Consider the following 72,089-nt stretch of genomic DNA (forward strand, 5'->3'; position numbering starts at 1 on the left):
TCAATACCCACATATTGAAAGATATGCCAACCAGCAAGAATGGCAGCAGGGTACCCTAGTTGAAAAGCTAACTGAAGAAGAAATAATGCTAAAAAATATAAAGGAGCTTGAGAAAACCATTGACTTAGACTCTGTGCAGCAGGTACCTCTCAAGTGGCCTTATTCAACAGGAGAAGGGACCTCGGCCTCCAGGACTGCACCAGTCACACAAGCACCTTCCACAACAGCACCTGTTGCAGATAAAGGCAAAGGGATAATGGGTGCAGAGGAGGAAACAGTGAAAGAGAAGCCTGCCCCCTCAAATGAGCAGCATCAGGAGCCCCAACAATGGCAGCAAACAGAACAGCAGCAAGAGCACACGGCCCCTCAACAAACAGAGTTACCAGCAGCTCCGGTAATGCAAACTCCACCCCCACAGACTGAGCCATTAACTGCCCCAAGTTTGCAGACCCTAGCACATGAGGAAAAGGGAATGAAAAGAGATAGAGAAGAGTCCACCCCAATTAGTGGATCCTCCCAACAACCAGGAGCCAAAAGGCAAAGGCTAGACTCCCCAGAGGTAGAAGATATCACTGAGGAATTCCTTGACAGCTCAAGGAAAAACAGGGAGGGTAGCCAGCACACAGGGACAAGCTCCTTTCAGCAAGAGCAGGGATTACAACTTGGTTTGGAAGTGTCTTCCTCCTCCCTGCAGAGCAAGAAGCCTAAGAGCACTAAGGCTTCCTTCAAGCAAATAAAAGCTCAGAATGATCTGCTGAGGGCTGAGGTCTACAAACAATTCATAGATGCAACACCAGCCCAGCAAGAAAGGCTAATGTCGGTATATGACATTAAAGAGGAAAAGATAATCCTCAGTCACTTCAAGCCTACAATACCGCAGCCTAAGTCAGCTGCAGATTTTGTGAAGACAAGGGTAGAGGTCATGGCCAAAGACATCCATCCCATGGACCAAATCGAACTCCACAAGCAAACTGGAGAAATGGTTTATGCAACCTTGGTGGAGAGGGCAACCATGGCCCATGAGCTAAAAGAATCCTTGAAAAACACCAACACACAGTTGGATTTTGAAAGAATGTCCTCCTTGGCCAAAGACAATAGAATAAAGTCTCTTGAGGACATCATCATTGATCTAGGACATGATCCTAGTGATCCAAAGGGTGTGAAGGCCCTTATGAAGAAGAAAGAGGATGACCTGAATGCATTAAAGAAGAGGTTGAAGCTGCTGCCCACAGAGCACCCTCAAACAGCAGAGCTTCAAAAGAAAAAACAGGTTGATGATCAATTGGACCTCATAATGCAGCTAGACCAGAGGATCATGGATTTGGAGAAAGAGCTGGAAGGAGCACTACAGGATAAACAGGGAGAATCCACTTCCCAAGCTCCTCCAACTACTTCTACAACAGCAACAACATCAGGGGCAGCAGTGGCCCCCACAGCAGGAACAACAACAGCTCCAGATACCAGCGCAAGTGTAGAAGAATTAACTAAGGCCATCAAGGAAATGGAGCTCCAAGCAAATGAAATAAAGAAGGCCAAGGAAAAATTGGCAGAATTGGATACTAAATATGACAAGTCAAAAATGACTGTAGCAGAGCAGGGCAGAGAAATAAAGGCCCTAAAAGACAAGATAAAGGCCTTGGAGAAGGAGCTGAATCTAGAGACTGCCATGGCCGACATAAAGAGGATTCTATGGGCCAAGATTGGCCAATCGATCAGTCAACAGTGGAGGTCCATCAAAACAATACATGAACAGATGGACTTAGTGGGCCAAGCACAAACAGAAATCCATAAGGCCAAGACAACACTGGGAGAAAAGCCAGAATAGGCCAACAGGATGATAGACTTCTTGAACAGGCAAGAAAAGGAGGAACTGGCAGCCATAGACATTACCAACAGAACTGAGGCCGTCCTCACTGCTAAGAAGGTGCTAACTCTCAGAAATTATGTACAAACTATGGAGAGGAAGTGCTATGAGATCCAAGCTGAGGTGGAGGAATATAAAGTTAAGATGGCAGTATTGCAAGCAAAGGGACTGCCCAGCCTCCTAAGTGGTGCAGGAAAATTGATTTCTCGAGATCAATTTGCCAACAGAATGGCAACCACCATTGAGAATCAAATTATTGCATCTGGCAGTACATCTGAGCAAACAGGACCCCCCACAGGACAGAGCTTGTATGAAAAACTTGAAGGCCTGTTCTTCATTGAAAATGAGGTGAATCATCTATTTGAAACTCCACCTAACTTTTATAGGTATACAGAGGCCGATGAGACCTTGATAAAAATTCGGAGACATCAAATGCCCAAGGAGGATTGGTGGCAAGCAATGCTACAGATGTTGCCACGGTAGCCTCAATTGTTCGGCCACTGCCAGCTCCAGGTCACTACAAAACAAACAGCAGGATAAAGTCAGCAATAAAGGCAGCTGAAAGGGTGACTCAGCACAGGAAAATTGACAGCTAGCCTAAAGGATAAGCAAATGCGCATATTCGGACAGCTTAGCCTCAGCCGACTTCAACACCCACTAAGTCATCAATTCTGACTATTTTTGACAGCTAAAGCAATAAAAAGTTATTGCAACATTTACTTTCTAAGCTGCTAAGCTCCAGGAGTTGGCATAACATTTATGAGCCATTAACTCCTTTCTTGATATTTTTACATGTAAATTTTTGTATAAATACCCCCCTTAGTAACGCATAAAGGGTTGGTGATTTTGACTCTAAGGAGAATCTATTGTATACTTTCAGTTTGTTTAATACAAAGGGCTGGACCAGCTTAGTGATTTCCTGAAGTATTTGATGTCTGGATAATGCTTGATGTGCTGATGCAAAATTCCTGTGCTGCCTGATGAAATAACAAGTTTTTCTCAATCTCTGTTTCTTGTCTTTCTTATGTTTATCAAACCATACTCATGTTGTCCTAAGTTAGCAGTAAAGAAAAAGAATAGTACAAGATTTGTTTTGTTACACCTTGTGCTCAATTTTTACTGCTGTGAATGTTTGTTTTTTAGGGTTAACGATATACATGAATTCTTAACTGCTCATGTGTCTATTAATTCTATATGTCTCAATGTTAACTAGAAATCCTTCATTGCTTCTAGATTGACATCCTCACTGTCTTTTCTTTAGCAGTTTTCTGTGAGATTCTTAATTGCCTTACATAAACTGGATACACCCCACTTAAAAACTATTATAAACGTTTTTCCTCAGGCACAAATCTGGCTCTGCAGCATCACTAAGGTATCATACAGCATCTCAGACAAACTAAAGGACCATTGACTCCATGCCCAATGGACTAGAACATACTAGTGAGAACAGATACACACTGACTTAAGTCATCACCAAACACATTCTGAAAACAAAAACCTGAATATCATAGCTAGCCTAAAATAATATCAAAACAGAGCTAAACCTCAAAGAGAGAGCCCTCTCTGATTACAGCTTGGCTAGGAGCTGCAATCCAAAGACCGGTTAGTGGTTACCCCGGCCGTATTCCCTTGGGAGTCATAGGGAATAACCTGGGTGTTAACACAAGCATTGACTCATCAAGGGTGCAAGTTTTGTGTGGCTGCCTCTCCTAGGTAGGCCATAGATTTTGGCACAAAAATCGAGGCAATCCGTCTACAGGTTTGACCAGAGTTGACTGCCCTAGTTTTGGGCAGCAGGTTGAATTTAGTCACCAACATTTTGATTGTGTTTTTGGGGTTGTTTCTTTAGGCTGTTCGAGGGATAGTTGACCGGAAATTGACCAAGCTTATTGGAGGTCAATTTCAACTTGTTTGACCAAGTTTGACTTTGCTAATCTAGGGTTTGCTTCTGCTGATATAAAATTATAGAATTAAGATTTTGTACTATTTCTCTCTGCTAAACTATTGAAGATAAAAGAATATTTGATTAAAGGGTTTCCCTGCATTGGGGTTTGTCCCCGGCTAGCCACCACATCTTGTGTCCCTTATCTTGGCTTGTTTTCTGTTGATCGTTTGATGTTCTATCTACACTTTACTTAATGTATATGTGATTATTAATCCGTGGTTAATAAGAAGAAAAGAAGTAAACTACTCTAAGCATAGAACATACCATAATTTAACATGGTATCGGAGCTGAGGTGAAGATGGAGCCCAAGCAAGAGCAAGATCAAGAGCAATCACCGAAGAGAAGGTTGGAAAGGATATCCTAAAAACTTCATGAGGTCCTCAACACTCTTCCTCACTGAAGACAAGCTCTGTGAGAAGTCTGAATATCACGGATGGAAGATGTCTCTCGATTTGACTTTAGAAGATTAAGAAGTGTTGGACCATGTGAGAGACAATGTTGTTTCACCTCCATCAAATGCATCTGCTGCTGCCAAAAGAAAGTGGTCCAAGGGAGAAGTCAAAGCAAGGAAGATCATCCAGGACTCTATCGACAAGCACCTGGTGGCCTATGTTTCCGGGCTGATAACCTCCAAGGAAATATACGATAAACTGGTGAGTTTATTTAAAGTAAATGATGAAAATCAAGTTTTGTTCCTTAGAAATAAGCTGAAGGAAATTAAGAAGGGAAAATATGAGAGTATGCAAGAATATTTCTTAAGGATCACTGAGATCAAGAATGATCTCCTATCTATTGGGGAAGTAGTTCCTGATAGGGAAATGACTATCACAACTCTTGGAGGATTGCCACCTGAATGGTATAAATTCAAGACTACTCTTCTCAACAATAATGTCATCCTAGGATTTGAGGAATTGATGGCTAGATGTATTCAAGAAGAGACAAGGATGGAAGAGTAAGAAATGCTCGCACTTAAAGGCCATCCCCCTGCCTTTTCTTCTCATGCCAAAAGAAGAAAAATTTCTGGGGCTAAATCCAAAGGAAAGTATGGATTGAAGGGTGGAAGAAAAGGATGATGTTACAATTGCAATAAAATAGGCCACTATGCGAGGGAGTGCCATGATAAAAGGGACTCACACCATGATGATGACCAAAATCACTCTTAAGGAAATCAAAGGAATGGCAGGTCTATTGACAGAGGTAAAAGAAATGTCGGAAATCAAGGAAGGGGACAACCCTTCAAGAAGGCAAGAAACTCCAGGTATGAATATAACGTTGTTAACAATAAGCAAGATGAATATTGTCTACCAGCGGCCCTCTCTACTACTGCTCCCCCGGACACGTTGGGAAATTGGCTTATTGATAGTGGTGCCTCAAGGCACTTCACTGGTTTCAAAAAAGCTCTCTTTAATTTGATAGAGAAGGAGACCAACCTGGAAATTATTCTTGGGGACAACGCAAAATATCCCGTGAAAGGCGTAGGGAATGTCTCTCTTCAGTTGAATCAGGGTAATACAATCCATTTGCAAGAATTCCTATATGTACTTGATCTCAAAAAGAACTTGGTGTGGTGGAAAGGAAGAAACGTATGATTATGGAAGCTGTCCATGCTATGTTTCACGATCAAAGACTTCCGAAGTTTCTATGGGCCGAAGCTACGAATACTTTCGTATATGTGCAAAACCGATGCCCTCATCAAGCATTGGGTTCCAAGACTCCCAAAGAGATGTTCACTAGTAAGAAACCTGACGTATCTCATTTTATAATTTTTGGAAGTCCGGTATATTTTCATGTGTCGAAGGAGAAGAGGAATAAATTGGGTGCATCTGGAAAGAAAGGAATCTTCGTGAGCTATAGCGAAAACTCTAAGGGCTATAGAATCTATGTGGCTGGTCAAAGGGAAATCGAGATTAGCCATGATGTCACCTTTGACGAAGATATGGCTCTTAGCAAAGTTGACAATCTTCCTACTCAAAAGGGATCTAAAGAAGTTGACACCAGGGAACCAAAGGAAAAAGGAAGATGAGATGATGCCCGATGTGGAAGAACCTATGGATCCTATTGATCCCCCTTCGCAAGAGCCTTCCTCTTCTAGGAAGAGGCCTTCATGGCTAAGGGGGACACTTGATGATGTTGAAGGGCACGTTGCACCCAGGGGAACCTTCCGGGAAAGTAAGAAGCCAACCAGGTATTAGGGATACTTGACCATCATGAACATGATCATCCAAAATGAGCCTTTGTCATTTGCAAAAGCTGTCAAGCATCAAGTATGGAAGGATGCTATGATTGAGGAATATGAGTCCATCATGAAAAATGATGCCTGGGATGTGGTTCCCAGACCCCATGACAAAGTAGTTGTCACTTTGAAATGGATTTACAAGATAAAGCAAGCAGTTGATGGAAGTGCGGAAAAGTGTAAGGCTCGTTTTGTCACTCGTGGATTCTCTCAGAAGGAAAGTATAGACTATGACGAGATATTTGCACCTGTTGCCCGATATACCATCATTCGCTCGATCATAGCCCTTGCTGCTTCGCGAGGATGGAACCTACGTCAGATGGATGTCAAGACCAAGTTCTTGCATAGTTCGATAAAAAAGGAGGTCTATGTGGAGCAACCCAAAGTATTTGAGATTCATAATCGAGAATATCATGTGTACAGATTGAAGAAATCCCTCTATGGGCTAAAGCAGGCACCCCGAGCATGGTATGAGAGGATCGATAGCTACCTGATGAAGCTGGGATTCACTAGGAGTGAAGCTGACCCTAACCTTTACTTTAAGGATGAAGACGACAAACCTCTCATACTGGTGGTGTACGTTGACGACCTCATTCTAACAGGTGCAGACCCTCTCATTCTCAAATGTAAGAGGGAGTTGGCTTCCAAGTTCGAGATGAAAGACCTAGGGCTGATGCACTATTTCCTAGGACTGGAAGTCTGGCAGAAACCAGGGGATATTTTCCTATCTCAGGGAAAATACGTGGTGAAAATATTGGAGAGATTCGGTATGGTGGACTGCAAGCTCGTGACTACCCTGATGGAGCTTGACTTCAAGAAGTTAAGTGGTAGTGTTGCCGGACCTGTTTTACGAAATGCTACCAAGTATTGTCAACTCGTCGGAGCATTGATGTTCTTGTTGAACTCCCATCCGGATATATGCTTTCTAGTCAACACATTGAGTCAACATATGGTTGAGCCTCACCACACACATTGGATTGGTGCCAAGAATCTGTTGAGATATCTTCGTGGCACAATCACTCATGGGTTGAGATACACTGCCAAAGATGTGAGACTACTTGGATATACCGATGCTGATTGGGCAGGCAGTGTGGTGGACTGAAAGAGCACTTCTGGGTGTTGTTTCTCTTTGGGATCTGCCTCGATATCCTGGATGAGCAAGAAGCAGAAATCGTTGGCTTTGAGCATCACCGAGGTAGAGTACATTGCTACTAGTATGGCCTCTTGTGAGGTTGTCTGGTTGAGAAATCTCTTCAGTGAGCTTTTTGGATCTACATTGGATACCACCGTGATCCTGTGTGACAACCAGAGCGGGATTAGTTTATCAGAGAATCCCGTATTTCATGATCGCTCCAAGCATATCGATATCAGGTACCACTATATTCGGGATATGGTGTAGCGGGGAGCAATAAGGCTCCAACATATTGGTACAAATGAACAGATCATTGAAATTTTGATGAAACCCCTGGGAAAGGTCAAATTCTTGACTTTTTGAGCACAACTTTGTGTCATTTAGAGACACTCTTATGAGGGTCGAGTATGATGTATTGAGCTCTGGGAGATCTGGGGGGAGCGAGGTACTTCTTGGAGCAACATGCGACCACATGGCGACTCACTATCCCCAGGCGGTGCACTATGTACAGGGTGAAAGGTTCAACCTTCCCCTGTGACACCCCATGGTGACTATAGGACAGGATGATTAGTTTTACTATGAGCCAGGATGATTATTTCTCCGTGGTGACTGTGGAACATGATGATTAGTTCTCCTGTGGGCTAGGATGATTAGTTCTCTGTGGCGACTATGGAACAGGATGATTAGTTCCCCTGTGGGCCAGGATGATTAGTTCTCGATGGCGACTGTGGAACAGGATGATTAGTTCTTGTGTGAGCCAGGATGATTAGTTCTCCTGTCGAGGCATCCTACTCATGCAGTCTGGGACTCATGGGAAGTATCTCTCATCTAATCAATGAGTAGGGAAATGGGGTTAGGGGCCATTAGTAGTACTATCGATGGATGCATCATTGTATCTACTATACTCCCTATGCTAGGATGACCTCCATTGATCTGGGATTAGTGAGAGTGGTATGACACACTCTGAGACTGACTTCAAGTGGGTGGAGGATGGTATGATACATCCTCAATCACTTCTTCTTTTTCATGGTTCGAGCAAAGTAGAGGAGAGAAAAGCAGGGCCAAGCAGTGCATTTGATGGCTGGGATAGTAGCGACGGTCATACAAATTGTAGATGGAGTTATCCTAGTTGCGAGGGAGTGTTAAAATTGGAAACTAGGGCCAAACTCCATGTGGGTCACCTCATTTATGGCAGCTGATATTTTTCCTAGATTCCTCTTATTGAGAGGTGTAGGATTGATCTAAAGATAATCCGATTCCGACAAGTATTTATGGAGATATGAATTTATTTGTATTTACTTGACAAATTGTCAAGGTCAGCTAGCAGTTACATGTGTGGAACACATGCCCAATGAATCATATAAATACAAGAGAGGTTAATTCATTTTCTCATCATCTCATCTCACTCATTCTTCTCTCTCTCCCCTTAGCTTTGGGTTATACAAGGAGAAACTCACATGTGGGAAGAAGGAGGATGCAAAAGCTGCTAAAGGTCTCTTTGACCTGTGTTGACCAAGCGTTGACTCATCAAGGGTGTGGTTTTGGTGTGGCTGTCTCTCCTAGGGAGGCTCCAGATTTTGGCACAAAAATCGAGGCAATCTATCCACAGGTTTGACCAAAGTTGATTGCCCTAGTTTTGGGCAGCAGGTTGACTTCAGTCAATAGTAGTTTGACTATGTTTTTGGGGCTGTTCAAGGGCTCTTTCTTCAGGCTATTCGAAGGCTAGTTGACTGGAAATTGACCAAGCATATTGGAGGTCAATTTCAACTCATTTGACTAAGTTTGACTTTGCTGATTTAGGGTTTGTTGTTGCTGATATAAAATTACAGAATTATGATTTTGTACTATTTCTCTCTGCTGAACTATTGAAGATAAAAGAAGATTTGATCAAAGGGTTTCCCCGCATTGGGGTTTGTCCCTGGCTAGCCGCCACATCTTGTGTCTCTTGTTTTGGCTTGTTTTTTGTTGATCATTTAATGTTCTATCTGCACTTTACTTAATGTATATGTGATTTCTAATACGTGGCTAATAAGAAGAAAAGAATTAAAATTCTCTAAGCATAGAACATACCATAATTTAACACAATGTCATGAAGATCGAACCTAGTTACACTTTCTTCAACACCATGCCTAGGGAAATATTTCTCCACATCTCTATTTAGGGGAACTCATGGAAACACATGGGGAAACATTTCCCTACTGTGCGAAATAAGTTTACCCAAAAAGGAGTTGTATGAGTGGCCCCCCCCCCCCTCTAGAAGAGGAAGTGAGCGTGCATACCCATATTTTTCGTCTATCAACCCATGAATAAATAAAAATAAAGGGTTAGAGATTGGAGGAATCTAGGACCTTGGTAATTAATGGTAATATTAAATTCTTAAAGTAAAATGATATTCTATCCTTTCACTTAAATTTTTAACATTACCATTAATTGTTCCATGGTGTTTGAGAGTGAGTCCAACCTTTTGAGACTTGTATGGAGAAAGTTATTTTTACATCACATTCACAATTCAATAGAATTAACAATTTTAAGGATTTCAAGGTTGTAAGTATTATAATATTTCAACTTGATTGCACAATGACAAATTTGCATGGGTTGAATTCTTATTGTTGGGATTTTATCATTATTATGTTTATTTTCTATAATTTTAGAGACAAGAACCCGTATTCTAAGGACTCAAACTTCCCCTCAACCCCCTTGAATTTTCCTAAAATTTTGGGGTGCTCCCACATGTCCCCCTTGTGCATCTCCTCACACCCATGTTCCCCCATCCCAAAAATTTGGTGAAACATATCTTATGATGCAGAGCACAGTGAAGAGGTTTAGTTATCAGAGATCATATAATTGGAGGTAATCCGTCAAACCTTTACTATATGAAAAAGATGTGATTAAATGTAGATGATGTAACAAATATTGGCCTTTTGTGTTGACATTATTTCACTTAATTTACTTTATTTGGACCAACAAATGTGAGATCTCTCTATGTTCCAAGCACTTTTTTTTGTTTAGTTCAATGGTTATGTTGTTTATGAGTAAATGTTTAAGGAGGATACATGGTTTTTAAGAAACATTCCACAATTTATAGCTCCTTATTCTTTGAATTTGATCCTAGCTATATGTTAATTACTATAATGTTAGTTGGAGTTAATATACCCACTTTTTCCATGAAATTTCTAATATTTAACATTTTTTTAAGATATTCAGAATGATTTGGGCATTTACATAAAATAAGACATTGAGAGAACTGCAAAGGTATATCCATATATGCACTTATTTGTGTTGAGATCAATGTTAATGTGGGTCTTCTCCATAATGAGAGAACATTTATAAGTTTCTCACATTTATAAGTTGTCCCCATTCTCAATCTCAACCCCCTAAGAAAAAAAGAGACAAATTGAAAGCAAAGAGATTCGATTTTGTAGACAAACCAAATTCACATGCAAATAATCATCATAATGAGGTAAATGAAGACCTACAAGTGTTCATAGGATAGACTATAAAAATGGGTACAATATTTTCCTCTTTAAGTGAGATCATAGCAGGTAACACCCCTCTACATAAAAAAAGAAGAATAAGATGACATTATGAACTAATACCTATAATGGTTCAAATAAGGAACTAAGGAACTAAAAAAGAATGGAAACAAAATCCACATTATTAATGTGATTTAATTTGGTAGGTGCAATATGCACCTATACTTAACTTCAAGGGTTAACCTCTTATCTCTTTTGGGAAGTTGGGGAGGTCATCTGTTCAACTTTCTTGATCTCCTCTGGTTTAGCCTCGACCAACAATATACCATGTTTAATTGAATGAGTCTCTACACCTTAATAGAATTTAGCAGTCAAATCGTTAAGTGGAGGTGGATCCCTTGTCCCACAAATAAGATTATCTCATACACCAATTTGGTGTTGGTTCAGATGAGTTATTGAGATAGTTTTATCCCTTCCACCAGATTTCAATTCCCATGAGGGATATGTTGGTCTATTGTGATAAATCTTAAGGAGTAGGCTACCCCATTCACACTTAGTCTCATCTCTTCTTTCTACATCATAAGTTCTGTGATAGGCCAGGTTGTGGCACTAACCTAGAATTTATAGTGGCAACCATTAAAGATTTGAACCTAGGTCTTACCCAAATAATCTATAAGAGTTATTCATTCCCCATATCTAAAAATAATAATAAAAACAATAAATTTTGATTTAAATTATATATTTATATATTCTTCTTGCATATTTCTATTTATAATTAATTTACAACTCAACTTAGGTAGATTATATTAATCAATCTGGTAAAGTGGCCAATAACCTTAAATTCATGTATTGATCATCAACTGTTATTTTCTATAAATTCATGTATTCTTATCAACTATTATTTTTTATAACTGTTCAAAATGAGATCTATTGCTACCCTGCCTATACCCAATTATGGTCTAACAAGATTTATCCAGTACAATCTCCAAAATAGGCCATTATATACTATTGTAAATCTGATACAATCTCCAAAATAGGCCATTATATAATATTGATTTACATAGCATTTATAAAAAATATTAAAAAAAAGAGACTACATTCCTGGATTCCTACTCACTGTCGGAACACTGCCATTTTCTTCCATTCACTGCAGTGTGAGCTCTGGGTTCGACTGCTCCTCAGGCTCGCCTCATGGTTCTGCTCCACTGGAGGGTGGGCCTTGAAGTCCAAAGACCTCATTGAGAACTCCCACTATCGTGGCCTCAACGGTCACCTCTATCCCTTCTACCTTTCAACTGAGATTATCAACCTTCGTGGCCAGATTGACCACTATTAATCTGAGTCACTCCACTTCCTCTCTCAGAGCCTTAATATCCTACATTAATAAGGAAAAGTGCGATTTCACCTCCACCACAATTTTCTCCCCCATTCTATCTATTTTGGTCGGGTTATCCTCTAGTGAGACCACAACTTGAACCGACTGAGAAACTATCACCACCTGCTTAATTTCACTAAGATTCTGAGTAGCTCCAACTTCATCACTCACCATTTATAGCCCTGGATGCTCCCAATTCCAATCCCCACTGCAACGAATTACATTGACTGTCTCCAAACCACATTTCCTTGGAGAAATCGTCAGTGTCGTGCAACCTAGCTTTTTCCCAATGATCATACATCTCACTTTTAATCCACAGGCAAAGGAATGTGGTACTATCTTGAGATAGAATACATTCCAAGGAGGGTTCACATGTCAAATGACATATGCAGTCCTTGAGAGTGACGAAAACGAAAACCATCTTTGATAACTACCTAGAGAGGCGATGTGAATCTATTGCCGAGAACGAGGACTGTCGCTTCGGATTTGTTATTAAAATCTTAACTATATTTATCATCATGACATGTCTCGGGGTTTATTCGCTGCATCTTGCTTTGTTAGTCAAATTATTCCATACCTGCAGATTATTCTTTCATTTGGGCTTCATGGTATATAATGAAATGAGGGATTTCCTTGATTTACGAGCAACACACCTTGTTCAAGATGGGCATCTTTATTGGCTTGTTCATCTGCAATTTTATTATTCTTTCTTTTCATAGGAAAGAAGGATATAGAATCAAATTTTGAATTTGACTTTTAGTCTGTGTATCCATGAGCAACAAATCATCGCCTCTGAAGTTTTTATCTTTGTAAATTTTTTGAATAACTAATATCGTATCACCCAATATAGATATTTGATGAATACCTCTTTCCAAAGATAGTTATGCCGTAAGGCGTTTCCCTCTGAAATGAACTTCCCTAAAATCTACCTGTCATCCCTGTGTGTCGTTAGATTATGTGTTAGATGATTAGAGTATTGTTAATCATTCGATTAAAGGAAGGTAGTTGAATGGTTGTAACTGTTCACGATAAGCTCACATCACCGCAACCGTCACAGGGTTTGGAATGAGCCTGCACTGGGAAGCTGAAGTGAACAAAGTTATTTCACAGAGCAATGGGTGTCCAGATCGATCTCCGCAGCGGATATTGCAGCTCCAACCAGACTTATTACAGCAGTCGAAAACCAAGTGGATTTTCCCCAAGACGAATTCCTGGATCTCCCCACCTATGTCTCCTCACTTCGCCACAATGGCCGCATAGCCCTCATCGACTCTACCACTGGGGAAACCACCACATTTCCCCAACTATGGCAGAGCGTAAAGTCACTTGTCACTGGTTTAGCCGGCCTTGGCATCAGAAAATCCGACGTTGTACTCATCCTCTCGCCGAATTCAATCTATTTCCCCATTATTTGCATGGCTGTCTTGTCCATTGTCATCTGTTTGGTGTGTTTTTGTTCTCTGAGAGGTGGAGACTATTTGTTTGGTGTGTTTTTGTTCTCTGAGAGGTGGAGACTACCAGGCAACACATTCTGAGACCTTGTTTACTCAGGACTTGGAGCTGTTTACTGGGTTCCAGCAGCAGCCCTTCTTTAAGCACTACTAGTGACAGACGGAGATTTAGTAGATCCAGCGGCATGGCTAATTTCATTAAGACAGCCAGTAACAGAGCATGCAGCAGGGCCAATGGCAGAGGCAGGGGCAGGAGTTTCAGTTGACCTAGTGGACAATTTCAGAATCAATAGAAGTGCTAAGGTTTCGTAATCCTCCATCATGATGCTGTTAAATTTCAAGTAAGCGATATCTCCCATTTCGGTTGCTGGGATTTGGGTATCACTAACTCTGAATAACCCTATCTGTTTACATAGAGGGAGAAATAAGAGCAATGGGGTTGTTGGATAAGCAGTGTAACGGTACTCTCACAGGCCCTTGCCCTGAGAATGGCCTCGGTAAACTCAACAGGGAAGGGAAGGTCTGTTTCATCACATATCTTCATTCATCCCTTCATTTGCATTCTACCCAGTTCCTTACTTTACTTTGGGACTTTCAAGGCCAAGGCTAGAAGTGAGCTGTTGTTTATTTTAACTGTATTGTCAGGGATTACTGTGGATAGAGGTAATGCAGATGTAGCTGTTGATCAATACCATAGTTACAAGGTATTATTATCTGCAAATCTAAGAACAATAAATGTCACTGCGACAACCTATATGCAGTGGCTACTTGTAAGCCATCCTCAAGTTTTATGTGCATGTCCAACCCCATGATTGTTGTTCTCATACTATTGTATCAATAGTTAAACTCCTAGATGATTTGGGTATCAACCTAATGCAAAATTTCATGTGGGTTTTGAAGGAGGATATTGATCTAATGTATGTGATGGGAGTAGATGCCTATAGATTTTCAATCTCATGGCCTAGGCTTATTCCTGGTATATTTCTGTTTGAGCTCTGACCACATGTTTAATCCTGAGAATTTAGTAAACAGTCCCTTGAAGTCAAGATGCCCTGATCTTCATTGTAATCTTTACTTCTTTTGGTTAACTGTGTCATATATGGTTTCTTTTTTGAACATGTCGAAATTACTTGGTCTTTTGTTTTGTCAATGGCACACCTACATTATTCGCTTTACTCTAATATAGTCTGTGAGCTATCATATCAAGGATTTTTCTTAACAATGATGCTATGCTATCTTAGTTATCTTAGTGGTACCAATAATTGCGAGTTCTAATTACCGATTTCCCAAATACCTTGAAAATACCTTGGTTAGGATCAATATTTACTGGTAATTGACCTTCGGTTCTGAATTTCGCCGAGCGATTATTCACTGAAATGTAGTTGAAAGTGAAACAACAAACTTCAGTCTAAAACTTGCCAAAAAGTCTCTTGCTATTCGACCAGATTGCTCCTTTGAGTTTCCAAACATTTGGCAAGTAATGCCAATCCAAGCCAAACTACTGTGATAATTAGATTTTGGCAGTCATCTCTATTCCAAGTCCAACTACATTAGTAATTAGATAGCCTGAGTTTCCAAACATTTGGCAAGTAATGCCAGTCCAAGTCAAACTACAGTGATAATTAGATTTTAGCAGTCATCTCTATTCCAAGTCCAACTACATTAGTAATTAGATAGCCCAGAAATGTGGGCTTCATATACTGCAAAATCAGGGCTAATGGGTCTTTCTGTCTGCTCATATAATATAATTGTAGAATTGAATTCCTTGGTATTAGTTTAAACTAACACAGAAAACTAAAAATCATAAGGCCCCAACCTTGCCGAATGACTGGATTGGCTGCATTATTAAGCTGTGTTTTTGAAGTAACTGATATTGCGCCTGCCCAAAGGCAAGACGAAGGCATATAAACTAATATACAAACCGTGAAAAGAGTAGATGCAACCCATATCTATAGAAATACGTTATCAGAACACATTCATAGAATGATAATGAATGTTTAGGTAGCGAATTTGTCAGCAACTTTGTCTAAATGTAATGCCCTAACATTGCATTTTTTTTTAAATCTAAATTACTTATGTATTAATATTGTAAAAAAGTTACAAACAGTATTAGGTGTGGTCTGCCATAATAAAAAACCAGGTCATACCTTGCTGCCAGCTAGCATAGGACCATTCTGAGCATACACAATAGTATATGTGTGCTGACAAAACAAAAGACCAAGTAATGTCCACATGTTCTGAAAAGAAACCAGAAATTCAAGAGCTAACCAAAAGAAGTAAACACTGCACTGAAAATCAGGGCATCTTGCCTTCAAGGGCCAGCCTGCAAGGATGGACCAACTTGTTCATTGGTCATTTTGGCTTTCCCTTTGCCTATAGGTGTTCATGCAAGCTCCTCATCAATCATGACCGGATTGCAGCTGGAAATGATATTGCCAGTTTTACAGCCCTGTTAGGCAATTGAACTCAGGGAGTTGGCATTTTGACTCTTTTGGAAAGTGAAACTTTTATTAAAGCCGCCAAGCCTTGAACTACAAGCCTCTGAACTCAAATAGTTGGCATCTTGGCTCCTGTCATGAAGAAAAACTTCATAGCTCTTCTTGTTTGCTAAAATTTCAGAAATGTGTAGTGTTTCTAATCTGTTTGGTTTGCTTCTGCATCTTGGATATCGCTGCAGAAGCTCTTACATGGTTTGTTTGTGTTTGTGTGATCAGAATTAAAAACAAAAAACATGATTACTGTTTGTACCTTGTGTCTGCTATCCTCGAAGGGGTCTGATATAGGATTAAATCACCCACCATGCCCTGGGTGCATAATAGACAAGTGGAAACCCCCCCCCAAAGCTGGAAGTTCAAAAAGTTGCCTACTGGGCTTTGTTTCTAATTTTGGAGGGTAGATACTATGAGTTTTTGGTGGCTATGAGTGAATAGCATTTGTAAATCATATAATATTACTTTCATACTGAATGGCTCTGCTATTGATTATCTGAATGATACTGGAAAGCAACCTGGTTTGAATTGTTACCCTAGTGATTTGGTCAAACCCATACCCTGGGATCTGCTATGTTCATTAATAATTCCCATGATTCTTGTATGATGCCTATATCAAGTCCATCTTGCAAGAGCATGCACACTAAGCTAGAGGAAAGACATGAAAGGCATAGGGTAAGATCATATAATGAAAAGCATGCTTCATACAGTAGGATATATTTAAGACATCATATTGGATAGAAGAATATATTTAAGAGTTTGTATTGCTTGTAAAGTGAAGAAACTATTGATGTTGGGCTAAGAGTTTTCTTCCATCCCTAATACATAGAATTTGGTTTTTCCTCTTCCCCTCTTTCTCCCTTTGTATCTTCATCTATACATCTATTGCAGTGGCCATTGCATAAATTCTCCCAGAATTGTTATGCTTGTGGTTTTATTTTCTGCGCGCATAAGATAAGGTCTTGTTTAACATTTTTGCAATATATTCTTCCTCTTTCTTCTTTGTATATATATCCAAGCACTGTGCCATATCTTCAACCTAGGCCAACACTATTTCAATTCCATGCCATCGATGAACAATTTCATTTTCCATTTTTCCATGAGGATACAACTATATTGTAGTGACCCTTGAGCCATCTTTTAAATCGGTGAACAATTCGATTTTCCATTTTACCACGAGGATACAACTATATTGTAGTGACCCTTGAGCCATCTTGAAATTTCCGAAGTAGACTTTTAAGGTTTTAGTTTTTATGGTTATTAATCGATACTACAAAAGGATTATTGTGTTTGATAAGTTTATTAAGCTATCTGGGAATGGCACCTCTTGTAGCTCAATGTTTTTTGCCAATTGGTTGGCACATTAAAAATTTAGTCGAATTAGTTTATTGCATTAAGGTGGTTTGTTTCCAAAGTGGATTGTTAGTGGTTGAGTTCTGTCTATTAACTGATTGCTCCATTGAACCTGTTGCCATTCCATGTTTTTTATTTCAATTCAGTTCAGATTGGGATGTTTTCCTTTTATATGAACTATGTATTGTTTTAGAAGCATGTTAAATAAATCAACAATAAAAATTTGGACTCTACCGTATATCTCCCTTTTCAGATTATCCATGCCTTCCACTAAGAGATGAAGTTTATATTTATGTCTGCATCTCCTCTTGTCAGTGGACAAAGGCTACAAAAATATGTTTACGATAAGATCTCAAATGAAATGCCTGAAGGGCCTTGCTATCTTGTTTACATTCATACCTCTGTTCAAAGGAGTGAAAACTGCCCTGGCGTGTCTACTTTGTGGTTGATCTATGAAGATCTTCCTCCGGCTTTTAAGGAAAGGCTTCAGGTGGTGTATTTCCTACATCCAGGGCTTCAGTCAAGACTATTTTTTGCAACCCTTGGCCATTTCTTCTTGAGTGCAGGGTGAGTATTAAGCTGAGTTTGCATTTTGATTCAAATAATTCATTAGAACTAACTGTTGCAGATGTGCTCATGTAGTTTTTGATGTGTTATGAAGTTTATACTGGAAACTGAAGTATGTAAATCATCTAGAATTTATTTGGGATTACATTAGGAAGGGACAGATTGAGATTCCTAATTTCGTGTATGACCACGATGATCAACTGGAAGACAAACCTTTGATGGACTATGGTGTTGAAACATGATAACTGTTTGTACCTTGTGTCTATTGTCCTCGAAGGGGCCTGATATAGGATTAAATCACCCACCATGCCCTAGGTGCATAATAGGCAAGTGGAAACCCTCCCCTCAAAGCTGGTAGTTCAAAAAGTTGCCTGTTGGGCTTTGTTTCTAATTTTGGAGGGTAGATACTATGATTTTTAGGTGGCTATGAGTGAACAACATTTGTAAATCATATACTATTACTCTCATACTGAATGGCTCTGCTATTGATTATCTGAATGATACTGGCAAGCAGCCTAGTTTGAATTGTTACCCTAGTGATTTGGTCAAACCCATACCCTGGGATCTATTATGTTCATTAATAATTCCCATGATTCTTGTATGATGCCTATATCAAGTCCATCTTGCAGGAGCATGTGCACTAAACTAGAGGAAAGCCATGAAAGGCATAGGGTAAGATCATATTATGAAAAGTATGCTTCAGACAGTAGGATATAATTAAGACATCATATTGGACAGAAAATATATTTAAGAGTTTGTATTGCTTGTAGAGTGAAGAAATTATTGGTGTTGGTCTAAGAGTTTTCTTCCATCTCTAATACATAGAATTTGGTTTTTCTCTTCCCCTCTTTCTCCCTTTGTATATTCATCTATACATCTATTGCAGTGGCCATTGCATAAATTCTCCGAGAATTGTTATGCTTGTGGTTTTATTTTCTGCGTGCATAATAATATAAGGTCTTGTTTAACATTTTTGCAATATATTCTTCCTCTTTCTTCTTTGTATCTATATCCAAGCACTGTGCCATATCTTCAACCTACGCCAGCACTATTTCAATTCCATGGCATCAGTGAACAATTTCATTTTCCATTTTTCCATGAGGATACAACTATATTGTAGTGACCCTTGAGCCATCTTGAAATCGATGAACAATTCGATTTTCCATTTTACCACGAGGATACAACTATATTGTAGTGACCCCTGATCCATCTTGAAATTACCAGAGTAGACGTTTACGGTTTTAGTTTTTATGGTTATTAATCGATACTACAAAAGGATTATTGTGTTTGATAAGTTTATTAAGCTGTCTAGTAATGGCACCTCTTGTAGCTCAATGTCTTTTACCAATTGGTTGGCACATTAAAAATTCAGTCGAATTAGTTTATTGCATTAAGGTGGTTTGTTTCCAAAGTGGATTGTTAGTGGTTGAGTTCTGTCTGTTAACTGATTGCTCCATTGAACCTGTTGCCATTCCATGTTTGCTATTTCAATTCAGTTCAGATTGGGATGTTTTCCTTTTATATGAACTATGTATTGTTTTTGAAGCATGTTAAACAAATCAACAATAAAAATTTGGACTCTACCATATATCTCCCTTTTCAGATTATCCACGCCTTCCACTAAGAGATGAAGTTTATATTTATGTCTGCAGCTCCTCTTGTCAGTGGACAAAGGCTACAGAAATATGTTTACAATAAGATCTCAAATGAAATACCTGAAGGGCCTTACTGTCTTGTTTACATTCATACCTCTGTTCAAAGGAGTGAAAACTGCCCCGGCGTTGTCTACTTTGTGGTTGACCTATGAAGAACTTCCGCCGAATTTTAAGGAAAGGCTTCAAGTGGTGTATTTCCTACATCCAGGGCTTTAGTCAAGACTGTTTTTTGCAACCCTTGGCCATTTCTTCTTGAGTGCAGGGTGAGTATTAAGCTGAATTTGCATTTTGATTCAAATAATTCATTAGAACTAATTGTTGCAGATGTGCTCATGCAATTTTTGATGTGTTATGCAGTTTATACTGGAAACTGAAGTATGTAAATCGTCTAGAATTTATCTGGGATTACATTAGGAAGGGACAGATTGAGATCCCTGATTTTGTGTATAACCATGATGATCAACTGGAAGACAAACCTTTGATGGAATATGGTGTTGAAACAGATCCCTTTCAAGTTTATGACATGGTTGCCATTGGATCATCTGATTCTTGATACTCCTTGAGATGGGCCTCCTAGGCACTGTGTAAACTTTATCCATCAATTATGGCCATTTGTTGTACAACATTTTATTTTCTTACTTTTCCTTCTGTATGCAAATGTGAGTGATCCCTTTCCAAGTGACCTCCCTTGACAGGAGACTGTGTTCTTGAGAGAAGGCACTTTCTTGTTTTTCTATTGCAGTTTAGTTAGCAAAAATCCTTGTGCCATGATTCTTGTATGATGCCTATATCAAGTCCATCTTGCAGGAGCATGCACACTAAACTAGAGGAAAGCCATGAAAGGCATAGGGTAAGATCATATTATGAAAAGTATGCTTCAGACAGTAGGATATATTTAAGACATCATATTGGATAGAAGAATATATTTAAGAGTTCGTATTGCTTGTAGAGTGAAGAAGTTATTGGTGTTGGGCTAAGAGTTTTCTTCCATCTCTAATACATAGAATTTGGTTTTTCCTCTTCCCCTCTTTCTCCCTTTGTATCTTCATCTATACATCTATTGCAGTTGCCATTGCATAAATTCTCCCAGAATTGTTATGCTTGTGGTTTTATTTTCTGCGTGCATAATAATATAAGGTCTTGTTTAACATTTTTGCAATATATTCTTCCTCTTTCTTCTTTGTATCTATATCCAAGCACTATGCCATATCTTCAACCTAGGCCAACACTATTTCAATTCCATGCCATCGATGAACAATTTCATTTTCCATTTTTCCATATTGTAGTGACCCTTGAGCCATCTTGAAACTGCCAGAGTAGACTTTTAAGCTTTTACTTTTTATGGTTATTAATCAATAATACAAAAGTATTATTGTGTTTGATAAGTTTATTAAGCTCTCTGGTAATGGCACCTCTTGTAGCTCAATGTTTTTTACCAATTGGTTGGCACATTAAAAATTCAGTCGAATTAGTTTATTGCGTTAAGGTGGTTTGTTTCCAAAGTGGATTGTTAGTGGTTGAGTTCTATCTGTTAACTGATTGCTCCATTGAACCTATTGCCATTCCATGTTTGCTATTTCAATTCAGTTCAGATTGGGATGTTTTCCGTTTATATGAACTATGTATTATTTTTGAATCATGTTAAATAAATCAACAATAAAAATTTGGACTCTACCATATATCTCCCTTTTCAGATTATCCACGCCTTCCACTAAGAGATGAAGTTTATATTTATGTCTGCAGCTCCTCTTGTAGGCTACAGAAATATGTTTATGATAAGATCTCAAATGAAATACCTGAAGGGCCTTACTGTCTTGTTTACATTCATACCTCTGTTCAAAGGAGTGAAAACTGCCCCGGTGTGTCTACTTTGTGGTTGATCTATGAATAACTTCCTCCGGCTTTTAAGGAAAGGCTTCAGGTGGTGTCAACACTGTTTTTTGCAACCCTTGGCCGTTTCTTCTTGAGTGCAGGGTGAGTATTAAGCTGAGTTTGCATTTTGATTCAAATAATTCATTAGAACTAATTGTTGCAGATGTGCTCATGCAGTTTTTGATGTGTTATGCAGTTTATACTGGAAACTGAAGTATGTAAATCGTCTAGAATTTATCTGGGATTACATTAGGAAGGGACATATTGAGATTCCTGATTTTGTGTATGACCATGATGATCAACTGGAAGACAGACCTTTGATGGACTATGGTGTTGAAACAAATCCCTTTCAAGTTTATGGCATGGCTACCATTGGATCATCTGATTCTTGATACTCCTTGAGATGGGCCTCCTAGGCACTGTGCAAACTTTATCCATCAATTATGGCCATTTGTTGTACATCATTTTATTTTCATGCTTTTCCTTCTGTATGCAAATGTGAGTGATCCCTTTCCAAGTGACTATTCCAAGGTGAAGTGTTGGAATTGTCAAAAGATGGGACACTATGCAGTTGTGTGTCCGGAGAAGAAGAAGAAGAAGGGGAAGAACCAGAGCATGGCAGCTTCAGCAGAGGTTGAGGACTTTGCAGATCGTTTTGACTGGGAGTTTGGGTTCACTGTGTGTGAGTCCTCTAGTGCAGGATAACCTGCCACACAGGTTCAGAGGGAGCATGCTTTTCCCTCGATTAGCGGAGCATCTTCAGGTATCGGGTATGTGGACAATGGGGCTTCACGTCACATGACAGGAGTTCGTGAGTACTTCTCAGAGCTTTCAGAGAGTGGCACTGATATAGAGGTAGTATTCAGTGATGACAGAGTTGTTAGAGCAGTCAGTGTGGGGACACTGACATTTTAGAGGGAGTCCAAACCTCCTTTGAAGGTGTCAGATGTTCTTTATGTGCCAGGGATGAGGAAGAATCTCATATCTGTCTCAGCTTTGGAGGACAAAGGATATGAAGTACTGTTCAGGGGAGGACATGTGTTGATGTATCCCAGGGGCACTCCAGCTGATTCAGCTAGAGTGATAGGTGTACGCCATGCAAAGGTGTACAAGTTTGCATTCCAGCCCCTTTTGGCATTGAGCAGTAGTACCGACAGCAAAGCTAGCAGTTCTGAGCTGTGTGAGATTTGGCACTGCAGGATGGGGCATATGTATCATGGAGCCTTGAGGACCTTGGGGGAGATCACTACAGGTGTGCCAGATTTCAGTACTGATCACCTTGATACTTGCAGAGGATGTGCGATGGGCAAGTTTGCCAAATCCCCTTTTCCCAGTAGTGATAGCAGAGCAACTGGGATACTTGATTTGATTCATTCCGATGTGAGCGGTCAGATGTTTCATGTTTCCTTGAGTGGATATGAGTACTATGTTTTATTCATTGATGATCACTCCAGGAGGACCTGGATTTATTTCTTGAAGACCAAGAGTGAGGTCTTCAAGTGGTTTCAGGAGTTTAGAGCTCTTGTGGAGACATAGACAGGTTGAAGATCAAGTCCCTAAGGTCGGACAATGGGGGAGAGTACACCCTTGGAGAGTTTGTTGACTATTGTGTGAAGGCAGGCATTAGGAGGGAGTTCACTGTTCCTTACAACCCCCAGCAGAACGGGGTTGCGGAGAGGAAGAACAGATCCATCGGAGGGGCTGCCAAAGCCATGTTACATGATCAGGGGTTGCCATTATTCTTGTGGGCAGAGGCCTGCAACACAACTGTTTATTTTCTGAACAAGAGTTCGCATCGTGCCTTGGGGCACATGACTCCGGAGGAGGCTTTTTCTGGGAAGAAGCCTGATATTGGTCATCTTCGTATCTTTGGGTGCATTACATACTCCTACATACCCAAGGAGAAGAGGACCAAAATAGAGCCCACCGCAGAGAAGGGTATCTTTGTGGGCTATAGTGAGACCTCAAAGGCCTTTCGGATTTACATTCCTGCACATAGGAAAGTTGTTGTCAGGCAGGATGTGAAGTTCGAGGAGGATAGGGCCTTTAGGAGGTCACGAGAGTTAGAGTATCTGGATTAGCCAGACCCTCAGCAACTGTTGAGTCAGTCGCAGGGATCCAGTGGGTAGGAGGTACATCTATGACGACGTCAGGTTCGTCAGTGAGCAGTGGCTCGCCGAGCCAGAGGGGTGGTGCTCCGGGCAACATGCAGAGTAGTCCACAGAGCAGTTCACTAGGGAGTCCACTGATGGATAGTTCACACGGTACCTCAGCTTCTACAGGTTCAGTGCAGGTAGGAGGACAGCAGACAGACAATCAGGAGTTCAGGCTCCTGATGATGATGATGAGGAGGAGTTTCATTCTCCAATGGGAGAAGTATGCTCAGGGAAGAGGAAGCCCAAGTGGCTTCAGGACACCTTGAGAGATGCCACATCTGTTGCTGAGCCTAAGAGTCCGGTCAGAGAGAGTAGACCACCTGAGAGGTTTTGTAGCTATATGGCAATGTCTACCAACATTCTTGACTCTAAGCCTTCTAGCTATGAGGAGGCAGCTAGCCAGCAGGTCTGGAGAGAGGCCATGCAAGAGGAGAATTCTTCTATCATGAAGAATGATGTTTGGGAGGTGGTGTCGAGGCCCGAGGGCAAATCCATGGTTACTTCCAGATGGCTTTACAAGGTAAAGCATGCTGCAGATGGCAACATTGAGAAATTCAAAGCGAGGTTTGTGGCTAGAGGGTTCTCCCAGGTAGAGGGAGTTGATTATGAGGAGACCTTCGCTCCCATGTCTCGATATACTTCAATCCACTCCATTATATCGATAGCAGCAGAGATGGGTTGGAAGATCCACCAGATGGATGCGAAGACTGCATTTTTCAATGGCTTCATACAGGAGGAGGTGTACATTGAGCAGCCACAGGGCTTTGAGGTGCATGGGAAGGAGTCCCATGTGTGCAGACTGAAGAAGGCCCTTTATGGCCTGAAGCAAGCTCTCGGAGCTTGGTACTCCAGGATAGATACATACTTGCAGGGGATGGGTTTCACAAAGAGTGAGGCAGATCCGAACCTTTACTATATTGTGATAGGTGAGGAGCCTCTCATTCTGGTGCTGTATGTGGATGACTTGGTCATTACAGGTGCAGAGAGACTCATAGAGCACTGCAAGGGAGATCTTGCGGCGGAGTTTGAGATGAAGGACATTAGCTTGATGCATTACTTTTTGGGTTTGGAGGTGTGGCAGGAGGAGGGGCATTTCTTCCTGGGGCAGGGGAAGTATATTGTGGACATCCTTGGAAGATTCCACATGGAGGATTGTAAACCCATGTCGACACTGATGATCACCAACTAGAAGAAGCTTCATGCTTCGGATTCCGAGTTGGTCGATCCCACATTGTACAGGCAGTTGATTGGTTCCTTGATGTATTTGGTTAACACTAGATCAGATATTTGTTTTGCAGTCAACACAATGAGTCAGTTTATGTGTGAGCCTAGGAAGGTTCACTGGGTAGCTGCAAAACACATTTTGCGATACTTGCAGGGGACAATGGATTATGGTCTGGACTACAGGCAGGGGGATGGAGTGAGATTGGCAGGTTATACTGATTCTAATTGGGAGGGTTGTGCTTCTGATAGGAAGAGAACTTCTGGGTGCTGTTTTGGGTTGGGTTCGGCAGTAGTGTCATGGTTCAGCCGAAAGCAGCAGTCAGTAGCATTGAGTTCAGTGGAAGCAGAGTATATGGCAACCAGTCTAGCTAGTTGTGAGGCCATCTGGCTTCGCAAGATGTTGTTTGGCTTACTTGGTCAGCCGTTGAGACCTTCAGTGATTTACTGTGATAATCAAAGTTGTATTAAACTCACGGAGAACCCAGTATTTCATGACAGGTCAAAGCATATCGAGATCAAATATCATTTCATCAGAGACTATGTTCGGAAGGGAGCTGTGAAGCTTGAGTATATTCCCACTGATGAGCAGGTTGCAGATATTCTTACCAAAGCCTTACCACGGGGCAAGCATGTCTATTTCAGAGACAAGATGGGTGTGGTGAGGAACACCTTCCTCGGTAAGAGGGAGTGTTGAAATTTGGTACCGGAGGACAGGTGGTTCCCTAAGGCTTTGATCTTTGGCCTAGGGCAAAGTGTCCAAAAGAATTTAATTTTTCTCCTAAAGTGACTTTATAATTTTTATAAAGTCAAATCTAATTTAAAAGTGACTTTAAGTGATAAAGTTACTAAAGTCTAATTTTAAAGTGACCTTAATAAAGTCAATGTAAGATTAGAAAGGAAAAGTGACTTTGGACATAAATGACTAAGTGAGTTTTTATTAAAGTGGGGTGAATTAAAAAATAGAAAGTGAGATTTAAATGAGTATTTAATCTCAGCCCTAGATCTCAATCTATTTCAGTGATTGGATTTAGGGATTCCCCAAAAGTCACTTAGGGTTAGATTAAAGGAGGGAAAGGAGGAAAAGGTCATTCATTATTTCATGAGCAGATTGAGAGAAGGAGAGCAAGAGAGCAAGGGAGATTTTTGGATAGTGAAGAGAAGGAGGCAGTAGCTTGGAACACATTCCAAGGCAGCGTTTCAGCAAGTCCGTACAACTGAGTTAGCACACAGTGAAAGGCAGATTTTGGGCATGATTTTCTAGAAAGGTTGTACAACAGTTTTGGTTCAGATTCCAAGGAGGTCGTACAACAAGTTAGCATAGAAATCGAGGAGCAGAAATCTGAAGTTTGCTGGCACGTTTTTCAAGGGAGGCTGTACAGCAAGTGGCTGTACCTTGGCACACTTTTCTAGGTAGTCCGTACAGCAGCATTTAAGGCTGAAATTTGGGCACAAAAAATCGAGGAGGTCGTACATCGTTTATTGTTGTTCTGTTTTGCTGTTTGTAAGTTTTTCTAGTTAGCTGTGAGGCACGAAAACAAGATAAGCTGTAAAAGTTTGCTTGTTGATTTTTTGCTGAATATTTCTCTCACTATAAATTTTTTTTTTTTCCAGAAATAAGAAGGAGCTTTCGAACTAGTTTTCCCCAAGAGTTGTAGGGGGTTTTTCCAGGGTCACCTTGACCAAAAATCACTGTGTTTAAATGTGTTGAATGGTTGTTTGTATGTGCTGATATTTAGTTCTGCATTTTCCAACATTCTGTAATATTTCCAGAATTTGTGTTTTCAGCAAAACTTATTTTCCAGTTGTTGAATGTATGGATATGGGAAATGACATTTAACTATTTTGGAGAAATAAGGTGAAATTGAAAACCGGGGTGGGAAATAAGAAATTTTTACAGGTAGCAGGGAGGATTGTACAGTAAAATTTATATGTTCCATCACCAGAATATCGCTGAGCTTAAATGGTGGGGTGTGGGGAGCCTTGCTCAGTGCTTGCAGGATTCAGAGATGGTAGCAGCGAGGATTGTACAGTAAAATTTATATGTTCCATCACCAGAATATGGCTAAACTTAAATGGTGCAATTTGCAAATGAAAAGAATTAAAGAGGCAGTAGCAGCGGCATGAGTTGTAAAGCAATTTTATCAAAGACTATGGTCCAATACACTTGATCAGGTGTAGCATTTTGGAGTCACTCCAAAATAAGGCAAATCATCATAATTCTAATAAATGTTAATATTATTGGATGTTTTAGTAAGTCTCAATGATGTGTAATTCAATCAAACATAACACAGTCATTTCTCAATCAGAAATGTATTTATTCCTAAAATAACCTACAATCTACAATTCATGAAAACTTCCCTTGCCTCATTATTCAAAGCTAGAAAACCCAATTCCACATATAGAGTTGAGAAGGAAAAATAACCTAATCATGCATCAATCTCATCTCCATACAAGCTTTTCAAGGAAGTAGAAGTACAATGTCTAAATTCACCTCTTGATTTGGTGTCATAAGTTAACTAGGGGAACCTCCCCTCATCGGCTATTATATTAAACTTGTCAATTACATATCTTTCATACTCTTACATGATGTGGCGTCGGCATTGAATTCAAGCTTCAAGCTTCCTGCAAATCTTTTCTCCGCATTGTAAATCCATTTTGATAATTCTCTGGATCCCATATACCATAATGAACTAGTCCCCTGTCCCACTTGTGACTTGTAAGACATTCAAAATAATCTTTTAGCCTACTATTAAAAGGTCTCTTGCCAAAGTTCAAAATCAGATGAGGACTGAAGGTTGGAAAAATTCATAGCCGCATCAATTTTGTTCATTATGCTTTGGGGTTTGCATTAAAATCTCCATAGTATTCATGGGATGCATAGCTATAACAATCATCAGATTAGAATGTTTGCAAGAGATCTGAAGACCCATATCTACAATTATATTCCAAGAAGAGGAGGTAGTAGTAGATTCTAAATAAATTAGCAATGCAACAACATAAATGTTTGTAACAAATTTAGAGAGATCCACCTTCTTGAATAATGTACACACTACATGGATAATGGATTTTCTGCACTTTATGCCTTACTGCGTTTCCTTTGCAACATCTGATGCAAATACTAGTTTTAATCCTTGCCATAGTGCTAGTGCCTCTTACGGGTTATTGAAAGATTTCCCCAACAACAAACCATTCTGAAACAACAAACCTCATTGATTAAACAAGATAGTTACATAATTCAAAGATTAGTGAATCAACAAGATAGTTACATAATTCAAAGATCAGTGAATCAACAGGGCCCCAAAATGCCACAAAACAGTGAGGAAAATTGTCAGAGAGCTGACAAGAAAGAAATATAAAAACAGATCGAAACAGGATAAAAGGGCAATACTGCCCACAAAACTACCATGCAAAAACTCCAACCATAAACCTGCGTCAAAATTGATAGATCCGAGAGATGGAACCAGCAGGTAATTACAGGTCAAGAGCCGTCATGACGTTGTCGGCCTCCATCCCGAGCCACGAGACCATCTTTTCCCAAAATTGACATCCGACCACAAATTTTACATGCAAGCCATACATCTTACGGCGTTGCAAACTGCAGTGGGCCTGTTAAATGGGACATCCGAGGATCTGAATTCACATGATTTCTTGTGGCAGAAAACCCCACAGATACATACCCGCGCTGACCTAGGTGGGTTTGAAGCGTTTGGCTGCAAGAGAGGAGCCATTTCTCTGTAGGCGATTGCACTAAGAAAGCCCTTTCAGTATCGTAAAGAGAACCATTCACCGGAACCCCAAGCCATGGATCGCCATCGACCCCTGTAGCAGGCTCTGGGACGGCGGCGGCGACAAACAAAACTCTGCGGGAGAAAAACCTAGCACTAGCCATCGCTCCCCAGAAACCCATATTTTTGCATTACTTACGTTGTGAGTTTTACTATTATTCAAAATCCTCTCATAATTAAACTTTTCTTTCCTCTAAGCTTCTGATATTTCTGAAACTTTGCCTCAAAAGCTTCAGGGATTTCTGACTCAAACGAGAATCACATATTTTGCTAGAAATTTGTTTCGACACAGAATTTTGCTGATTTGAACATTGGTTTTGGGTCTGTGTTTTTCTTTTCCAATTTGTGTTACTCATGATTGTCAAATTTTGAAAAAATTTGCCTCAATTTTTTGAATGAATGGTCTTAAGTCGACTTCGAATTCCACTAGGGTTTAAACAGGTAAAGCAATATGCACAATCGAAACCTAACTCCTTTCGGACAGGCCAACCCTCTGAAACCCACGGCATGAGATTTTTCTACCAAATTAATCTGGACCAAATAATGATTTTCAATATGACCAACCCTCTTAAACATATCACCGTAAGAAATTTTTACCCTACCAATCAGGACCCGATAAGGGTTTCCAGGAGCATAGAAATAAAACATCAACTAATCAAAATTAAAAAGGGGGCACAGTTAACTTTTAAGCTAGAAAATAGGCCATTAGGGTTTCATGGTTACTTTGTGAGGAATAGAATATGAAATGACGTTTGGCCATTAGGGTATCATTTTTACCTTGGAAAGGAAAAGAATATGAAATAAGGTTTGGTGCAATGGTAAGAACAATGAAGAAATGGCATGGAAATTTAATACACATTGAAGTGATAATCATATACATTGCAGTGATAGGTAAAGGAATACTAAAATAGAAATTAAATTAAATTAAAATATAGAAATTAAATAAAATTATAGAAAATAAAAAGAGTGATATACATACCTCATATGGTTAGATAGAAAAGGTGTTTCCATAGTTACTATAACATATGAGCATGATACAACCAAACTAAATAGAGGGAGAGAAGATTGTAGCACACGAGCAAACTAAATGTAGGGAGCAAAAAAAGGATTGTAGTGCACAATCAACAAATCAATAAATGAAGGAGATAATAGATTGTAGCGCACAATCAAGTAAAATGGAGGGAGCCAAAAAGAGAGGAGGGAGACCAGAGTTGTAGGGCACAATCAAGTGCAATGGAGGGAGGGAAAAAGAGATTCTAACACATGAGCAAGTCAAATGGAGAGGGGGAAGGAAAAAGAGATTGAAACACACTAGCATAGCAAGCTAAATGGAGGGAGCAAAAAGACAATAACATGTGGAATAGGTTAAATACTATTTAAAGAAATCAAATATTAAGTATGTTACAAGTAAACTTATTATTTATTTAAATTTAATATGGACAACCTAAAATTATGTTTAATAAAAGTTTTGAAGAAATGTTAAGAACCAAAATTAAATATGGATTCTCCATAAAATAACCAAAACCATCTCAAATGAATTGAACTAAAACATAAGAATGAAGTAAAATCATAGAATATAAAGAGAATGAATAAGTATCTCACATGGTTACATATCCATATAGAAAGTAAATGAAGGAAATACACAAACGTGCTAAATGAAAGTGGTAAAAAATATATTCTATGATAGAGGGGTAAATTATAGAGAGGGAAGGGGTCTTTAAAGATTATATAAAGATATTAAACACTCTAGATACCGCAAATTATTATTTAATTAATTTTAATATCTCTAAAATAAGATGGCTTTTAATAAAAACATTGATGAAAAGTAAGGTACTTAAGATTATATATACATGTGGGTAAGAATGAAAGATAACCCATGTAAAGTAGTCATATGTGAAGGGATTGATAGTTTAGATTTGTAACACAGAGTAAGATAAATGTAGGAGATTGTAACACACCAACTAGCTAAATAGAGGAAGCCAAAATCAGGAGATTCTATAACACATGGAACAAGTTAAATAGATGAGAGGGGTCTTTAAACTCTATCTAAATAAATTAAATATTAAGTATATCACAAGTAAATTTTTTATTTATTTAGTTTCAATATTGTGAAAATAAAATTGGTTTAATAGAAACATGAAAGAAATAAGGATAGAAACTAAATAGGCATTCTTCATTAAAATATTACAAATAGATTGAGCTAAAACATAAAAATTAAATAAAATCATAAAATATAGAGAAAATGAACAAGTGTCTCACATGGTTACATAGAAATGTGTTGCTATTGTAAAACACACACGGGCAAGCTTAAAAGGGAAGTCACAAGTATGCTAAGAAGTCACAAGTATGCTAAATGGAAGCGGTGAAAAGCAAATTCTACGATAGAGGAACAAGTTATATAGAGGGGAGGGGTCTTTAAAGACTATTTAAAGAGATTAAGCATTGCATATACCATAACTTAGTATTTAATTATTTTTAATATCGTTAAAATAAGATCACTTTTAAGAGAAATGTTATATATACATGCGGGTGAGAATGGAAGTTAACCCATGTCAAGTGGTCATACTTGTTAGAAGTTGGATGGTAAGGGATTGAAGATTTGGATCTGTAACACAAAGCAATCTAAATAGAGAATGAAAAAGAGATTGTAACACATAAGCAAGTTAAATGGAGGGAGCAAAAAGGAGGGGATTATATAACACATAGAACAAGTTAAATAGATGAGACTGGTCTTTAAACACTATTTAAAGAAATTAAATATGGATTATACCACAAGTAAACTTATTATTTATTTAAATTTAACATAGTTGAAATAAAATTGGTTTAATATAAACATTGAATAAATATTAATAATAGAAACTAAATATGCATTCTCCATAAAAATAAACCGCAGCTACAAAAAGCTAGAGAAAAACCCCATCTCCAAAATCACAAACCTCGTAAAGAAAGCCATTAAAGAAACAAACCTCGATGATAAAATAAAAAAGAAATTGACTCCTAACAGCGAAATCACCCCCAGGATCTATGGAGCCCCTAAAATTCATAAAAAAGATGTCCCCCTAAGACCCATAGTCAACACCATAGGGTCTCCCACTTATGAGTTAGCCAAGTACGTCGCTAGCATTCTGTCCCCGCTTGTAGGTAAGACTAGCTCTTACATTAAAGACTCCAATCAATTTGTAAATCACATAAAAAACACCAAGCTAGAACCAGGAGACAAAATCGTAAGTTTTGACGTTGTCCAGCTCTTCACCAAAATTCCCCTAGATGATGCCATTCAAGTAGTTAAAGATGTGGCAGATCCCCAGACCGCTAAATTAGCCGAAATCTGTCTCCGCTCAACCTTCTTTTCCTTCCAGGGTGAAATATTTGAACAAACTTCAGGTGTTGCTATGGGATCACCTCTCTCACCCATCGTGGCAAACCTTTTCATGGAAAAATTCGAGAAGAAGGCACTAGACTCATATCCACTAAAACCCAAATCCTGGGTTAGGTTTGTGGATGACACCAGTGTCAATTGGCCTCATGGCGAGGAAGAGCTAAGCAAGTTCCTGGATCACCTCAATAGCTTGTCTGAAGACATCAAATTCACCATGGAAGTGGAAGAAAATAATTGCATTCCTTTCTTAGACATTCTCCTTATTAGAAGGAAGGATGGTTCCATTGGTCACAAAGTATTTAGAAAGAAAGCCCATACAGATAACTACCTGCATGCCGACTCTCATCACCACCCCGCCCAAAAAATGGGGGTGCTACAAACCCTCTTCACTAGAGCTTATAGAATCTCTGATATAAACCATAAAGATGAAGAAATTTCCTACCTGAAAAGAACCTTTGCCAACCTAGGGTACAGCAATGAAAACATTTACAAAGCCATTCAAAAAGCAAAAACAGATAACAGTAAAAACAAAACTAAAGACAACCCAACCTCCAATACCTGCCTTCCTTACATCCAAGGAGTCACTGACAAAATAGCCAAAATCCTCAATAAGAAAAATATAAAAACTGCTTTCAAAACCTTGTCTACCATAAAGCAAAGAATGAGATCTGTTAAGGATAGCCAAGAGCTGTTTCAGCAAAAAGGAGTATATATCATCAAATGCTCTTGTGGAGACCAATACATAGGAGAAACTGGTAGATCGGTTAGGATTAGACTCAAAGAGCATAGTGCAGACATTCGTAACGAGAGAACCAAGTCCTCAGCCCTAGCTGAGCATGTAGGTAAAACTAATCATCACATTTGCTTAGAAGACACCAAGGTCATTGCTAATGTAGAACACCATTTCAAGCGTAAAGTTAGGGAAGCTATTGAAATCATTAAACATCCTAGAAACCTTAATAGGGATGGTGGCATGGAAATTAGCAAAAATTGGAACCCCGTGCTAACCCCCGCTAATAATCTTAATAACAAGGGTAGAAATTCCTAACCTGCCATCTTAATATTAAAAAACAAAAATAAAAGCAAATATAAAGTATAATAGATATAATAAGCATGTATTAGGGAACTTTTTGAGATATCTTAGTAAATAACATATATAATAATATGGATTAGCTACTATCAATAAACAAACACCCATTATAATAGATAAATAATAGACAAATTAATAAGCATATATAGTAGAGCATTAATAAATACCATAATAAATATCAATCATAATAGATAACAATAAAGTATATATAGAGGAGCTATAACTAATACCATAATAAAATATCATTAATAATAATATAGATAATAAGGAACAAAATAATAATATAGAATTAAAATAACATTAACAATAACAAATATTAAATATAAACAAAAGCATTAAATATTAAAATACTAACAAGAATAATACTAAATAACCTGAAGAATCACAAAAAGAGATTTTAATAACAAATAAATTATTTATAAATAGACAAAATAAATAACTTACATAACAATAAAAATAAAATCTCATTTTAATCAATTAAGAACAACATCATAAACATCAACAAGCATCAACCATAATTAATAAGCATAATTTAAGTATGAAGCATAATTGTAATATTAATATAATAATTAAGGGTATAAAAAAACATTAATGGATGCAATTAATAGAAGCATTAACAACATTAATATTAATTAAATGATAAAGCTAACATTAACCCCATCAAATATATAAGCAAATATAAATTATAATAGATATAATAAACATGTATAAGAAAACATTATTAAATATCTTAGTAAATAACCTATATAATAAGATAGATTAGTAACTATCAATAGACAAACATCCATTATAATAGATAATTAATAGAGAAATTAATAAGTATATATAAGTGGAGCATTAATAAATATAATAAATATCAATTATAATAGATAACAATAAGTATATATAGAGGAGTTTTAACTAATAGCATAATAAATATCATTAATAATAACATAGATAATAGGAGCAAATAATATTATAGAATTAAAATAGCATTAACAATAACAAATAAATAAACATAAACAAAAAAGCATTAAATATTAAAATACTAATAATAATAATACTAAATAATCTTAGAATTACTAAAAGAGAATTTAATAACAAACATATGAGTTATAAGAAGACATAATAAATAACTTACATAACAATAATAATAAAATCACATTTTAATCAATTAAGAATAACATCATAAATATCAATGAACATAAACCATAATTAATAAGAAAAATTTAATTATTAAGGCATAATGACATAATAAGACAAAACATTAAACTGCAACATTAATAGAATAATTAAAATTAAATTACAAGGTAGGTATTAAAAATATGTATAATGTAAAATCATAAAGCTTATAATAAAGAAAATCATCAATTAGGAAAAGAGTCGGCCATTGGACTTCACATCCTGGGTTGTTTCTTATTTATACCTAAAATTTCCTTCTTTTCTCCTCACATTTTGTCCTGATGATGAGTCTAGTTGCAGACTCGAAACGTCGACTTCAAAACATGAACACTGTGGAAAATCCGAACTCCATTCAAAAATCACACCGCAGTAATTTGCAAACTAAAAAAAAAACCAAATCATTTCAAATGGTTGAACTAAAACAAAAGAATTAAATAAAATCATAGAAGATAAGGAGAATGAAAAGTATCTCACATGGTTACATATAAAATGTGTCTCCAAGGTTATTGCAACATAGTTACATATAATATGTGTTTCCATGGTTATTTTAACACACGAACAAGATAAATAAAGGGAAAGACACAAGCATGTTAAAAGTGGTGAAAAAGAGATTCTATGATAGAGGAACAAGTTATATAGAGGGGAGGGGTTTCTAAAGACTATTTAAATACATTAAGTATTGAATATACCGAAACTTATTATTTAATTAATATTAATATTATTAAAATAAGATGGCTTTTCATAGAAACATTGATAAAATTTAGGGCACTTTAGGTTATATAAACATGTGGGTGAGAATAAAAAATAGCCCATGTGAAGTGGTCATATGTGTAAGAGTTTGGATGGCAAGGGATTGAGGGTTTGGATTTGTACCTTCACCCCGCTCCCCACCCACCCACTCTCCCAAGGGATAAAGGTGTACCCCTAATACACTCTCCCTCGGGGATGACCGTATGCCCCCACCACCCACCCAATGCAACTTCACCCTAAGAAGGGTGGGTGACGAGGGCCCAATGTACCTTCACCCTTCAGGAGGGTCATTGATGGGTGTAGTTAATTTCCACCTTCTCCCCTTTAAAGGGTGGGTGGTAAAGATAGTACACCTACACCCCATGAGATGGTGGTTAGTGGCGGTGAATGTACCTTACCTCCTTGGAGGGTGGGTGGTGAACATACCTTACCCATTAAGAGTAGGGTTGGATAAATGTACTTCACTCGAAAGAGGGTGAGTGTGTTGGGGACTCGTGAATATAACTTATCTACTAGGAGAGTGGGTGCTCTCTAGGAGGGTAGGTGGTGGGACAAATTGTTACCCCTTGGAGCATGGTGTAATGGTATAAGTAAAACTACTTGTTACTCCCCCATTCTTCATGGGAGAAGGTGTACATTTTTGTAGCACTCTCAAGCATATATTCCATTTTTTAACCATAATTTTATTGAATATAAGAAAAAACCAATGGAAAAAAAGTATATCATTATTTGGATTATTTGGTATAAATCTTAACATATTCTTCCTTATATATATACACATTTATTATTTATTTATATTATTTTGAGCAAATTGTTTCACAACGTGATAATTGCTCCCTTACTAGATGTGGGAGTATTGCAAAGTACTATGGATTAAATTCTTAATGTGGAAGTATTAAAATAATGTATCTAGAGTCCTTTCACTAGAAAATTTTGGGTGAGGGAATGCACTAGGTTGTCAATTATATTGTATTCATGAGTTACACACACATGAGCATTGGGTACATTTTGTCACACTAGGATCTTTAGTATCTTGGATTGTGGCTTAACACTAGTCAATGAATGAACAAGTATCCATTACTAGAGGGTCCATAGACTTGGTCAGTTGGGTCTTAAGTGGTGGGCCATATTAATAAGATCAACTGGTTAGGTTTGTGTTAATCAAATTGATGTTTAGAATTTGAAAGGTGTCATTTCTAGATATGTGACCAAAAATAATTGGTTTCTTGTATGCCCACATAACCCTATGTAGGGAAATGCTTCCTTAACATAGGTTCAAAGCTGAGGGTTGGGTGGAAGAAGGTGGTAACTAATTAATGCACTTGGAAGCCTTAGTTTCCTCCTACATATGACATGTTTTAGGTGATAAAGGACACTCATAGGTGTAATTTCCGCAAGCACCACAATTAGTATAAGTTTTTGGGTGCAAAGGTTCTCCCTTGCTTGGATTTTGGATTATTAATTTGTCCTTAATTATTGGAATTGTAACTTCCCTAAGTATTGGTATTAGGTTTTTGATCTTGATTTCCTTTGTTTCTTTGGTTCTAGGAATTATGTTTATCCTTTCCCTTATTCTTCTTCTTGGGATTCTAATTGGGTGGGTGTTCAAAACATTATATTATATTATGCATACACTTTTCCATAAGGGGGAGGTGAAGATTGATTGGGTACCTCTACTTAAGGAACTTGGTGTAAAGTGGGCCAAGGAAAGGGTAATATGGATTTATTACTACCTATTTATAAGCAATACTAGTATAAGATTTCCTTAGATATTAAACCATATATAAACACCATGCTAACCCAAAAACCCCTTATTAAGTTGATCCAGATTTATGCAAGAACGCAACGGAATATAGATATAAACATAAAAGCAGAGATGCATCAAGAATAAAACTTCATTTAATTAATATCAAAGAATTGAAATATGCTTACATACAGAATGGAAATAAACTAGCTCGGGCAATGGTAGCCTATCTTTGAGAAGAGATGTGGTGGTTATATACCTCTGAACTATGTTACAATGAGGCTCGAAGGCCTATTTATTATTGAGAAACAATGGAAAACCCTAAACATCCAAAAACCTAACCCTAGGAGATGAAGCGTCAAAACTATGGGCCTCGTTTGGGTAAATTGGTACATCAACTTCCTAGGGTCATAACATTGGCACACGATCTTTGTTTGACGTGCATAATACCTTGTTAGAAATATTTATCTGAGGACTTAAAATTCTGAATGCTTGCTCATTTTTCCGCAAAAAATGTTGTTTAGGGCCTCAAAACGGTTCCAGAAAGTCAGGACTCGAAAAACTGCGAAAAATAGTAAATTGTGCTACAATTGAGGAAACTGAAAAACTAAAAGGGACACTGGTGGGGGTTCGAGTGGAATAGGTGTGTGGCAACCAATATCCACCTGGATTAGTCATCCCCCCTTAGGAGGCAATGGTACCCATTGCATTGAGTGCTTCCATGAGATGGGGAAAATTGTGCTGAACTTGGTCCCTCGTGAGCCACTTGCCTTGATGCGGGAGTTGGCCATCTTTAACAACTCGATATAGTTGGATCTCCTGTTAGTGAGTGTTCTTGATCTGTGTGTCCATGATATGATCATTTGTGGTATGTTCCATGTAGTTTGGGTTTAAATATGTTGGTGTGATTTGTTATGCAATATCTGATGTGTCCAGTTATGGTGGAAAGTGTGGTCGAAGGCAGTCAACATTAAATACTTGGTGTAGGCCAAGGAATGGGGGAATGATGAGCTCAAAATAATTGTCTCCCACAACCTTGGTAATGGTGTAAGGCCCATATCAGAGTGGTCTAAGATTTTTATGGGCTTCGGTAAGGCGTTCTTTCTGCAAATGACACCAAACTTTGTCGTCCACTTGAAACTTGTGTGGCACCAGATGTTGATCATGTCGCTTCTTGTACTTGGAATTTGACTTCTCTAAGTTATCATGAACCTGCTGGCAGATGTGTTCTATGCGTTCAATAAATCCAATTGCTTTATTAGCCTCAAACAATACATGTGTGGATTCTATCTGTGTAGTCAGATGAGGCATGGAAACATCAATTAGACATAATGGTTGAAATCCTAGACCCACTTGAAAGGGACTATAACCAATTGAGCTATGGAGAGCTATGTTCTAACTACGTTGCACATAGGGAAGACTCTCATCCCAGGTTCATGGATGTTTGGGGTTGTACATGCCGAGTATGGGCACGATCATCTTATTAACGACCTCCATTTGGCCATCAATATGGGGAATGCAGTCGATTTGGTGAGATTGGTGTCTAATAGTGTCTAGAGGCTTGAGGAGAATGTGGTCATGAACTTGCTATCCCAATCCGATATAATGGTCTGCGGGATTCCAAAATGTACCCACATTCATCCAAAGAAGAGTTCGACATTATCCTATATTGTGATACTCTTCTTGCAGGCCGCCAATATAACCATCTTAGAAAATATGTCCATGACCACAAATACACAGTCGTTACCACGCTAGGTAGAAGGAAGGCCAAACATATAGTCCATGGTGATGGATTCCCAAAGCTGGCTTGGAGTAGGTAGAGAGTGTACACGTCGTGCTTCTTGATGGCTAGCTTGGTGATGGTGGAGGAAGTGTAGAATTTGATATATATTTACCAACATTCATTCAGATTTTTTGCTAATAAAAGTACTTTTGTAGTACAAGTGTCCCGCGACCCAACTGTTGTGTGCCTCCCAAATAAGCTTAGCATGATCACTTTAAGGAAAACAAAGGTGGCTGTGGTGGCATAGTAATGTGTCATGGAAGTGGAAATCAAGAACTTGCTTGCCATCTACTAGCATATGGTATGTGGAGGTGAACTCTGGATTATTTTTGTATAGTTGCAACCATTCAAAGGTATTGTGGCCACAAGAGTTGAGAATAGTAGTTAGTGATGCAACTAGGGGCCGACTGAGGCAGTCTGTAACATGATTGGTGATTCCCTTTTTGTTTTTGGTGATTCCCACTATAAATTTCAGACTCATAGAAGTAAACCAGGAAAAGCAGATAAAACTAAAGGGAAATGGTGATACTAGAAAAGTTCACACAAAACCATCAAATGAAAATTAATCAAACAGAAGGATTGGCTCCCCAGTATGGTTGCCAATTTGTGGTGTAGGTAAATTCTCAGTGCAGACACAAACAATTCCTCTAGCCCGAGAGAGTAGGTCTAGCCACAAACAAATAATCTATGGAAAACTTCCTTATGCTAGAATAAAATAAGAGGGCCTACCTCTTAGAACGCTATTCCGCTTGGTGATGATCCTGCTTCCTTACTCTAGCTACTTTTTGTTTCCTTCCTTTGAATACCTGAAACAAGCAAACAAGCAACAACAACAAACGTGATAGCATACAAGTTGCATTCAGCCTACTTAACAGGTCAAGGAACATTAAGCCATCAAATGTAAGATAACACTTTAATGTAGGAAATCAATCAATAGTTGTATTCATATAAGTTCAGAAACAAATTCCAACCAATGCATTGGTGTTGTTGGTCTCCTCCAACATATCTGGCTTCCCACACTTCTGCTAGCATCTCATGGATAGCACCAACAATGGAAGCTTTAAGGCTTATTCCCTTTAGTCTCAAGTCAAACCAAACACACTATTCTCCCTCAAACATAAACTAGAGAGTCACAAGACATAGATGTCTTGCTGATTATTCAAGCTCCAAAATTACTAAGACTGAAAACTAGTTTTGCTTGTAGAAGGAGGGGTTTATATAGCTTGGATGGAGGGGAAATGGTTCCTCTTATCATGGGAGAAGGCCTTATCTCTTGGGTTGGTTCCATCCTAATAGGGGAAAGGAGCTCAAACTGACTTCCTCTGCTCCATCCAGCGCAACCATTTACCAGACTTCTATTACGAAGCTTCTAGACCTGGAAGCTTCGATTCCATATTTAAAAAACTTTCCAAAAGAGGATCGATGGGACTAAGAAAAGGCTTAGTAGTGTTGTACGACACTAGTACTGGTTTTAATCTTTGCAAATCGGCATGAGGAGGAAACGGGTCATTAGTGTCGGTCTTGTAAACTGGGGTAAAAGTAAGAATCTTGGGAAATGATGCAAAAGGGAATTGTTTTGCTCATGAAGAGGGACATAATGGGAGTTTCTTCATGATGGGAAAGCATGTAGGGTTCACTGTAGAGGTCCTCTAGGATCGTGGAATAGGGAGTACAAGGACATTGAAAAATGTTGTGCAACAGATGCCCCCTAAAGCGTGAAGCCTGAACTAGATTGAGGTGTGAAATGCTTTACAAGTAGATGCTGGGAACCAAAGTCCATCGTTGAAAAACCTGCAAGCAAGCGTATATACATATACATCACTGAAAACTCTAAAAAATGATACATGAATCATGGTATGGATGCAGCCATCCAGAGAATGATCATGTAAATGGATCCAAGGCATGGGCACAACCATCCAGTAAGGAGTATCATATCAAAACCAAGGTATGGTCGCAGCTATCCAATAATGAGAAGGATCACATATAAAAACTCATGGTATGGTCGCAACCATCCATTTGAAAGAGACATGTGTATCAACATGATCATGTCACATCACCTTGAAACATGGACTTTTGTAATCTAAGCCCAGGGTCTTGCGCTCCAACACGACTCGATCAAAGTACAAATCCTAACATGTGATGAATGTGTTGAAGTCAAACATGCTAAAAAGTTGCTTGATTACCGGTCAATGATGTGAACCATTAACAAGCGCAAGAGAAACCACCAATAATGAAAATGGATCTCAAGGTACTAGTATCACAATCCATGGAATGTGAACAAAATAACTGAAGTCGAACACCTGTGAAGTCACCAGATCGAAAGCCAATGATGTGAACTTTTCGTCAAGTGCGAAGAACTTGCTAATAGGGCATGCAAGCTCTAAGGTACTGGAAGGGAGTCTCTCGGCCAGCATCCTGGATAATGAACTGAAGTCGGCAGGAAGCAACCGTGTCGAAGGAGGGCCATCATGTATCCCACATTATCGACATGAGACAAAGGGATGCAATGATTTCATATGATATAGAGAATCGGGAGTAAGTGTAACTGCAGAAGGACTAACTCTTAAACATATCAGTGACATGACTCCGGAGTTTGGCAGATTTTGGATCTAAAGGATCGGTGGTCATGATGATGTGGCAAAGATAAAATGGAAGGAAAAAATGAATGGCGCAACCCAAGAAGGTCAATGATGAAGTGAGGATATCCCAAATCGAAACGAAGCAGAAAGTGTCATGTTCAAGAGTGAGATGCCTACAAAACTGATAGAATTTCCCATTTTCCCCCACCATTTCTGGTAGGTACCCCAATTATTTTTTAATCACAAGCTTGAAGGGGATAACATGTGCTTGCGCTATAAGTTCATCCTTCAGATGAATCCAACCTAGTATGTTTAATGAGCCCTAAGAAGGAGAAGCTCATGTCTGTCATGGTGATGAATCTGATGTCATTTAATGTTTTAACGAGTTCGACAAATGTGTAACTTGGTATATTTTTCATGTTTAGAGAGTTTGAAAAAGACACGGAAAATAAAACTCCACATGGTCCCTTTTTGTATAGTTGTGTCTCTCGAGCCTGAAAAGGTAGAAAATGATACTCGAGAGAATCGCTTGACCATTTTAGTCAAGGTGTACCTTTTTCGTAAATAGTTTATCCCAGCTTGAAAAATGGGTCATATACTGGGTGAATGACGTTTCATAGCCTTTAATGAGTTCAAAATGACAAGATCTCGACAATATTTTCATGTTTAAAGAGTCAGAAAATAGATTAAAAGCGGTCCCCCCATTTTTATTCTCTTTTACGAGTTAAAAAGGGAAAAATACTCGACGATCTTTTCATTTGAGTTTTACGAGTCGAGAAAAGAGCTTAAACATGACTCCAATACCATCATCAGTAATATGTCACCTATTGCTGCACAAAAGGTAAACACATTATCCAATTTCTGAGGAAAAATAGGTTAAAAATACTTTTAAAACCCTAATATTTCATGAAAAATGAATAAAAGGAGGAAAAAGTAAATATTTTTTACTATTTTACCTTTTTATCTTGTGTGGAGAAGTTTTCACCTATTTGTGCCTCAGATTTTCAGGAGTAGATTGTGGGAGATTTGGGAGGCCATTCGACAATCCATCAGTTGCAGGTAAGAGCCAAGACCTTTAACTTCATTTTAATGCTCATTTTTCTTGTTTTTAACCGTTTTTTATATCTCTTGAGGAGGATTTAGCAAAAAAAAATTGGCCCTAAGTCGGCGCGATTTTCGAGCATGGAATCACGCCGTTCGAGGGTTATTACCTTTGTGAATCTTGCTATCGGCGCTATTGTTTTTAAAATAGTGGCACTGATGCTGTGAACACAAAAAATTCAATTTTTTGCCGGATTTCTATGATTTTATAGCCAAAGATGATTATTGACTTGATTTTATGGTTTTTGCAGGGAAAACACAACGAAAAATGGTTGATTGGAGAGAACGTGAGCATGAGGACATTGATTCACAGGCAATGGTGGACCCAAACTGCTTGAATGTCCTAAAGAATTGTGGGCTTCTCAAATTCTTTCTCACACTAGGTCTTCGGGCTCAACCCAAGTTGCTGTAGTATTTAATCAGTGTCTAGGATGTCAATCGAGAATTTTTTATGATCCGGGACCAAGAACTGGAGTTGGAAACTTCCGTCATTTATTTTATCACTGGATTTTTACGAAGAGGGGAACCAGTCAATCTGTATGGGTCTAGGCCTATTGGGACAAGTGTGAACGTGTTGCTCGCAAAAGACTACTCGGAAGCACTAAAATCAAAGAGCAACAAGATAGAAATCACGAATGTTCGAGATATTGTGCTAAAAGTGCTGTTGTTGACCATAAATAGAGTGGTTGGGGCTCAAGCACAGCATGAGTCCAACAAGTCGAAGTTTTATTATGCTATAGACTATACGGTGCCGACTATCTTCAATTGGGTAGAAGCCATGAAGGTAAACATGAAGTGCCAACTATCGAAAGGCAAGGCAGAAAACTTGAAGCAGTTCTACTATGGTTTCATTCTAGTGACCTTGTTTTTGGAGCGGATCCAACTATTTCATTACCAGCTTGCTGAGGTGGATCTGTCATTGCCACGAGACCCACGAGTGGTCCGTTGGAGTGCACTGATGCCTAGAGTCACCGGGGGCCAACATATGTCATATAAGCCTGCATTCTTTTCATGGCTATGATGACAATTGATCATAGTAGAGGATTGGCCCTATAGTGGTAACAACTTCCGCGGTGATCCAGATATGCCACTCCCAGATGGAGAAGATTATGATGTTGGAGGTAAAAAACAAACAATTTTAAATTTTGATTTTTTTTATTGTTTTTGAAATACATGCATTCATGACATTTCAATTTTGTAAATGCAGATGTGGGACCAGAGCATCCTGCTGGGATGTCCTCGATTGCTAGGCGTGTTGCTCGACAGTTCGATATCGCTCCTTATCAGGAAGGAAGCGATAATGAGGAGGAAATTGCGCAGAACCTTGAGGGATTGACCAAAGATATCCCAGAGTATGCCCGAGTGGGTGACATCCCAAGCCAGTATCAGAGGCACACAGTGGGGGTATCAAACTGGATCCGCTGACTGCTGACTCGTGTAGTTCGAGTAGTTACGTGCTATCATGAGGAAAATGCCAAGTAGTCCATAGGATTAACATTTTACAATTTTGAGGCTTGCGAGCCACGGATGTATTTTAACACATATATTATTTTTTGGGGTATTGATGTCTGACACTCAAACATTATATATATATATCCTTTCTTACTATGGTACAAATGTTTTGTTTTTGTTTCTCACATGCTTCGCAAATGTCTTTCCAACACATAATTAGCTAATGCATTTGTCAATGTATTCATATGCCTAGGAATATGATAATATGTAATGTAATCAAAAATTTATCTCCAATAGACGAATACACAAATACATTCTCAATATCTGAGGGTTCTGACGGAATATTGCTCGTTGAGTTGAAGAACAATAAGTTGTGAATCAAGGTTGACAACCAATTACTGAATGTCAAGAGCAATAGCTTCCAATAACAATTCGATAATTGTGTTATACTCAGCAATGTTATTAGTTGTTTAACCTGAAAAAATATCTTGAAGATAAATCAACTCAGCATGGGGGTCATAAATGGCCCATGCCGCGGATGATAGATTCTGGGTACTACGACAAGCACCATCAACGAAACCAATGTGAGGAGACACAGACATCTGCAAAGAAGGTAAAAACATAATAAGCAGAAAAGATGCTTAAAAAAAAACATACCAAACCACACTGCACAAAAATGAATAACACACTATTGTACAAAAATAGCCATGCAAGATGACCTAGGCATAGTACTTTTTGAGATAAAGCCCATTACAGGGCTTGTCTAAGGGATTTCCCTCATAATCAATTAGCTCATAAGACCTTTTTTGTAACACACATTTAAAAATGTAGGGCCCATGCCACATGGGTTTGAACTTACCTTCCCCCAGCTTATCATTAGCCTGATCATACAGAAGAACCAAATCGCCCTCAGCAAAAACTCGAAGAGAGATAGACTGATAAAAATGGGACTTGACCAGCTTTTTCTACGCTTCGATGACCAAAGTAGCATGATGGTCAGTTTCATTCAGTCGTTATCAATACAATAGGTTCTCTTCCTGAGGTGAGGTCTTGGGGAGAAGTACGACAACCAGCTTGAGTGAGGGAGTTTCGCACTCAATTGGTAAAGTCGCTTCCAGACCGTAGACTAGCTGGAACGGTATGAATCCAGTTACATCCTTGGTCAAGGTTTCGTAAGCCCACAAAGCTGAAAAGAGCATGAGATGCCAATTTGACTTATGCATCCCAATGGTGTGTTGAAGCATTGTAACCAAGGCTTTGTTCACAACTTCAACTTAGCCATTAGCCTGAGGGTAATACGGGGTTGAGCCATCATGTAATCTCGAAAATGGGAGCCATGGTAGGTGACAATGGCCTGAGGCACTCCAAAACTAGAAATAGCATGCTTGAATAGAAGTTGAGCCAATGTTTTATCGTCAGTAGAATATGTAGGCATTGCTTCAGCCCATTTGGTGAAATAATCCATAGCGATGATAATATAACCATGCCCCTTGGCCGAACGAGGGTTACATGTCATGTAGTCGATGCCCCATTTGGAAAAAGGACCAATGGTAATAATGGGGTGTAGGTGAGTGGGTGGGTGTTACACAACATTTTGTCACTGTCCCTGTACTCCCTGTTCCTTGATCCCAGAGGACCTCTACAGTGAACCTCGCATGCATTTCCCTCATGAAGAAACTCCCATTCTGTCCCTCTTCATGAGAAGATCATTTTCCTTTTGCACCATTTCCCCTAAAACTTCTGTTTTTCCAAGTTTACAAGGTTGGTGCTAATGACCTTTGTCTCCCCCGCGCCGATGTGAAGAGAATAGCGCTATTCCCTGTGCCGATCGATGTGACTGAGATGTGTTCTAGTTACACCGGTCATGTTATGGAAATTTTTTTAAATTTGGAGCCGAAGCTTCCAGCTCTAGAAGCTTTGTAACAGAAGTATGGTAAATGGTTTGGCCAGATGAGGTCGAGGATGACAGTTTGGGCTCCTTTCCCCTATAATGATGGAACTACCTCAAGGGATAAGCCCTTATCCCATGAGAAGAGGATCTATCTCCCATCCATTCATCCTATATAAACCTTCCTTCTTCCCAAGCACAAGCTAGTCATAGTTAGAGTGTTGGTTGAGTGTGAGTATACTATTTTGATTAGACAAGCAAGCTATTACTAGTTGTAGCCATATAGTTGTGTGAGGGAGAAGTGTGTTTGGTTTGGAGTGAAGCTCAAAGGGAAGAGCCTTTAAACTATTATTGTTTGAAGCCATCATGGAATGCTAGTAGAAGTGTGTGGGAACCTGGTCTTGTCAGAGGAAGACTGTGACGTCAAGACAAATGGTTGTAATCTCTCTTTGATATTAATATATGCAACAATCGATTGATTTCCTACATGTTTTGTAATATTACATATTCGTGTCTTGATGCTTCTTGACTCATTAAGTAGGTTGAATTGCAATTTGTCTATTATTATGTTTGTGTGTTGTTGTTGTTTACTTGTTTCAGGAGCTTGAAGAAGGAAGCAAGAGATTGCTAGAGCGAGCAAGCGAGGATATCATCAAGCAAGATAAGTGACCAAGAGGTAGGTCCTCTTGATTGATTTTAACATAAGGAAATCTTCCATAGAATGTATTTGTTGTGGCTAGACCCATTATCATGCTAGAGGAATTCGTTCGTGTTTTACTTCACCACAGTGGGGTGCACATTTTTCGCTGATAAAATTGGCACTCATGGAATTTGCGAACAACAAGGATGAAATCCTTGAAGATGGAGGGACAAAAATAACCAGCACAAAGTATTTTTTGAGCAATAGCAAATCCAGATAGATGACTGCCACATGCGCCAGAATGGCAGTCATTCTGTTATGAAACCAGCTCAAGAAAAGATAGAAAAGAAAGATCAACGCCTTAGAATTCAACCTCTTCGAGGGGGCAACCTCCTTTACATTACATAAATGAACAATTCTTGGATGATACAAATGAAAAGACCTCCTTTCTATATATAGGAGTCTAAGGGGTTATAACATAATCAGAGCCGACATAACAATAATAATGTAAGGGCACAATAATAACAATAGTGGGCTTCTATGTGGCACAATAGTAACAATATGGGCACTACATGGGTACATCAATATAATAAGTGGGTTATACTAACAACAATAGGGGGTTACACTAGTAGTATAGGGGCCTAACATGCCCCTCTCCTTCAAAAAGCGTTGTCCTCAACGCTTGAGTAGTTCTTGATGCTTCTGTATAAAATTCTTGTCCTCCCATGTGGAATATTCAGCGGGTAAGTTCTTCCACTTGATGAAATACTCTGAAATTGATCGATTTCATAGCTATCGGGTTCTTGTTTCTGTGACTGCTCCAGGTTCCAATATGATTTTTCCTTCCTCTTCAATTTTTGACAATATTGCTTGAATTGGGATCTTTTGCAACTTTTGAATAAGTGGCCATACTTCTTCGTCCTTCTTCCATTCATCCCTTGCTTCGTTTATCCAATTTGGTTGGATAATATAAATAGCAAAAAACAATGCTTCCACATCCTCATCCTTGAAGAGTATTCTCATTCGGTAAGGTCGCCATTTTTTAAGTGCATGTAGTATTGCCAAAATTTCCTTCTCATAAATAGCTTGCTTGAGATGTAGCAGTAAAAATACCCAATCACCTACATCAAAACATTTTTCACTACAATGTTGATCTACCTGTTGTTTCGTTTGATTTTGCACCGAAGTGGCGTTATCCTTTAAAAGTTGGAGAACTTGTTGTTGATGCTCGATGTGATCTTTCTCTGCTTGAACCTTTTTCTTCTTGATATGTCCTTCTATCTTTTGAGGAGTGGTAATTTCTTCCCGTCCTTTACAAGATATGGTCAGATTCATTTCTTGATGCTCAATGTGATCTTTCACTTCTTGAACATTTTTCTTCTTGATGTGTCCTTCTATCTTGATAGTTTGAGGAGTGGTAATTTCATCCATTGAATTACAAGATATGGTTGGATTCATTTCTTCTTTCTCGATGTGATCTTTCACTACCTGCACCTTTTTCTTCTTGATATGTCCTTCTATCTTGAGAGTTTGAGGAGTGGTAATTCTTTCCAATGCTTTACAAGATATGGTCTGATTCATTTCTTCTTTCTCTGGGGTGGTGTCCTGGCGTATATCCTCTTCTTTTGACGTTTCTTGATCCTTTTCTTCCTCCTCTTCATATTCTATGTAAAATAATTTCGTCTCAGCACACCTATGACCTTTAGTGCATTTGCTATCACAATTGTAACAAAGCCCTTTTTCTCTTTTTTCTTCCAAATGTTGTGGTGTAACCCTTGTAGGTTGTGGAAGGCTGGGAGAAACAACACTTCCATCTTTATAGTTGTGAGGGGTATGCTTCCTGGTTTCCATAATTTTTCTTTCCATTATGTCACAAAGCCCTTTTACTCTTTCGAATTGTTGTGGTGTTGCTCTAAAGAAGGTGTTGCTCTTTGTATCCTCATAATGTGCTATCATTTCCTCCGTGAAAATTGACCACGTAACAAGTTTTTTACGAGAACAAAGCCCTTCATACCATAAAAATTGATCTGGTTCTAAATATGAAGATGAAATACATACCTTTTGTAACAGTTGTACACCATGTAGATCAAAATATTGCTCCATTTGAAGTATCCAATTTACCGGATCCTTGCCATCAAACTTCCTCATCTTGCTTTTTCTTGATTTTAGGAGCTCGGCCTTGAAACGACTGTAACTCTGTACTTTTCAATCACCTAGTTCTGAATTTGTGACCTGCAGTAGCCCTCTGTGTCCTCTTTCCAATACCACAAGTCTGAGCCAAATTGGATTCTCCAAGGAAGAGTTATGTGAAATCTCCCACAGTGACCTGTTTTTAGACTGGTTTAGTAGAGCGAACTTGTACGACGTGCCACGAGTCACTGTTTCAACCTTTGAATCTAAAACACACACACAAGAAACTACAATCTGTCCTCTTTCTGTACCTTCTTATGAAATTTCAATCCGATCCCCAGAGAGAAAGTTATGACGCTTTTCCCTAGGTCACCTGTTTTGAATGCAATTCAGGAGTCTGCAAAAAGACCAACTTCCTCAGATCATATCTCCGCAAATGTCGCGCGAAACGCTCTGAAATTCGGACCCAAGGTTCAGCGTGGTTTCTTCTCAAATGGGTTTTTTTTTGCGACTTCTGAAACATCACAGAAAAACAGTTATAGAGAAAATGCCACGATGGCCTGTTTGGAGCAGCGAAACCCTAGAATCCAAAGCTCTGATACCAAATGTTATGAAACCAGCTCAAGAAAAGATAGAAAAGAAAGATCAACGCCTTAGAATTCAGCCTCTTCAAGGGGGAAACCTCCTTTACATTACATAAATGAACAATTCTTGGATGATACAAATGAAAAGACCTCCTTTCTATATATAGGAGTCTAAGGGGTTATAACATAATCAGAGCCGACATAACAATAATAATGTAAGGGCACAATAATAACAATAGTGGGCTTCTATGTGGCACAATAGTAACAATATGGGCACTACATGGGTACATCAATATAATAAGTGGGTTATACTAACAACAATAGGGGGTTACACTAGTAGTATAGGGGCCTAACATGTTAGGCCCCTATACTACTAGTGTAGGGGCCTAACACATTCAAGACTCTCCCAACCTCCTCGAGAGTGATACATTGGCGAAGAATTGAATCAACACTGATGCGGTATAAAGTATATCCAATGATATCGTAAGGTTGAGATTGATGCCGAATGCACTGACAATCATCCTTGGTCAATGCAGACTAGAAGGTAGATGTCTGGAGATACACGATGATATCACCGTACCAGGGGTCGAGAGTGCTAATTAGGAAAAAAGTATTGTCAGGAGCTACTCATCAACACCAGCAGGAAGAGAAGCAAAGGGAAGGGAGCAAATCAACTCAGAAAAGACCAGTGATTTCTTAGATTGGAGGATGACAATCCACTTAGAATAATTGCCCCCCAGCAATTGACAAGTCAGGATGTAGGTCATGGGGTTGCATTCGGAAATCACAGTGGTAGTGTGGAGGATAATGTAATGTTGAAAGCACTGAACAACATGTACGGCAGCCAAAGCCAACTTCTCGACGTGAGCATAACCTGTCTCAGTGTTGAGGAGATTGTGACTGAGGTAATAAATAACATGTTCATTTCCTTCATCATCGTCTTCTACCAGCACCATAGCAATGGTACTAGAGGCTGCAGCTAGATAGAGGAAGTAATCATGATGATAATGGTGCAACAAAGGAGCATTTATGAGGACAAATTTTAGGTCATTGAAAGAATATTAGGCATCCTCATCCAAAACAAATGGGGTTCCTTGCTTGAGCAACCAGGTGAACCTTGAAGCTAGCTCAACATAGTTCGGTACGAAATGACGAAGGAAATTTGCTTTTCCTTGCAGACTCTGTAGTTGATGCAATGAAGATGGGGGGGGGGTAAATTAACAATGGCCTCAACTTTAAGAGGATCAAGGTGAACGCCTTCTTTCGAAATGATAAAGCCTAGGAGTCATCTGGATTCGACGCATAAGACATATTTATGCGGATTCAGCCGAATGTTGTAGTGTTTACACTAAAGAAAATTTTACCTGAGATGATCAGGATGATCATGGCGCTTACGAGAATGAGCAGGGAGATCATCCAAGTAAGGCTGAACGATGTTTCGAATGTCATGGAATACATAAGAAATCACTCTCTGAAATGTAGCCCCGACATTCTTAAGGCCAAAAGGGAGCTTTTTATACATGAAGGTCCCCCACGAACAGATAAAGGCTTTCTAATCTTGATCAATCGAGGTAATGTTTATCTGGTTGTAACCAAAAAAACCATCCATAAAGGAAAATAATTCACTCCAGTACATTCATCAATGATCTCGTCAATGAAGGAAGTGGGGTAATTATCCTTTGGACATGCATGATATTCGACACCCAATCTGTAAGAGGGATGGGATAAATAAATCCATCTTTAAGAAGTTTTTCAACTTCTCCCTTGATGGTGACTGCTTTTCTAGGGTGCACTGGATGAAGTCATTGGCAAACAGGCTTTGCATGAGGGTAAATCAGAATTTCGTGCATGACTATACTTAGGTCAATGCCAACCATTTCTTTATATGACCATGCAAACACATCCTGGAACTCTTGGAACAAACGAGTATAGAGATTGATCTCATCTGGATACCCCGATATGGACATTTTCAACGATACCAGGCTTGACAGAAATATTAATCAATATCGTTTGGGTAATGTTACCCATGTTTCCTTCCGACCAAACTTCATGAGTCATGATTGGCATCTGAAGTGGTAGAGTGGGGAACTGAGAAGATAACTTCTCAAGACAAGTAGACATGGCTGCCAGGCCAGGAAAGAATGAGGAACGATGATGAGTATCATTCCAAGGTGCTTCCTCCAGAGACATACCTTCCATGATACTATCATTACAAATAAAATTCTCAGCTAAGGGATCGGTGGATTCCGAAGAACCAAGCCATAGGGATTGAGAATACACATCGAGAGATGTTCTTGAAACAGAGAAATCAGAGGATACTGAAGGCAAAGCTGAAACAATCTCCACATAATTAATTTCGGCAGGGCTCAACAGCATAACCTTGCCCCATGTATCAACAAGATTAGGTGAGGGAATGACCCAAGGATTAGACTTAATCGAGATCATGTTGATAGAGGCAACATGAGGAGGTGGAAGCGGAAAAATACCCATCAAGGCAAGATATTCAAAGAGTGTTACCCCCACACTCTCATAAGGAGCACCTACGTGATTTACATAAGGAACATTGCCATTCAATGAGGAAGAGGCATAAAAGGACAATTGGTTGACTGTGACTATCTTCCCTTGATGAGGAAAAAAAATCACGCGGAAAAGGGAGGAGGCCACAGCATGCATGGCATGGGTCCAACTCTATATGAGTAGAAGATTGTAGTTAAGATTAGCGTCAATGATCTCTACTTAGATGCGTATTGTCTTTCCCTCCAAAGTAATGGCAAGGTTAGGAAGGACACCGAATGGTCATGAATCGTGTCCTTCAAAATCTTCCAAAGTATTAGGGGATTGGTTCAGAGTAGGAGAACTAATTGCCTTCCAACAAGTGACAAACATGATGCAGGTAGAAGCACCTTCATTGATGATGGTCCTATAAATGGTTTTCTCATTTATGATCACCTGAATGTGAAAGGAAATCTGATGAGGTAAACGCGGAACATGGTTTTCCATATCAAAACAAATGAGATTAGAGTCAATCGGATCAATACCCCCAATAGCCGACAATAATGATTTCTGCTAAGAAGGACAACTTTGAAGGACCTCGAGAGTAGACATAGTTGATGACATTTGAGCCAAATCTTCAAAAATGTTATAATGCTGAATGGCTCAAGCGTTTAGATTATATGAGGACTTTTGTAGCACACATTGAGAAGGTGGTCGAATGGTGGAATCAGGATTAGGTCGCTCTATATGGAGAGGACTAGAACTGGATGAGGTAGAAGAAGAAGGGGTTCCTTCTTTCTCTTTCCTTGTTGTTGCGGTAGGAGTTTGATAATATTTTGACCTAGTAGCCATGTTAATCGTTGTATTCATCATGAAAACTTGTGAACCTGTGGAAGTGGACGACTGAGGCTGGTCTACCATTTGGGTCTGTTGGGACGGAAAGGGCTCTTTCAGGACAGCTGGGGTCCCTTTGAGCAAACAACTAACTTTGGATCGTCTAGGACAATCCTTAGTATAGTGGTCCTCCTCACAAATGAGGCATGGATATTTGGGCTTCCACTGGGAAGCATCACCAAAATATGACTTAGGAGGGCCCTGTTTTGGGGCATCGACTTTACCCTTGCCTTTGCCTTTCTTTTTACCTTTAGAGGATTTGTTTGCTGTAGTAGACAAGACAACGTGAACCTCTGAGGTTTTACCAGGGCCGGTGAATTGTAGGAGGAATCATTGGAAGCAATGTTGGAGATCGACTTCTGTTTGGAAGAAGATTTTGTGGGGGTCTAAGTCACTAAACCAATTACTCCATCAACAGGAGGTCTATCCGGAGACTTAGATGTTGCTAGATCATATGATGGTCTAGACGCATCAGGTAACATATCATATAACATGCCAGATTGTGAATAGACAAGGTCTATATATTGGGCATGCACGATGGCTTGTTCCTCAGTGACGCATCCACCCATAGCAATGTCCTCATCAATTTTGCTGACGAATGATTTGGTGAACCACTCGGTCAACAACTGATCAGCAATCTCAAACTTAATCAGGCGACGTATACATATCCATTCATGGATGTGATCAGAGATGTGGGTCGCAGTGTCTTTCTTTAGTGATGTTAGAAGATGGGTGCCAGTTTCATAGCGAACCAACAACTGGAAGTGTGTGAGAAAGGCCCTGGTGAGAGTGTTAAAGTCATGATAGGTATTTCGAGGTAGCTTGATATACCACTTAGCTGCAGCACCTGTAAGAGTTCATTGGAAAAGTTGAAGACGAATGAAATCATCAATGTAGGAATTCGAGGAGCACAAGAGGTGATATGTCATCACATGGGCTTGTGGATCCTCTTTTGCTTTTCCTTAAAACTTTGAACAATAGCTCAGGATCTTGGATGGAACTAGAGGCTAATACGACGAATGAAGAATCGCATCATTCATGGGCCCAGACACATCTGGCAACTCTAGTGTAGCCAAGAACAATAATTGGGTATTGGAAGGCATTTGAGGCCGATAAGTGGGCCCAGTCGGTGGAACCCATCCCTGCTAGTAAGGATTCTATCCCAATAGTGGAGGGTTTTATCCATATGGCATTTGATTTTGACCCCACTGTAGGTTACCTTACTTGTAGGGAGGATTCTAACCTTGAAAGCCTTGAAACTGTCCATCTATAGGCTGTTGATAAGAAACATATGGGTTAAAAGGCCATTGAGCCTGTTGACCTTGGAAATATGGATTTTGCACTTGATGCCCCTTAGCATAAGGGTTTTGGACCTGCTTCCCCTAGAAAAAATGGTTTTGGACCTACTGCCCTTGGACATAAGGATATTGCACTTGCTTCCCTTGGACATAAGGATTTTGGACTTGCTACCCTTGGACAAAAGGATTCTGAACCTGCTGCCCTTGGACATAAGGATTTTGGGCCTATTGCTACAAGACTTGACCCTAACCCTGCCCTTGCAAAGGTTGACCCTGTTGATATGCATATAAGGGTTGCTATTGCCCGGGTTTACCTTGTTACTCCAAGGGTTGGCCTTGCAGTTGTAAAGGCTACCCCTGTGGGTGTAGAGGTTGACCTTGCGAGGACATAAGCTGGGAGGATTGTTGAACATATTGCATTTGCGGTTGCATGGTTTGTTGCAACGGTTGCCCCTGCAGTTGTTGTAGTTGTCCTTGCTGCGACATTATCTACCCTTGTTGAAACAAAGGTTGGCCTTGCTGTTGCAAAAGCTTTCCTTGTTACTGCAAGGGTACTTTAACAGTTCCTAGAGTAACACCTTGAAATTTCCCGAACTGTATTTAGCCGTATCCACCAGGCGTAATGGACGGAACATGATGAACATAAGGTCCAGGTTGAGGGATGTAAGGTGGATTAACCATCTCTTGTGAACCATATGGAACATAAGGAGGTTGGTACTGAACCTCAGCCACATTGAGCTGCTGGTATTGGACGTTACTTGACCCAAATGGACCAACAGGGTTCGATTGTTTGTATTGGACTTTATTAGATCCAGTAGGACCAACAGGGTTTGGCATGGCACCTGAAGAGGGCTGGTTCATACCAACCATGTGAGTTTGTGAGCCACTCACATTGGCTGTGCCCAACATCATAGAAACATTTAAATTCCCCCCCCAGGTGGTGGCACAACCTATCCACTTACTGGAGGGATTGAAGAACTGACAGAGACATGACTCGAGACTGTCAGTTGAATAGGGCGGTTTACTTGGACCAACGAACCAAGAGGGTTCAGAATGGTGGGTTGCATCAGAACTGAAGTAACTACAAAATGCATCATCAGTTTGGAGGTCAGGTTCTGAATGAACGAAGCTGAGGTAGGCATAGTGCCAGACGACTTTATAGGGTTATGATATAGCGATGAGGTGCTAGAGATACCTAAAACCAACTGAGCTAAAGTCATGTAATTACATGGTAACTCAGGATGAACACTGATCAAAATGCTTCCCATGTAGGGGAAACTTTTAGGAGGGAAAGGATATTCTAGCTCCTCGACAGTGCATGGAGTGGAAACCTCTGAGTGTCCCAGAGAGGAGACTAGGATTTTGCCTTCTGAGTCCACGGGTGAAAACAAACGATGATGAATGACCGAAGATGTTCAAGGGGATAATTCCAAAGGAATACCCGGTTAATCGTACAGACTGTACGGGCACTATAGTGATATCACAACAGGATCAAACAAAGGATTCAAAGGATAAACAACTAGTCCAAGCTGACCTTCAGAAGTCGGTGGACTCTCGAGAGTTTGAATAGGATTATCCGGAGATTTCGGGCCAATGTCAGAAAGTAACCCAGTATATGAGGGAGGAGGAGGATGAGATGAAAAATTTTGAGTGATCAGAATAATTCCAAGTTCAACACCTTGGTCCTCAAGTGACTGCAACAATTTAGGAAAAGCTCCTCAGACGATCTTTTAGATAGAGGAGAGGAAGAGGGACTAGGCGAACTTGATGGTTCAGCGACGATGACTTTGTCTCAATTAACAAGAAGAGATAGATTGATTCCAAGGCTTTTAAAATGTATTTAAAGGTATGCTCACAATGTGGTCTAGAAAAGACAAACATGAATGTTATATGATTGTGAGCAACAATTTTTTAAGACGCAAAAAAAACTGGTGCTTTTTCATGTTTTAAGAGTCGAGAAAAAAACAAAGGTGACTCTATCACTTTTGGTTTGAAATGAGCTCGAAAGGACAAGCACTCGGATGATCTTTTATATTTAGGGAGTCAAAAAGATCAAAATGGCTACTCAGGATAATCTAGGCAAAAAGGATTAACAGGTAACGTGAACTACAGAAAATATTCCTGGCGAACCGAGAAGTATGGGCAGACAATCTCCCCGAATGTTATGTTCGATGTATCACATTTACAAGGAGGTAGAATCATCTTCCTATGGATAAATTATTGCAACCTAATGGGGTCTCCCTTTATATACACGGCGGTACATGGAGCACAAGTCTGTGCTAGCGCTATCTAGTTCCAAAGCGAACGACAACTGCTAGGTTTAAAGACACCGGAACACATCTCTAGCCTAGACCTTCTAAATGTGATCGTTAGGTTTCAAATGCGCCTTAGGTTAATTGACTACATTTTAAAGTTTATCTTGAAATTATGTCTCGGTTTTCAGGCCTTATCGATATGACTCGAAAACTCCTATATGCAACTAAATGAGACAAGACCCTTTAAATTCGATCAATTATTTACACTAATGAGAGTAGAAAACACACTCAATGCAACAAACAGGAATTGAAATCAAAATGACCTTTTCACTACTTCGCTTTTTGAAATAATGAAAAACTCTTTCCCATTCCCATCTTTCCTATCAAACGCACTTCAAGTAGTCCTTCCAATAGTAAAGAGAATTCATTTCTTTTCCAATGCAAGTGAGGATGAAACTCTAGTCTTCAATGATGCTAGCTAATGTAACATATTGATTCAACAAACTAGAATTATGTGTTTTTCAATGAAATGATAAAACGAATCTTTCACAAACACTTTAATGAATTTTTTTCAAAATAATCAACCTCAAGAAAATGCAAAGCACAAAATAGAATTCCTTGCAAACTAATGATGCATAGACTCAACCAAAAACAACATGAGCAATGTGATCTATACCCGAAAAGAGACACTTAATCAACAAACGAAACTTTTCAAACTTGTTAAATGGAAATCAAAGCAACAAAGGACTAAAAACGAAATGCAAGGTGCAACTTAACCAATAACATGACTTGTTGAGCACACAAACAGTTGAATGAATGACGACCTAGATGCCATAGGGACACAAAACATCCAAGGACTCAAGAAAACAAGTGAAGAAAAGGAAAACCAAACAAGCATATAAACCAAGCTAATGAAGCTTTCCAATTAGGGAGAATCATAGTCAAAACAAGTAAAGAGGCATAAATCAAGAGGGAAAGACACACTGTTTATGATCTAGGGGAAATCTTGATCTTCACCTACAGGAATTGGTGTGACTGCCTAACTAAAAATAAGTGACAGAAGGGGGTTGACGAGACTGTTTTAAAGAAACTCGCGTTGATCAGCGCGACTATCAGAAAAATAAACGCGCTGACCGAAGATTCAAGGAAGAGAATAAAATTTTTCAAAGGCTAAAACCAGACTTGCCACTGTAAATTTCAGACTCAGAGCAGTAAACCAGGAAAAGAACAGAAAACTAAATGGAAATGGTTATACTAGAAAAGTTCACACAAAACCATAAAATGAAAATCAATCAAACAAAAGGATTGGCTTCTGAGTATGGTCGCCAATTTGTGGTGTAGGTAAATTCTCAGTGCAGACACAAACAATTCCTCTAGCCCGAGAGAGCGGGTCTAGCCAAAAACAAACAATCTATGGAAAAATTCCTTAGTCTAGAATCAAATAAGAGGGCCTACCTCTTAGAACACTATTCCACTTGGTGATGATCCTGCTTCCTTGCTCCAGTTACTTTTCGTTTCCTTCCTTCGGATACCTAAAACAAGCAAACAAGCAACAACAACAAACATGGGAGCATACAAATTGCATTCAACCTACTTAATAGGTCAAGGAACATTAAGCCATCAAATGTACAATAACACTTTAATGTAGGAAATCAATCAATAGTTGTATTCATATAAGTTCAGAAAGAGATTGCAACCAGTGCCTTGACGTTGCTGGTCTCCTCTGACGTATCCGAGTTCCCACACTTCTGCTAGCATCTCATGGAAAGCCCCAACAATGGAAGTTTTAAGGCTTCTTCCCTTTAGTCTCAAACCAAGCCAAACACACTATTATCCCTCAAACATAAACTAGAGAGCTACAAGCTATAAATATCTTGTTGATTATTCAAGCTCCAAAAATACCAAGACTAAAAACTAGTTTAGCTTGTAAAAGGAGGGGTTGATATAGCTTGGATGGAGGGGAGATGGTTCCTCTTATCATGGGAGAAGGCCTTATCTCTTGGGTTGGTTCCATCCTAATAGGGGAAAGGAGCTCAAATTGACTTCCTTGGCTCCATCCAGCCCAACCATTTACCAAAGTTCGGTTACGAAGGTTCTAGACTTGGAAGCTTCAACTCCATATTTAAAAAACTTACCAAAAGAGGATCAACGTGACTGAGAAAAGGCTCAGTAGTGTCATACGATGCTAGTCCTGGTTTAACTATCTGAAAATTAGCGCGAGGAGTAACAGGGTCATTAGCACCGGTCTTGTAAACTGGGGTAAAATGAATATTCTTGGGAAATGATGCAAAATGGAATTGTTGTGATCATGAAGAGGGACATAATGGGAGTTTCTTCATGATGGGAAAGCATGTAGGGTTCATTTTAGAGGTCCTCCAAGATCATGGAATGGGGAGTACAGGGATAGTGACAAAATGTTGTGTAACAGGTGGTCAATACTCCAAAAAGAATTGTTTTACACCAACAACAACTCTATCAATCCTAGCAATTTTCTTCAATCTTAATACCTTACTCTAGAAATTGCACAAATTTTGTTGGATTATTGTTACAACTAACAAGACTTTAAATACTTCTACACAAATTGTGCGATGAGTATGGCACTAAATTCAACACCTCAACCCAACCGAAATCAAGCGCGAGACATCAACTAAGCAATGCATATACCAAAATTTTAAATAAAGGAGGGACATGTCAAAGGATATAATAACTTCAATGCAAGATTAAACTGTGTCACCTAAATTTAATATCAATGCAAAATTAAACTGCTCCACGGGAATTTTAATATCAATGCACAAATCCTACTCTCAAACTCCAAAATAGCGTTTGAATTTTGGGTCACAAAGCCTCGCTCAAGCAAACCCTTCACCTCATTTTGGTCGCAGTCAGTTGTTTCTACTTGGGAATTAACTGGAAAGGTAACCTCTATAGTCCATTCAGAATATCTTCATTCAAAATGCCCGCAATCTCTGAGAGCTATTCGCAACACGGGGCTTTCAATTCATTTCGATTTTCATTCACATCGATAAACGACGGCAACAAGAGCTAGTACATTGATGTCTTTGGGCTTGCCAGTGAGGTACCACGAGGGCTAAGGAGTCAGACTGTGTATTAACCAATGGTGCGGGTTGGTTTCATTAGGAGTGCAAGAGATATTGTGTCTCGGTTTTCCTGTTGTGTGGACAGATTTAGCACTTCGGAGGCTGGTAGAGACTGAGTTCGGGAGTTAAGATGAAGGTTTCTAAGTGAATCGTAGTTATATCTTTGGTATGGGCCTTGAAGGTTAGGATATTTTAGAATATTGGTGCCTCCTATTGTCGCATCTCATAGTACAGAAAAGGGCAGCAACATACCAAGTTGACTCCAGGAAGGGACTGAGCTCCACGTGCCTACTAATGTTGAAGGTCTAGCTCGTTGTCCCTCATGCTAATATTTTCCATTCAGTACAATTTAAGGAAGACTGGAGTTCAAACCCAGGAAACTAGAAAATGTTTTTCCACATAGTGCTAGAGCGAAATATGCAGCTGCATCCTCGCCACTTTGGGCCTCACTTGCACAACAAGGTTGTCACTAAAATCATGTAGCATGTCGAAGGAACTTACACTAGCCGCGATGGATTTGTAGTTGCATAGTGGGAGAGGAATCGCCAGACATGGGTATGTGGACCTCTAGCTACCTCTAGTTACTGATGAACCTCTAGCAAGGTAGTGTGAATGTTTTGAGTGTTATTGGTCAGAGAGAAAAATCGCACTGAGTGCTATTGCTTAGAGGTGCAACAGTCAAGAAATTTTGGCTGAAGGAAGATAAAGGATAATACATTACAACAAGAATCGACAGAGGAGAGGCAAATAATTCCTGACCATTCGTAAACTAATGGAGCGTTATGGACAGTGAGCAGAAATGATAGTGAACAGAAATGACATAATTGACATATGCATAACACACTATTTCAACGCTCCATCCCAGTAACTTTTAGCATGTAGAACACAATGCACATTCAACACAATTCTATGCATACATCCCACATATTATGCACAGAATTCAATCAATCCAACTTATGCAACATACATATCAAGAGCAACAACCCTTTCAACAAAGTAAAAACCCATAGATAGCACCATTGAAACCATAGTCAAGAAGCCCACAACTAGATAAAGCATATAGGAAGGCCACAAAAATAGTGGCTTAGATATGGGTAGGGAAGGAGTAGGCCTTCTCTGATACCATGTTAGATGCACATGGAATATGAAGAGACATGAATGATAAAACAATTAATTTCCTTTACTATTAACATAGATGTATATTTATAATACATTCTTGTGACTGTTGGATTCATCTTCCAACGTCTCTTTGACTCCTTTAACTGTTCAACTCCCACACCTTAACCCTTGGCGGATTATGTGTCCAACAACTGTGTAGCTCAGTTAGAGTGGCTGAGTCTAGCCAATCCTGAATGACTTGGACCTTAGTTGGATCCACATGCACACCACACTCATCTATGATGTAACCCAAATATTGGACCTGGATCGTGCCAAACGTGTATTCCTTTAAGTTGGAACACAATTTGTGTTGCCAAAGAGTTTGAAGGACTTGCCGAATGTGTTGCAAGTTTTCTTCCCAACTCTTGCTGAAGATGAGGATGTCGTCTAGATAAAAAACCATGAATGATTTGGTTTAAGGCCGAAAGATGTCATCCATTAGCCTCATAAAAGTAGGAGGGGCATTTTTCAACCCGAAGGGCATAACCAACCATTCAAAAAATCCTTCCCTGGATTTAAAGGCGATCTTCGATACATCTATGTGATCTTGCTAAAATACTTGGCTCCCTTGAGTTGGTCCAAAATGTCATCAATCCATGGGATTGGATACTTGTTCTTGACAATGATTTTGCTTAGTGCATGATAATCAATGCAGAGCCTCGAGGTCCCATCCTTCTTCTGTACAAGTATAATCAAGCTCCCTTAAGGTGAGGAACTTGGTCGCAAGTTCCATTTTTGCAACAAATCCTAGATTTTTCATTTGATCTCTTCATTTTATAGAATGGAATGACAATATATCAACCTGTTGGGTAGAGGTGCTTCGAGAGTCAGATTGATTGAATTATTTACCTAACAGTGCAAGGGTGCCCCTGTGGGTGAGGAGAAGATGTCCCAATATTTTTCCATGACCATATCCACCTATTTTTGCTTCTTGAAGGAACCCTTCCCAAGGGCCATGGATGTGGCTACGATATTTCCATTACTTTGAGAAAGAGAAAGAAAAAAATTTCCTAGTCTGGGAGATGATCTTACTGCATTGCTTAGCAAAGAGATCAAAGAGATGTTGGTAGGTTAGTCCACCTCTGGTATCCTGTATAACTTATTACCCAAAGAAATAATAAAAGTGCGAGGCCTCGACTCATATACAACATGACGCTTCCACAAGTATGGTTGGCCTAGTAATACATCACAAAATTCAAGAGAAGAAACAACACACAATACCTCATCCATGAATGGCTTAATCTTGTATTGAAGGCAACACTACTTGTTGAGGTGAAGATCTTGTCCTTGGTGAAGCCACCTGATGGTGTACAATTGTGGGTGTGGTGTGGTCAGTTTACCCAACTGCTTCATGACCTCTTCTGAAATAAGGTTCTTTTAGCTCCCGTTGTTGACAATGAATTGCAACGGTGAACCCTTCACCCACATTTGTGAGTGGAAGAGACACTCCCTCTCCTCTCGATCTTCAAGCTCAATCTTCTTGATCTTGGTGGTGGAAACCATGGTGTTGGGCTCAAATCAATAATTTTCTTCCCTTTTTCATTTCTCTTTTCGAATCGTGACTTAGAATCAGAGCATGCATCTGATTCTGAAGCCTTCAGGTCGGCCATTAGCAACTACTTGGTTCGACACTCACTGATGTTGTGAGTGGGGCTCTTATGGAACTCACACCACTTCCTTGTGTCCTTCATCTTCATGGTTTTTTTCTTTTCTTGCGTCTTCAAGTTGTCCTAAGTCAACTTGCCTTGGCATTGTCCTTTGTTTTGCAGTTTGGGGGTTCCCTTCCCTTGCTTCAGATTTGCAGATCCAAAGTCTCGCTTCTTCTATTTTAACTTTTTCTCAATCTTGACAGTGTATCGGTAGGTGGCACCAAATGAGGAGATGTCTAGGAACTCCACCTCATCTTGGATGTATTTTTGCAAACAACTATGGTACTTGAGTACCAGATGCTGCTCAGAATCCTTGAAACTCCCTCCCCTTCTGTAGTGTGGTCCACTTTATGTACTTATCTTCATAGCTCCTGATAGGGTAATATTACTCCTTGATGACGTCTCGTAAAGAGTTCCAAGTGGGTGCAGTTGAAAACACTGAGAATTCCCTCTCGTCCTTGTGTTCACAGTAGGTTTCCTACCAATCCTTGACATGGGGGGTGGCTTTGAGGAGTGTAAAAGTAATATTTTCCCTACTGGAAAAATCATGAACCAGAAAATACCCTTCTGATATATTTAACCATCTATCTATGACGTCTTCATCTATCTAGCCTTCCAATATGGAAATATTAAAGTTGGCTTGCACCTTGAAGGGAGTGGTGCCTCCAGAGTGGTTTTCGAATGAAGATTTGTCTCCTGTGGACATTTGCCAAAGGATCTGGGCAAAATTTTCCATCATCGCGTTCCTTTGTTGCTCAAGGGTTTCTTCAAGCAATATTTCGAAGGGATCTCCTACTACCTCATGTTTCTTTTCTTCCACCATGGGAGGTTGTCGGGGTTTGCGAGGCTGGTCTTGCAAAGCTTCAACCAATTCAAGGCCTAACTCCTTATACCCTAACCTCATTGGAGATATGCAAAGAAAAATAGAGAAAGAGAAGACTGCTCTAATACCACTAATATAGATTTATGCAAGAACACAAAAAAATATAGATATAAAAATAAACACAGAGATGCAGTAGGAATACAAATTCATTTCATTAATATTAAAAACTTAAATATGCTTACATAACTACTTTATATTATAATACTAGGAAATACTACAATATTTTTAAGCGAGTTGTGTGTATGCCCCTTATAATATGTTTTGGATAATAAAAAATATTTTTTAGAGTTTAAAGTAGTTATTACATCTGCGTTTCCTTTAATTTGATGTTTTAATTTGGTAATATATTTTTAAAAAACATTATTAAAATTTACATTTTAATAATTTTTTTTAATAAAAATGATAATCCAATTTTAAGGTCAGGTTAGATACTAAATTAGTGTATGAGACGTTTTTGGAACAAGGAATCTACCTCAGTGGTGTATGAGATGCTTTTGTGAGAAGGGACCTTCTTGGGACAAGAAACCTACCTCTGCTTAACTATTTGGTCTACAAGCACATAATTTATCTCCCTCAGACTTTGATGACCTCTTAGGAAGAAACACATGATCTAAACTAGTAAGGCCACTCAATCTCTAAACCATTTTCAAAATAAATATATTTAAACATATTTCTTAAGATAAAATACTATATGTATCATAATGTAACATAATATATAAAGTCAATTGGCTGTAACAACAATTATATATGCTTTACAACTTAGATATATATCTATATATCTATATATATATAGATAGATAGATAGATAGATATTCATGTCAATAGAATATTCAAACAATAATTTTTATGTGAGTGATACTTTTTTCATAAAGTATCACTCACATAAAAATTATTGTTTGAATATTATATTGACATGATCTATATATATATCTGTATATATATATATATATATTTGTCTATCTATCTATATATATATATATATATATATATATATGCTTCATAATTGACATAAGCATGAAATATACTCATATCATAAAGTCCAATTAATTTTGAAAGAAGAGAATGCTACCCTAATGGACATGCAAATTATATCTTTCATAACAAAATTGAGTTTAAAAAGAAAAAGCTTAGTCCCAAACCAACTCAAGAATAGGTTTGTACAAGTGAAACTAAAACCATTAGGTTCTAAATAGAAGATACCTAGTCAACCTTTAACCTTCCAAAGGCTTAGGTAGGCTAGGGTTCAATGGGATTCTACACAAGGGAGCAAGAACCAGACAAGGCTAAAGCCACTATCTGCCAACAAAAATTCCCAACTCCATGAACATGAAGACACCACCAAGCACAAAAAAAAGATCCATCAAACCTCTGAACGCCACAGAATTGAATTATGTACACCATCATAAAACAAGCCACCAACGTTTAGACTGTAACTAAGAGGAAGAAAAAAGGAAACCTTAAACCTTGCCACCATTTGATTCAACCTACCACCATAATTACCTAGAAGTAGAGTGCCTGAAACTACACCAAAACCGAACCTTAGAAATTACATAAGAATCACTACAATTATATGCAAGATATGGTCATTTTACAAACAATGCCAAATTAAACCTAATACATGTTTTAAGTTTTGTTATTACAAATAATACCTAGAGAATTATCTCTCATTGCACATATCCAGACTCCAAAAATCCTAGAAAATTCTAGTCATACATGTGTTATCAACTTTGTTGCCCCTCTTTCATATAACTTCTCTTTCGAGGACTATATCTATCCTCCTTTCTTATGCAAGGGATTTCTATGGCCCAACTAGTATATTGATCTTCTTGCAAACACAAAGTAATTCAATCAAAATTGTATTATGAAAGATACTTACTTGGCACATGAAGATGTAATCTTCACTTTGATGCTTTCTTGAATGATCTCCTTCAATGAGATTCTTGCTTGAACTACCTAGTACAATTAGTTCCAAGGCTTCTCTTGATAATTTATTGCATTATTTAGCACTAAGCATTTTTTTTTTTTTTATAATATGTTGAGATTAATTGATCCCTTGACTGTGAGGGTATGATATTGAGATCAAGAACTTTGAGAGTATTTTCATAATTCTCATCTGAGATGTGGCACTATGTTCTTCTTCTGAAGTGATATCACTGCAATGTATGATGTGATTATTCTTGATATCATGTAGTACTGTGTTGACACATCCTTGTGACATTCCATGGTATGTCATTTATTAATAAAGGTATGCCTTTGAACTATGAGTAGCACTGAGATGCTGAAACTTTCCACTGATTATTCTTAGCGCCGAATTGAGGTTCCTATGCAGTACTATGCATCATATTTTTAACTCTGAGCTGTACCATCAAACATTACTGGAATAATGAGAAAGGAACATTTTTATAACACTGAGAATTGTTAAGACACTGTGATCATGATTGAGTTTCTAATATGAACTGGAATTGTGCAAACACCTAGACTGTGATTGCATCAAGTTTGTGATATCCGAGACTGTTCATTGACATGAAAATCTTAGAGTATCTGAACTAAAGATTCAGGAATGTTTCCAAATCGAGATTGTGATGTGTAGATAAATGCCAAGACTGTCCTTGATTTGTTGCCCTTCTTGAAGCTGATTCTTGAATGTCTCTATTTTCTTCCCTTCCTTTGACACTAGCACCTTATCTCTCATACCATGTTGAAGAATCTAGGGCAATTAGAGTTAATGTGATTCTTCTTAGCATCATAACTATTTGTGAGATATTTTAACTTTTTCTTATTAGCACATTCTTCTCTTGATATCATTAGTGTGTGTATTTATTACTTCATAAAATAGTTACCAAAATATAAGAGACAAGAAGACAAGATGATGACCTTCTACTAGGGCCAAAACCTCTCCCTCTTGGAGAGGAACACCCACTCAAATTCTTCTTATAGAGATTCCAATTGATGAATACCAAGATCATGACCCTTGACCTATCATGCCACTCCAAGACCAAAACACCAATCCTCTTCTTACTGCTGAGATCGTCATCATCATTACTACTTCAATGAGATCATCATTGTTGCACCATGACTTCTCCTTGAGATCATCATTGTGCCTTTACTGATACCATCTTTGCACCTTCATCGAGATCACCATCATAAAAATGAGGTCCATATTGAGATATGTATGTATATTGAGAGTATTCCTATAGGATCAACGAGATACTTATCATTACTGTTATATTGAGAGTGAATGTTCTTATTCAGAACAAGAATGTTGAGACTGTGTATACTATTGTGGGATCATCGTGATCCTCTTTCATTAAAATTATTGAGAGTATATTACTAAGAGATCACCAAGATAGTGACTGTGTTTTTTAATGTGTCATCACTACATTCAATATTTTGAGACTGTAATTATGAAGAAGTTGAGACACACTTATCACTGTAATTTTCTTGCACCAAGACACTGTACTCATCACTGAGATCCTATACCTTACTGTACCATCCGAAGTTACAGAGTAATTCGAGATTTTATCATGTGCTTTTGCGAAGTTCAGCAAGGTATATATAGTAGTTATGTCTCCGTAATAATCTGACATGACAGAGTGAAGTGTTGTGTCTCCTTTTGTGAGCCAACTTGACATTTATATTCATTTTGAGGCCGACGTGACATCTCTCTTCATCGTTTTGTTGGCTGATGTCTTCAAGAGGATTGTGCTTGTCTTGGAGGGTAGTTCTAGACTTTTCTATAGACTTGTATACATTACACATAGGCTCAAGAAAAACATGACATTGACTCTTCAAAATAAATCCTAAGGCTCTCAATGGGAGCCACTAAATAAATAAACCTCTTGCTCATGAACCCCATGTAGCAAGGCATAATAATAATAAATTCATTTTCTTGTTTACAAAAATCATAGTTACAATGTCATGAAGACCGAACCTAGTTACACTTTCTTCAACACCACATTTCCCATGCTTTGAGGATGAGGGATGCCTAGGGAAATGTTTCTCCACATCCCCATTTGGGGGAAACTCAGGGAAACACATGGGGAAACCTTTCCCTAATGTGCAGAATAAGTTTACCCAAAAATAGGTTGTCTGAGTGCCTCCCCATCTAAAAGAGGAAGTGAGCGTGCATACCCACATTTTTCGTCTATCAACCCATGAATAAATAATAATAAAAAGGGTTAGAGCTTTGAGGAGTCCATGACCTTGGTAATTAGTGGTAATATTAAATTCTTAAAGTAAAATGATAGTCTATCATTTCACTTAAATCTTTAACATTACCATTAATTGTTCCATGTTGTTTGAGAGCGAGTCCAACCTTTCGAGAGTTGTATGGTGAAATTTATTTTCACATCACATTCACAATTCAGTAGAATTAACAATTTTCATGATTTCAAGTCGTAAGGATTATAACATTTCAACTTGATTGTACAATGACAAATTTGCATGGGTTGAATTATTATTGTTGGGATTTTATCATTATTATGTTTATGTTCTATAATTTTAGAGACAAGAACCCCTATGCTAGGGACTCAAACTTCCCCTCACCCCCTGAATTTTCCTAAAATTTAGGGGTGCTCCCACATTTCCCTCTTGTGCGTCTCCTCACACCCGTGTTACCCCATCCCAAAAACTTGGTGGAACATATCTTATGTTGCAGAGCAAAATCAAGAAGTTTAGTTGTCAGAGATCATATAATTGGAGGTAATCCTTCAAAACTTTACCATATGAAAAAGATGTGATTAAATGTATATGATGTAACAAATATTGGCCTTGTACGTTGACATTATTTCACTTAATTTACTTTATTTGGACCAAGAAATGTGAGATCTCTCTATGTTCCAAGCACTGTTGTTGTTGTTTAGTTCAACGGTTATGTTGTTTATGAGTAAATGTTTAAGGAGGATACTTGGTTTTTAAGAAACATTCCACAATTTATAGCTCCTTATTCTTTGAATTCGATCCTAGCTATACGTTAATTACTATAAGGTTAGTATGATTTTATCTACCCACTTGTCCATTACATTTCTAATACTTAACATTTTTTTAAGATATTCAGAATGATTTGGGCATTTACATAAAATAAGACATTGAGAGAATTGCAAAGGTATATGCATATATGCACGTATTTGTGTTGAGATCAACCTTAATATGGGTTACAAAAGTTTCTCACATTTGTAAGTTACTTGTCCCCATTCTCAATCTCACCCCCCAAGAAACAAAGAGACAAATTGAAAGCAAAGAGATTGGATTTTGTAGGAAAACCAAATTCACATGAAAATAATCATCATAATGAGGTAAATCAAGACCTACAAGTGTTCATAGGATAGACTAGAAAAAATGGGTACAATATTTTCCTCTTTAAGTGAGTTCATAATAGGTAACACCCCTCTACATCAAAAAATAAGAAGACGACGACATTATGAACTAATACCTCTAATGATTCAAATAAGGAACTAAAGAACTAAAAAATAATGGAAACAAAATCCACATTATTAATGTGATTTAATTTGGTAGGTGAAATATGCACCTATAACTTCAAGGGTTAACCTCTCATCTCTTTTGGGAAGTTGGGGAGGTCATGTGGTCAACTTTCTTGATCCCCTATTGTTTAGACTCGACCAACAATATACCATGTTTATATTGAAAGAGTCTCTACACATTAGTAGAATTCAGCAGTCAAATCATTAAGTGGAGATGGATCCCTTGTCCCACAAACAAGATGATCTCATACACCAATTTGGTGTTATTTTAGATGAGTTATTGAGATAATCTAATGTTATCCCTTCTACCAGATTTCAATTCCCATGAGGGACATGCTGGTCTATTGTGATAAATATTAAAGAGTATGCTCCCTCACCCACACTTAGTCTCATCTTCTCTTACTAAGTCCTAAGTTCCTTGATAGGTCGAGTTGTGGCACTAACCTAAGATTTATAGCGGCAATGGTTAAAGATTTGAACCTAGTTCTTACCTAAATAATCTATATGAGTTATTGATTCCCACATATCAAAAAATAATAATAAAAACAAATAAATTTTGATTTAATATGTATTTTTATATATTATTTTTGCATATTTCTATTTATAATTAATTTACAACTCAACTTGCATATTATATTTTTCCCGAAGTACTCAGATTGTATTTTTACATATTCCTTTCACATATTTCTATCTATAATTAACTTACAAGTCAAATAGTAAATTGTATTTTTGAATTATTATTATTATTATTATTATTAAAATAAATGGGTAGCTTGTATTAATCAATCAGTAAATGAGCCATTGCCCTTACATTCATGTACTGACCATCAGCTGTTATGTTCTAGAACTGTTCAAAATGAGATCTATTTCTACCCTGCCTATACCCAATTATGGCTCTAACAATATTTATGCCATAAAATCTCCAAAAAAGGGCACTATCTAACACTGATTTACATAGCTCATTTATCAAAAATATTACCAAAAAAGACTACTTTCCTGGATTCCTGCTCATTGTCAGAACACTGCCATTTTCTTCCATTGCCTGCATTGTGAGCTATGGGTTTGACAGTTTTTCAAGCTCGCTTGATGGTTCTACTCCATTGGAGGGTGGGTCTTGAAGTCCAAAGACCTCATTGAAAACTCCCACTATCGCGACCTCAACTTTCACCTCCATCACTTCTACCTTTGAACTGAGATTATCAACCTTCATGGCGAGATTGACCATTGTTAATCTAAGTTAGTCCACATCCTCTCTCAGAGCCTCATCCTCCTTAACAAGGATAAGTGCGAATGCATCTCCATTAGGATTTTCTCCCCAGCTTTATCTATTTTTTCCAATTTATCCTCTAGTGAGACCACAACCTAAACCAACCGAGAACTATCACCACTTGCTTCGAATGGATAGGCCATACTTAACAAAGGGAAGATTTTCACTAAGATTTTGAGTAGCTCCAACTTCATCACTAGCCATTTATAGCCTTGGGTGCTCCTATTTCCAATACCCATCTGCATTGAATTACATTGACTATCTCTGAACCACATTTCCCTGGAGAAATCGTCGGTGTTATACAACGTATATTTTTCCCAACGATCATACATCTCACTTTTAATCCACCAACAGGGGAATGTGGTACTATCATGAGATATAATATATTCCAAGGAGGGTTAACATGTCAAATGACAACTGCAGTCCTTGAGAGTGACGAAAACCATCTTTGATAACCACCTAGAGAGGCGATGTGAATCTATTGCCGAGATTGAGGACCGTCACTTCAAAATTGTCATTAAAAGCTTAACTATATTGATATTTGTCATCATGACAAGTCTCGGGGTCTATTCACTGCATCTTTTTTTGTTAGTTAAATTACTCCCTACCTCTAGATTATTCTTCCATTCAAGCTTCATGGTATATAAGGAAATGGGGGATCTCCTTGATTTAGGAGCAACACACCTTGTTCAAGATGGGCCCCTTTATTGGCTTGATCATCTACAATTTTGTTATTCTCTCTTTTATATGGAAGAAGGATATATTATCAAATTTTTGAATTTGACTTCTAATTCGTGCATCCATGGGCAACAAATCATCGTCTTTGAAGTTTTTATCTTTGTAGAATTTTTGAATAGCTAACATCGAGTCACCCAATACAAATATTTGACAGATACCTCTTTTGAGAGCTAGTTTTAATCCTTGCCATAGTGCTAGTTCCTCTTCTTGGTTTTTGGAGGAATTCCCCAACCCCCATGCAAATTTGAGCTCTATTTTTTCTTCGGGGCAGAAAATTACCCCTCCGGCTCCTGCCTCTCCCGCATTATTATTATTATTATTATTATTATATCCGAGGAAAATTCGTAATTTTATTCAACCTGAAACCAAGTAACGAAATTTCATTCTGCAAATGTTGTTAAGCATTCAGTTGCCTTTTGGTTGACGAGCAGTGTAAAGAAAAATAATACATAAATTAAATAAATTTTGTTGGGGTTTAAGTGTGATAATATTCACTTAACTTCCCATTTTTTTGTATTTCTTCTTCTGAACCTTTTTCCAAACCCCTTGGGAGGGTTTGAATACTAACATGGCTAATTCATTCTTAGCTCACTACAAAGGGTTTTCTTTGTCTAAGTAAGAACTCTCTGATACATGGTTTCTCTTTATACACCCTAGGCTTGATTTGTCAATTGTTTCCTCTTTATACTTCTTGATTGCTTTGATCTCTACCATTTAAGTACCCTTCTAGATCTTGGCCTCAATACCTATTTGAGTCACACTCCCACCTTATGCTTGGTTACCATGTTGTTCTTGTAGTTCCTCATTTGAGTTTTCCACCATGTTCTCCCCTTCTTTAGAAAGGTAAGGATTATATACTTTTCCTCTCTTTGGCTTATGAGCCTGCCTCTTAGCTTTTATGGCTATGGAAAAATGTTCTGTAGGTGTCCTAATTGAAAACAATGTTGATATCTAAATTTTGTGTTCTCATAATCTAAGACTTAGGTCCACAAATTTTTTTTAAGCTTTAGATGGATGCGATCAGGTAGACCTTTGCTGAGATCTATCTCTATATAGATTCTAGCAAAGGTGAGTATTATTTTTTTTGTTCTATCAAGATCTAACTTTTTGAATTTTCTCAAAATGTTTTCAATGTCTTCTAGAACCTGATGGTGCCAGAAGGGAACATGAAGGTTTGGTAATCTTACCCAAATTGATATTTTTGTTACCACCATACTTGAGGCATTGAAATATGGGAGCAATGGGGTGATAAAGAGCTTTGTTTTGCCCCAAAACCAAGGCTCATCATTGAGGACTCTTTCAAGCTTTTTCCGTGTTTCAAAATCCACTATGAAGAAACCTTTAGAGTATAATTCAATGTTATAGTTAGGTGCCCACGAAGAAAAAACCCACTGGTGTAAATCCTTAGATCTCAGAAAGAACCCATTAAACTTGCATGTAATAGCCATGGATTGAATATTAGAGAAAAGAGAGTTAACCTCTAAGTTTTTAACTTCCATGGCTAGGGCTTGTTCCTTTTGTTCGACAATGTAGGGTTCAAGTTTATTTTGGTTCGGTCTATAGAAATGGAAGCATTCCATTTCATTACACCTTGAATGACCTGATTCATTAGGGTTTCTAAAAACTATATTAGGGTTTATGAAACCTGTAATTCCACACCGCACTATGTAGTTCCCAGGTTGTTCGAAATGCTTAGCTTCAGGTTTTCCACAAGATCTGAGCCTCAGATCTAGATGATAAAGATATTCCCATTAAAATTTTGGGGGAAAATTTAGTACAATGTTTTTCTTCAAATTTTCCACTAGATCCGAACCTCAGATCGAGAAGATACAGATCTTCCCATTAAAACTTTGGGGCAAGAGCTAATATTTTCTTCTCTATAAGTCTATAGGTATTTTGTCCAACTATCCAACTTTGGGTTTAAAAGACACTAGGAAACCATAGGTCTTTTGTCCAACTTTGGGTTTAAAAGACCATATGAAAGCCGATCCTCATTGAGTCTGATTTACTAAAAATTGCTT

Source organism: Pinus tabuliformis, chromosome 2_2 (genome assembly GCF_031772625.1).
Source record: "Pinus tabuliformis cultivar Carrire ecotype Pingquan chromosome 2_2, CPIR1, whole genome shotgun sequence".
Taxonomy (NCBI): Eukaryota; Viridiplantae; Streptophyta; class Pinopsida; order Pinales; family Pinaceae; genus Pinus; species Pinus tabuliformis.